Source organism: Emys orbicularis, chromosome 12 (genome assembly GCF_028017835.1).
Source record: "Emys orbicularis isolate rEmyOrb1 chromosome 12, rEmyOrb1.hap1, whole genome shotgun sequence".
NCBI lineage: Eukaryota > Metazoa > Chordata > Testudines > Emydidae > Emys > Emys orbicularis.
Window position 1 is genome coordinate 20695754 of NC_088694.1, and position 71306 is coordinate 20767059.

A 71306-nucleotide genomic window follows, 5' to 3' on the forward strand; every position below is an offset into this window, starting at 1 on the left:
AGTTATGACTAGGGCCCTACCAAATTCACGGTCCATTATGGTCAATTTCACGGTCATCGATTTTAAAACTCATAAATGTCATGATTTCAGATATTTAAATCTGAAATTTCACAGTGTTGTAACTGTAGGGGTCCTGACGCAAAAGGGGGTTGCAAGGTTGTTATAGGGGCATTGTATTGCCACCCTTACTTCTGCGCTGCTGGTGGTGGCGGCGCTGCTTTCCGAGCTGGGTGCCCACCTAGTAGCCACCACTCTCCAGCTACCCAGCTCGGAAAGCAGCACCGAAGTAAGGGTGGCAATACTGCGAACTCCCTACAATAACCGTGCGACCCTCCTTGCAACTCCCTTTTGGGTTGGGACCCCCACTTTGAGAAACATTGTTCTCCCCCGTGAAGTGTGTGTAGTATAAGTTAAAAGTACACAAAAGATCAGATTTCGCGGGGGAGACCAGCTTTCACGGTCCATGACGCATTTTTCACAGCCGTGAATTTGGGAGGGCCCTAGCTATGACACAGTGACAACCTTTTGGCCTCCTGAGAAAGGCAGGTTTCATTCCTTGTCAGGATATGCCTGTGGCTCCCTATTTGCCCTTTACTAATAAGCAGAAAAGAGAGGCACAGTGGGCACTGGAAAGATACCTTCAAAAAGAGCTGAGGTTAACTGAACTGAACTCAGGAGTGCGGGCTCCATGTTCCTGCTAACCAGGCTTGCAGCATAAAAATGCTTTCCTGCGACTGCTGCAAAAATCAAAAGGCATCCCAGAATCCTCAGTGCAATCTGTGATGCTTTCCTGGATATCCCCAGCCAAGCAAGTAGCATGGAGTATCTCGTGAGTGGGCTGAGAATTGCACAAGTGTTAGTTGAAGAGTACTGCTGTACATTCTGCCTTAGGAAAGGTGGGACCACTCTGCAGAAACCTGGGCGGAACTCAGGTTCCTTTTTTGCTCTGCCGGTCACCTCTAATAAGTGTGGTATTTACGCAGAGCTTTGGGGAAAATGAATCAGGGAATTTGAACTTTTGCCCTTCTACAAATCAGCCTCAATAGTACCAAACTGCTGCTGATTTTATGAACTCCACTGTCCCACTTCCATCCTTGCAAGAGTCAAGCACTAGTGGTAGATTTTAGAGGGAGGTTTCAAGTGGCCAGGCTTCTCCTATGTACGTGGCTGGCTTATGTGTTAGCCTGTAATGTAGTTAGTGTAAATGGACAACTGTGTATGTGGCTTCTGCTGTCTGGTACGCTTTCACTCCTCTCAACACTGCTGTCTCCCTGCCCTTGGATAGGATTTCAGAATGTAGAGCGTGGAGACAATAGTTTTGGCTTTCCTCTGCCCTCATTCTCCCTGTATTTGTGTAACACGCAAATCCCCTGCCTAGATTACAAAGAGATCAGGGAAGAAGCAAGCGCGTGAAACAAACAGTGAGATTAATTCCTTTAGGAGCCAACGTGTGTAATCCCCCAAGGCGCATCTGCCAGTCCGAGTGAGGTTTAGCCAAAGCTAGTCTGGCAGCTAGTGAGGAATTTCTGCTGGGATCTCTCTAGCTGGGGGGAGGGGAAGGCAGAGTGGGGTGACTGGCTGCAGCTCGCAGAAGGATGTTGTGTGCCTGATTTACACCCACCTACACTTCATACAGGGTTTCTTTCAACAGTATACCACCCCACTTGGTGATACATGAAACAGCCTCTCTTCTCCAAACTGCCCAGAATCCAGCAATTCCATATGCTGTCCTGCCAGCATAGCCATGGGTTCTGCCCCTCCCAAATCCAGCAGTCCTAAGGGAGACCTCCCCAGACCTCTCACTATCTCCCTTTACCTGGTAGGAGTTCCTTGCAGCAGAGGTAGGCAAATCCTCTGGGCTCCTGTGACTGGGGAACCAGTCCCCTTAGGAGATGGGCTGGATTGTGAGGCGAAGAACAGGTCTTTGATTCTTGATGTCGGTACATTTCCAGTGGGTGGGGTTGGAGCAGATCTCCCTGCCTGGGGGGTGGCAGAACAGGACTCCTCGCTCCCTATCAGTACCAGCCTCTGGGATGGGCGGGGGAAGGCGTCACACAGAATGGGAAGCAAAATAAACTGCTTGGTTCCTTTTCAGTGCAGCTGCAGCTTGGTTTAATTTCCTCTCCTCCTGGTCTGCTGCTGGAGTGGTGATTCTGGGATAGGTCACGCAGGTACCCTGGGGGCACTCCTGGGGGAATCCAAGAAGGGAAGACCCTTGGTCTAGCAGCCAGGCGCACCAAACAGAGGGCTGACACTTCCAAAGAGAAGAGGAGGCCTTAATGTTTTTGAGTGGATTGCAAAGTGGTCTTTTGTGGACTCCCCTTCCCCAACGGCACTAGTTCCTGCCCACCCTGCTCATGTCCCAGTGGACAGGGCTGGCCTAGGGATATTAGGTTTGGGATATATCCCAAGGCATCATCTCCCTACCCGACTCATTTTCCTTTAGAAATGTGAGAGTTGGAGAGAGGTTGTAGTAGCCGTGTTGGTCCTAGGATATTAGAAAGACAAGCTCTCTCACCAACAAGAGTTGGTCCAATAAAAGATATTCCCACACCCCCCTTGTTGCTCTAGAGTTGGAGCGAATCCATTCAGTTCCTGCCCGCCTCCAACTGCAACAGTGGAACTCAGGCAGCAGGCTCCATTCACACTTAGCAAGCAGGTCACCAGTTAGATTTTCAAGGCCCTTTGCAAGGGAAAGACGTAACAAAGAGCCCAGGTTCTCCTCCACCGGTGTCCCCTCCAGCGCCTCGGTGCCCAGGGAGTGTTGGAATAGCCGCTTGGTGAACAGCTTTGTGTCCGTTTGAGCAGAGAGAAATTTCTGCTATGGAAACATGCACAGACGGGCATCCCCGTAGCATGGCCACTGTCCTGAGCAGGGAGGGGAGGGGGGTTTACTGACGCAACCCCAGGAATTCTGGGGGAGCGTTTGTGGAGGTATCACTCTGAATTTCGGCCTACAGCTTTTGCCTCAATATTATGAGCAAGGCCCCTTTGCTCTTCCTCACCCTACAAGCATCACTAGCTGATACCTACTAGAGGTGAGAGGTAACTGGAAGTGATTTAGTACAAGTGGCAGCCATAGTTTGGTAATTTCCCCTGCTGCTGCTAGTGCCGGATCACGTCAGGCGCTGCAGTCAGAGTGGGGAGGAGGTTGCTGTGACAGCAACATTTACTTTTTCACATCGTGAGAAACGTCAGGATGACTCTGCTGCTGACCAAGCCTCCTGGCGCAAGGCAGCAGCGCAGCTCCTTCAGCAAACTAGGAGAGGCAGGTGATGGCTAATGAGGAACCTAGTTCTTCAGTGCAGATCTTGGCTCATAGAAGTGTGGTTACATCATCTCCTGTGGGACACTTATTAGGCTGAGTCTACACGTATGGTGGCAGGTAGAGGATATATATATGTGCCCCCCAGCATGGGATAAATAGTCGTGTAGAGGTGAGGCACTGCTTAGGTGAGTGAAGATGCTCCAGAACTTTGCGGTATATACCTTACGTGACTCTCTCCCCTGCCAAGTAGGGCCATGCATGGATACACTGCTATTTTTAGCAGTGTAGTGTCCCGCTGCCTGCCCTCCGCCAGGGCCTTTCCCTGCTACATGTAGCTGCATCCTGCAGCGAGCATGGATGCAGCCTGCTTTTCAGTGTGGTGTGTAGCTACGTGCACCCTACACACCACCAGTAGAGACAAGGCCTTATGAGCAGCTTCAAGCTCAAAAGGACATTATAGGCAGCACCCCTCTGGTAAGAAGAGCCATGCTTCATGATAAAATAGCACTTGATTGTTCATTTGCCCCATGAGGCTGGGACACTTCCTCATTCCCTAGAAACAGAGGAGAAACTCTCCATGCCCCCAGATTATTCTCTGCCCAGCTGCACTGCACTCTGCCTACTGTATCAGCCCACAGGCCAGATTCTCAGGAGAACCCAGCACTCCTCTGGACACCAAAACAGGTGGCCAACATTTCAGAGGAGCCCAGCACAGCAGGTGCTGAAGGCTCTTGAGGAATCTAGCCCCAGTTGAGGATGCTGTGAAGCACTTGCGCCGACTATCCAGTTCAGATTAAAAATCGGGGCTGTGTTGTTGTTTTTTAAATGGCACATGCAGAAGGCATAGGTTTAAAAAAACCAGCCTTCATCTTCCCTAGTGAAGTGAGCCTAAACACTAGTTTGTAGCCAGGGAGGTTGTGGAATCCCTCTCATTGGAGGCTTTTAAGTACACGTTGGACAAACCCATCAGGATGGGTCTAGGTTTACTTGGGCCTACCTCAGTGCAAGGAGCTGGACTAGATGGCCTCTCAAGCTCCCTACCAGCCCCACCTGTCTATGATTCCATAATGTAGTAAGCGGGCAAATGGAAATGGTTTGTGGTCACTTTGCCATCCCCTACCCAGGGGTGAATCAGTTACTTACCTCATGTAATTAACCAGTTGTTCATGTAGTGTTGGTGTTTGTTAGATCTTATACATATCTACGTTCTATAGCCGGCTATGGAGCAGGGAGTCTCATCTACACTTATGCCTAGATTTGCAGAAGTGCACAGCAGCAATAGAGACTCTGCCTCACCCTTGAGGCCCGTTAGAGCCGCTGAAGGCTGTTGAAAGCCTGACTCGTAGTGTGAGAGCAAGATTGGCTTCTGCCCTTGTGCAACAGCTCTGGTGGTGCTGGTTAACAGGCACAGTTAAAAGCTTCCAAAGCAAAATCCTATGACCACACCTAGTGAATTAGACAGCAAAAAAGCCTCCTATTTAACCGTCTAAATGTCTTAGCTTCTGCTGGGCTGGATATGTGCCCCACTTTCTCCCTGTAGTCATGCAGCCCCATGCATCACCATTCCAAGAGGGAAAACTGAAGCCAGAAATCCTCTTTAGCTTTTGAGTAGAAACAAACGTGCCAGTTAAGGAATCAGCCTGTATGTCAGAGGCTTACAGAAGACGGTCGCTGCTGAGAAATATTCCCTTTCATTTCATGAATTGCTTTAACAGGCAATATACTACAAAGCATTAAACATTTAAAAAGACAAGACTGTCTCACTTACCGAACATAACAGATCAGAGAAGCAGGAGACAGGCAGCCAATGCTTAGAAAATGCATATTAGCAAACATACAATTCCTCCATAGTTCACCACTGGGCCTTGTCATCAGTCTGCCCTTAAATGGACTTTTCCTACTGGTGTACTTGGTATCAACTGTCCAATCCGTTTGATGCCACTCAGTTCCCTTTTAATTACCCTAATTAAGCAGGCTTGCCACTTATCAGATTGTTGATCAAGTGGATTCTGCTGTCTAGATGATCACATGCCTTCCCGCTTACCCCCCCCCCCCCCCTAAGAACTAGAGCCTTTTTGCAATAAGGGTTGTGCCAGTTTCTACTTTTTGATTTATTTTCAAAAATCAAAGGCTCCTGGTGCATTTGTACTGACTTGGAGAGGACAGGCTGGCCACCCAGGGTAGAGCTGACCGTGCGGCTGCCAACCAGAAACCAACCTGCCTTCCTCAGAACACCATTTTAAAAAGATTACTATTTTTATGACTAAGCTGGTTTCTGATTACACTTTTTTCCCCAACCCAGAAATGAGCAACGGCTGGTCAGTAACAGGGGAATCTAAGAGTGGCTGGAACAGATTGAATGCTGGGCCATTGAGTACAGTACCCGCCCCAAAACCCATAGTACATTAGGCCAGGTGTGCAATGTGCATCAGAGGCAAAATGAGTCTGTGTGCCCCTTCTATTGGGGGGGGAGGGGAGTCTCAAAATTCTTACAAACCTGGGTCAGAATTAGTATCGCCATGTTATAACTGGTGATGCAGAGTCACGGGCTAAGTAACCTGCCCAGGGTCACAGAGTGAATTAGTGGCGGAGCCAGGTCTCCTACCGCCCAGTCCCCTGCGCTAATCATTGGAGTACCCGTCTCTTCACATGTATAGCTCCATGTGTTATTAGTGCTGATAAAATTAACTAGCCACTTTCTAACTCTGCCCCATTGGTTGACACAGATGCTCTCTGGTGCAGCAGCCCTGGAACAAACCCCGTGGTCTGAATGCAGCACTACATGTGTAGCGTCCTAGCACAGTCCTAGGGGCTTGACAGACAGGGGGTCAGTGAAGCACACACCTCCCTTTTTGTGTTGAAATGTTGGCCCTGGGTGGGGTGCGAGGCAGATGGGGTGTGAAGGGAGTGGGGCAGGGGTGTGTGGGGGAAGGGTGGGGGGAGAGGGCAGGGTTTCTGGGCAGTGGGAGATCCCTGTGATTGGAACTGGAGGCTCCCACAGCCTGGGTGAGCAGTCGAACCATAGGGGACAAAAGAGTGATTCACATTTAAGACAGAGCCCTGTTCAAACCCTTCCCCTCCCTGGGGGGATAAAACCAGGATATCCAACAGCCCAGCTGAGGCACCTAACCACTATGCTACACAGGGGTTCTCACACTCAAAACTTGCTTTGGCCCAATTAATAGTTAATTAAAGTGGAACAGCTTCAACAGGGCAGCTCCTTTGTGACATCTTTACACCTCAGCGGGTAGCTGGAGGCCTCAAACCACTGTCTCCAACAGCCCACGCACACAGTTAATTAAAGTAGACCAGCATCAACAGGGCAGACAGAAGGAAACCACTCTGCCCAGCCCTTCTCATCAGGTACAAGGAAGACTTGAACCAGGGTCACTAACAGCCCAGGGGAGGGTCCTAACCACTGGGTGACAGCAGGAGCGGCGCCAGGGTTTTTGCTGCCCTAGGCGGCAGCGCTCCTCCTCTGAGCATTCAGCAGCCGGGGTCCTTCCACTCCGCGTCTTCGGGGCACTTCGGCGGCAGGTCTCGGAGCGCGTGAAAGACCCGCCACCGAATTTCCGCCGAAGACCTGGAGCGGAAGGACCCCCCGCCGCCGAATTTCCACCCAGGGCGGCAAAATGCCACCCCCCCCCCCAAATCCTGCCACCCTAGGCGACCTCCTAGGGTCGCCTAGTGGAAGCGCCGGGCCTGGGTGACAGAGTGCTTCCTACATTTAAGTCTCACTTTGGCGAGTTAATTAAAGTGGAGCAGCTTCAACAGGAAAGCCTGAGGCAGCCCCCCCCTCTCGTCCCACCACACCTCAGAAAACCTCAAAGTCCAGCAGTCAGGGCAGTCCCGTGAGAGGTAAGAGAACACTGCTTAAAGCCCATCTCCACAAAGAACAGGAGGCTTGACCCAAATGCTCCCATAGGCTAGATGAGTACCCAAAACGCTGGCCTCTAGAGGGCTTCTTACACATTCTGGGGTCCAATTAATATGTAATTATTTATTAAAGTGAAACAGCTGCCATAAGCCATGAAGAACACCCCATATCAGCATACCCCTGCTGTCAGTGATTTGGGTACTCACATGAAAGTGTGCAGACCCCCTATTCACAGCCCTTCTCACCAAGCACAGGGGGAACTGAGCCAGGGTCCCCGCCCATCTCCCACCTCTAACCAAGGAGGAGGCAGGGCCTAGGCTGAAGGGAATGGCAGCTAGTGTCCGTGAACTACCCAGGGAGGAGAGGCTTATAAACAAGCAGACCCCAGTGCTAGCTGTTATTTCCGCTACAATCGTTGCATATTATATTTCCGTGAGCCACTAAAATGTTACAGTGGAAGCTTCCGGGAATCCCTGACTGCCTTTCCAGGGTGAGAATTTTGCTAGGGACAGAATCACAGTGCCTGGGGCCAGCAAGAATAACCCCACCAACTAAGTAAAAGAACCCCTCTCTGTCCCTATTCCCCCCCCCCCCCCCACCCGCAAGGAAGCCAGGGAGGCAGCCGGAGGCTTTAACCAGTCCCATAAATGCTGCTTCCTCTCTCAGCCGTCTCCCACATTGGGCTGAACAGAACCCTGCCCCTGAAACAACTAAAGAGAGGGCGAGCGCCCCGTGGCTGCTGGCGAGAGCAGCATGAGCCAGAGCCTTGACTGCATTATGGGTGCCACCGAGCAGCAGGGACGCCGCATAAGGAGAAAAGGGGAAGCCAGAATTCTTTGTACAAAAATGTGGTGGTTGCTTCACACAGTGCCTCAGCCCCGAGGTCTCTAGCTCAGGGGAGCGAAAGCTCTGCCACGTTTCCGGAAGAGGCCAGGCCTGCACTGGGGATTTCTTGACATCGTGGTGTGGCGATAAGATCCCAGCCCTTCCGCACTGTGGCCAAAGCAGGCTCAGTACAGCTAGCGGCTCTCATGAGGGGTACCCCAGTTTTAAGCAGCGGAGAACTGCACCAGTGCAAAGAGCAGCTTGGCCCCTTGGCACTAGGGCTTCACACTGGTGCAGTTGCAGTGATGGCTGTGACTGGAGCAGACCAGGCTCAGACTGGCACCCTGGGGAAGTGGGGATGAGCTACTGAGACATGGAGCCTTTTAAATTCAGCTCCATCTCATACCTGGGCAGTGGGCCGAGTCCAAAGCTGCATCGCAGTAAGCACCTTCCCCACTGGGAGGAGGGGCTGAGGCCTGGAGAGGCCACAGAGCCTGGACTTCCAGCTTAGCCCTAGAAGCTGCCCCTCCAGGTAGGCTGGTGGGCAGAGCGTGTGTCAGCTTGGGGTGCCACTGCCCAGGCGCCCCTCAGCTCTGTAGATGGGGCTCAGAAGCAGGTCCCCAGACTGCCACCCGGCTCCTCGCACTAGCCTGAAATTCACGTGGGGGAATCAAATCTCAAAACTGTTAAAGAAAAAGCAACAACTAACCAAACTGGCAGCCATTCAGTGAGTGCAGGGCTCCAAAAATGAAGGCAGGAGCCTGCAGCCGGCCCTAGCACAAGTGCGGGTAGCTCAGTGACTGCACATGCTGGTGTCCATAGCGCAGCTTAGGCTGCGTGCTGCAAACACAAAGTTGGAGCGGCAGGGAAGGGGGATCAGGGCGACGAGGCAGGATCTTGGTTTTATTCTCACAAAAAAGACTGCATTGACTGGAAGGCGCCTGCACGGTGCTAAGGAAATCAGAATGAAAGGCCCTGTTCTGGCATGGGGGTTGGTCCCGATCCCAGCCATCGGTGTAGATGTGTTTGATTTAATTACAATGCTACTGGACTGCCTCAACGCGTCAGTGGAGTTTCCCCGCCGGGTGGTTCTACTTCCCCTGCTAGATGTATTGGTGTGGCTGAGAAGGGATTGCAGAGCACAGTGCACCAGCTAAGCACCCAGCAGGCATCAGGAAAGGTCTGTACAAGTCCTCCCGTGGGAAACACGATCCTTGTCACAGAGTAAATCCAGAGGCAGCAGAGCTGGCCGGCTAAAGCATCACAGGGTGAACGGGAGGTAAAACGTTGTGCAAGCTGGTGTGAGTGAAACCTAAACAGTGAATCAACCTGGACTGCCCAGCGAGGCAAGACAATGGAGCCTGGTGGTGGGTAACACAAACATCTAATCTTAAAGGACACGAGGACAGAAGGGAAGTCCAGGCAGAAGGATGAGTAGGAGACACCTCCGGGAGCAACCCTCTCTGGGCTTGCTGCTTTCATTATCTTGTCAGAAGGTAATTGGATCCTAGGGTTTATTGTACAGTATCGTAGATTAGCTCACAGCCATCCTGCCCCAGGGTAATCTTGTTACAGGATTACACAGCCATGTGCGAGTCCCGCATCATGAGCACCATTGGCTGATGGATACACGAGGAGCGAGTCTAGAGGGGGGAAATGGCAGAGGGGAGCTTTCTCTGCCACATCTTGGCAGACCTGCAGTTTTCACAACAGTCTGATGCATCAGGAGCGTCCAGGGTCTCAGGCATAGAGCACGCTGCTGCCAATGGACTGCTCTGCCTTTTCTGCCCTGCACGGACCACGAGTCAGTCACGGCTTCCATGATTTTACGTGACCTCCGCAACTTCAGCTCCAGGTGGCCGGGCTTGGCCTGCTGTGATTTATTGTTTATTACCCGCATCCTGTCCCTGACTTCTACTAAAAATACCCCTCACAAAATCTTAGCCTTCGTGATGATCACTCCCTGGCCACCAGGGGGCAGTAGGGGAGCAAACAGGGAGCACGGTATCCATGACACCTTGGCCCATTACTATAAGGGGATTTTCACTACAAAGCAGAGCCCAGGACACGCCTTCCATCGTAGGTAGGGTTGCCAATTCTGGTTGGACATATTCCTGGAGGTTTCATCACATGACAATTTTTAAATTAAATATTAACCTTTAATTCCTGGACACTCCAGGCCAACCCTGGAGGGTTGGCAACCCTAAATTTGTAGGCCTTAGGTCACCCCTTCAGGTGCATGCAAGAGGCACAGGCACCAACCCTTTGCTACAGTACAAATCCAGGGGATGGCTCAGGGTATAAAGATCAGAGCTGAAATACCTAGAATCGCTAAAAATGTAAATGGCATCAGGACTCATCCAGCCTCTGCCTTCCCTGGCATGACTAAGTTGCACTGGGCTGATGAAGCAGTTGCATGGGGACCGTAAGGATCATCCAAACGGGGGTTAACTACAAGGTTCATATGTTCAGAGCAGCACCTGATCCCAACTGCTGCAAACAGATCAACTTTGCAGTTGACCCCTATTTCTAAAGTCTACCTCGGGAAAATTCACATGCAGCTGTGATCAGGCTAGTGTGAATCTTGTTATCTGGCAGGACAAACCCACGAGATGCATGAGTTAATGTAGCAAGATAAGTAGCACAGATCTGCTCCCAGCACAGCCTACACCTTGCGTACATTACTTTAACATACATGTGACTTGCTGTCTTCATTCAGCAGTCTTGTTGGGGTCCTACAGGGAGCAGCAGCTGGAGGTGAGCTGCAAACCAATCATGCCTTCACCTGCATTCTATTGTGACACAGCCAGCAGGATGGCCTGCACTCTCCCACTGAAGCAATAATGCAGATGGGAGGAGATGCTAGAATAAGCAGCAAGAGCCTCTGGCACGGAGCACATCAAGCATGTTGTGTTTATTTTAAAGGAAAACCAGCTCCATCCAAATGTGTCGGGGGAGGGAAGATTCCCCAATGAAGCTCCAGCTTCTTCCCAAAGCTTCAGTACACACCCATGTCCCATTACCAGCTGGGAGAGCTATAAATCAGTGAGGGATGTGATTAGCTGCAGGCTGTGCATCCAGGACGAAGCAGCTCCTAGTGTTAAGGCCCAGCTCCAACCTGCATTAATTAACATTTAGAGGACATAAAGAAACCAAATTTTGTAGGAGCAGCGCTAGTCAGCCCCTCTCCTTTTTCCTGTGGAGCAGCAAAAGGAATTGAGATTCAGTTTGCCGGTAGTTCCAGCTGCTTTGTACACAATAACCCAGCTCTGCCGCTAGTAGACTCCAGGGACTTCCCATTACCCTACCCAAGGAGCTTGTCTATTATATGATAGAGCAGAGTTTAATTTTTGCATGCCTTCTGGAAGCCCATTCCCAGCAGGGCAGAGGGATTCACTAAGGCTTTGCAGTCCTCGAGATGTTCATTGGCAAGGAAGGAGCTCTTGGCTCGCAGGCTGTGAGGGATTCAATACGGCTGAATGTCGCTGGCTGGAGACATGCTGTTGAGAAGGGCACCAGCTCGAGCTAATAGTCTGATGGGCCTTGGTAGTACAATGCCTGGTAGAACTCGCTGCCTTGATAACATTTGAAAATTTAAGCTGATGGATTGGGGAGGAAAAATGAGGTTACCTAAAGAGAGAGTTATCATGGCCAGAGGCCAGGTACTCAAGTAGCGTAAAGCATCCTAGCTCGGTGTCCCCGTCAGGCTTCCTTCTTTTGACCCTTTGACCACACTCCTGTCCCTGTTATTACATTAGTTGTCCCCCGTAATCATTTGGGTTTCAGGCCCTGTAGATCCTCCCCTTAGGCTGGGGGGGGATCCTTTAGCAGTGGGCAGGCTTATGCCCACCCACTTCCTGGACCCCAATATGTAAAGCATCCTAGCTCCACTGAAGTCAATAATAGGTATGCCAATGAGTGCTAGCTGAAGTCTGGCCCTAGCTCTGTAAGAGGTGCTCAGATATTACAGGTTGGAGCTCATGCTGGTTTCAGGACGTGCACTGGCACAGAAAGCGACACACTACTGCACACACAAGAAGCCGATCTTTTCATTCATACACACGATACAACAGTTTTTTGGTGAGGTCTGTGTGTTTAATCAGACAAACTGCAAAATATTTACACCAATATCAGAGTTTCAAAGAACCCCCGTCTCCCACTCCACAAATCTGGGGACTTTAGGTTTTTCCAAAAAGTTTTATTATTAAAAAAAAAAAAAAAAAAAAAAAAAAAGGAGGGAGGGGGGTGGACTAGATAGTTAGACACTCAAAGGGCAGTGGGGTGGGGAGCAGGGAAGAGAGACAGATCACCATGTTCTCTGCATAGTCCGCAGCTGGAGATTTTACAAAACACTTAACAAGTTACAATAGCAGAAGAATACCTTGTACGGTGTTATTTATTTCCCTGAATCAATGCCAAAGAGCATCAGACTCACTAGGTAAAGAGATTCTTCTTTAGTTTATTGGCTTAAAAAATAAAATTGGCAAAAACACAGTCTCTCCATCCTGCTGCCTGCAGGGTATTAGTCAGTTCCAATGCCAGCATCCAGCCCTAAGACATAACAGACCCTAGGTCCTCTCGTGTCCACACACAGGAGGGTCACCCTGCTCTACCACACTCTAGATCATTCACAATGGAGAGGGGTTTACTCTGAACCTGGGACAAAAAAGAATTCAAAGAATCCTGCTCTATTCTTCTTCAAAGCTTGCCAAAGACAGGGAACAAGAGCATCCCGTATTCACTTAAATTACTAATAGTCATTATTGCTACACCAGCTGTAGTAAAATCAGACAGAGCTGGAAACAATCCGTGTTTAAGTCATTCTATTCCCCCATCTTTCTTTGAAAAACGTACATATTAAAAAAAGAAAAAAAGTCTTTTCAGTATGTACATCTGCCGTTACCTCCTCCCCCCCAGCTCCCGACAGCCTGCTGTTCTTCAGCATATTCCAATTTTTGTTTCTGAAGCAACAATTTCTCCTTGGTGGTAGGTGTTTAAAGATATATTATATAAATTATACAAGCATCATTGGCACAATACACACTTAATGCCCCCCCCCCCACACACACACTTTCTCTGCATGTTAGAAACCTTACAAAAAAAGGGGGCGGGAATCTGATCTCGCTAGGAATTAGGATTTCTCCACAACTGCTCAACATATGCAAAAAGACACAGAACATGAAAAAGGGACCCAGAGTCCCTGCTCATGAATGCAGAAATCTAGACACAGCAACTTTTATGCTGTGCAGAGGGACCTTTTAGTTTAAGTCCAAAATTCATTTAAAAGAATACAGAAAATTAACATTCTAACCAAGAAAGGTAGGAACTTTTCTTGGAGATGAGTGGAAACTCAGCCTTTTCAAGAGAGAGAACGAACCAGTTTTAATAAATAAGAGTGAGATGCAGGGCTGGGTATGTGTTTTCATCAGTCCCATTTTCCCTGAGCTCCTGGGAGGAAGGGGGGGGGGGGGGAGAGAAACAAAACAAAACAAAACAAAAGCCTAAAAGGAAGATTCTCATTTGGGTCCCAGCATCTCTGGGAGAAAATGAACTACCCCTCCCACCATGTCCAGGTTTGGAAGAGAATGCCAGTGAAGCTAGATTTCTAGCCACATTTGAGGGGATAGGTTGGGAAGACACAATTACCTCATCCCTCTGCACCTGCTTCTCCCCTGCTGGACGGGGAGGGTTTTATTCTGAGAGGCCAAGGCTGGTGCCACGTCAGTTAATGGGAGTTGTGTCCTGGATTTCAGTGGGGCCTGTACTTGGCTGCAAGAGCTCAGGAGAAGGCGGCTTTAAAAAGAGTCTAGAAAGCCAGGATGGAGTCACACTCCACCTAATTTTCTGACCCTAATGATGTTTAATCACAAAGGCATATCAGCAATACAGACAAGATACGTGAGTTAAAGCTGACCTATAAACAGCAGCACTGTTAGAATATCTCCCAAGGTTGCTTGCATTGTACTATGACCAGGCCGGGGAAGAGGGGACTGAAGGACAGATCCCATTGAAACCAACTGGCGTTTTGGCACAGATGGCAGTGGAAGGAGGATTTAGCCCACATGCAGCCAGTCAGCTCCATGAATGCCCCTGGACACTTCTCTCACCCCACTAGCTCCACCTGGGGGATTCACCACAGCTGCCAAGACATTTCTGCAACTTGCAGTTGTGATACAAATGGGCCTGGCACATGGTGGAGGTTTGGCTCAATTGCCCTAAAGATGAGGATCGATCCCAACATGGAAAAAGCGTTAGGGCCATGAAGGAAGAAAATGTATGGAAAATACCAAAACCCACTTTGCTCCACAGGCTGGGGTGGTCAGGGACTGGGGGAAGCACATCAGAATCAATCACTTGAGTCCACTTTCAAGGTCATGCGTGGCTGCGCCTCATGCTTTTCTAGGGTTTTTTTATTTTTTAATCCCATGTGCTTCTGAGATTTCACTCACCCCAGCTGGCATTTCTCCAGGGGAAGGATTTGTGCCTGCCCAGCACTCCTTAACACTCCCCAGAAAAGAAGTTCTCCTCTGCATCAAGAACGGGCAGCTGAACCAGACCAAACCCAGCCTTGGGCAGAATGGATCATTTTGAACCTACAATTCTGGAGAACAGAGGGTCAGGAGTCACTCTCGGCCAGTGTGCCAAAGCACCCACAGGACAGATGCCACCTAAAGGAAGCAGTTAGGACAGCCCTTGTTTGGGACAGCTAAACTCTTTGAATAATGCATGGACTAAGTGGGCCACAGGTTGGGCTTGGAGCACAGTCCCTCAGTTGTCAAAGGGGTTCGGTCCGGGGGGATTATTGGCACACTGAAGAGCATCCAAAAACACAGACAAACACGAGCGAGTAATGACAATAACCAAAGCCTTGCGGGCAAATGGCAAAGAATTCCAGTTACGTCCAATTGCAGACACGAGCGTTACCTTCGAAAAAACACATGCAACTAATTCAACAGGGGGCTCTGGGTGAGCACCCAGGCGACTCGAGGGCTATGTACAAAACCAGGCTATTTTACAGCTCATTAGAAGTTCTCCCTTTTAAGAAGCCATTACTCCCACAGAAAGCTGCTGGGCTGCTCCAGTTGAACAGCGTAACTTTGCTAGAAAGAAGTGATTTAAATAGGGCTTCGGTGGCTGCTTGGGTTTTATAGTTTGTTTAAAGAATCATCCATCATGAGGTGGAGGCAGGAGCAAGATCGGTCATTGAAAACAGTCAAACTCAGAAGCATCTCCAGCCCCTGGATGTGACGTAGGAAAGGGCAGTCCTGCAGCCCCTTTCTACCTCCCCACCCCTCCGAGCACCCTCCCTTCTAGAGGCTAGCCAAGCAGATCTCAGTCCTGCTCCAAGGACAGGCCTACACCACATGGGGCTTTATGACTGGAACTCATTTAGAATGAAGAAATCCTTAAGGACTGAGCAGGTGGGACCTCGCCTGGCGCATCTGGAGATCTGGGCCGAAGACCAGCCAGCTGTCTTGGCCAAGGATAGGGCGGTGTCTTTTGTGTTCTCTCCTGTCTTTGGCACAGCACCTGCCCATTAATGACACTTTGCCCACATGGGCACCCTTTGCTATTCCGCCTCCCTGCCTCTCTCATTCTGACATTCCAAAGGGGGGAAAAGTGCTGCTGAGCAGCAAGGAGCCATTCTTCTGCAGCAAAAAGAAACGGGACTGCTGTTCCTTCGGCAGTGCTTAGGCCTCACCTCCAAAACGGGGGTGCGCGCTGCCAGCACACAACTGCATTAGGGCACCATCTTGATAGAGATGGAGCCCCATGGCATTCTGGAGTTAACGAGAGTTGGGGTTCCCTCCCTCCCCCACTGAAGAGAGTGGGCCTTTTGCTTAGCACTGTCACTGAAAGGCCAGGCTCACTCTCCATTTTAACACTCCCCGCTGCAGATCTCAGCACAGCATTCCTCCATTGTCCATTTGGACTGGTATCTGAGACACAGATCTTTCATTTGCAGAGTTGTCCTAGACTGCAATTAAATGACCTGGATCCAAGTGCTGGGCCAGCCCAGCTCTTACTGCCCTGCATACAATCCATCCAGCTGCCTGTTCTGCCTGGCAGCTAAGAGCAGATGGAGAGTTGTCTCTTGACCCGTGGCTACTGTCATCTCTCCTGCACCATGACTGACTTGGCTGTAGATGGCCTATTAGCTTCTCTATCAGGGTAAGGGGCACCAGAAAACCCCCCTTGACAGCAGCTTGAGCTAGAACTGGTGTCTGAATCTGCCTTCCACCAGATCTCTCCGCCTGAGGAAACAGCAGAAGAGAAGAGAAGATCAGCAGTGATCTGGCAAGAAGGGATTCCTTAGAGATTTTAATAACTATATACACACAGGGCAAAGCTTGCAAACTTAAGTCTGCTGTTTATTCACAAGCCTGATGAAAAATACAACCAGCCACTTGTGTGTCAACTGCTGTCAAGGTAGCCTCTGCCATGTGGCTGCATAAATACAAACATGGAAGCCACTCATGCATCATCAGAGAGAGCGTTAACTGGGAGCAACCAGCTGTTTGCTGAAGAAAGTACTTAGGATCCAATCCTATAGAGTGCTGAGCAACCTGAGCTCCCAAGGATTGCAGTGGGAAGTGAGGGCTCTTAGCACCTTACAGAATCAGGCCCTTCCTCCTCCCTTTCCCCACCAAGGCTTGGAACAGAGATTTTGCATGATTTCTGCATTCATGGGCCCGAGGCCAGTTTGCAGCAAGGGCACAACTAGGCCAGACACCAATACACAATGAGGCAAGGAGGTTGCTTCCCTACCTTACCACGCTGTACACAGGGCAGGTACAAAGATCCCACCAGGATTCCAAAAGATCTCAGCTCCAGCTGCTGAAGCACGGGGTTGAGTGGAAGCACTGCACTAGTGATCTTCCCCATGGGAGCCCTTTCCCAGACCCTCCCCTGCACCCAGGGAAAACAGCCATGGAAGCTGGGCTAAAGCAGCAGAATCCAGAGTTTTAACTTTTAGGCAGGGTCTGGAGTTTAGGTGATGCCCCCTGGTAGCTCAAGGCCAATTATGGAGTGAAGGTGGAGGGGAAGGCCCCTCTGCTCTCAGGCAGAATGGAGACTTCACCTCCACCCTGAATGCATCCATAAGTAGTTCTTGAAACCACACCCCCATGGAATGGGTAATGCACTCCCAGGAGTCTCCCGAACTCAGCAGCCTGTGGAGGATAAGACAATGGGGCATGGCCAGGGCCCCATTACCCTAGGTAAGCTAGCTCCACATCAGGTCTTGATTCAGACACAAAGAACCCTTTGCTGGGCAGAGGCTTTCCTGACTGTGGCAGAGCTGGAGTGAACACCAAAGTGTCCCAAGAATGACCACCCCTGCTTCTCTGGCACTAAAAGCCTTGGAGTAAACTAAGATGCATCTGAATGAGTGGAATGAGGAGAGGCAGGAGGGTCTGGCTGGGTGTTCTCCAGGTGAGCTGCTTAGGGTGCTGGCTGGAAGACCAGGGGTACTTCGTTGAAGAATACCCCTCAAAGCAATAGGGGGTTGGCAGCAGGGGTAGGAAAAAGGAGAGGTATCCTGCCCCATTGGCATTTGCCTTAGTGTGTCTCTAAGAAGTAGTCATCAAGATTACAAGGTTCCCTTCGCTGGGTCAGACGAGACTGGAAGACAGAAACCTGCAGCTCATGATCTAACATGGTTCCGATACAAGTCAGAAGTCACTGGCCCCATGAGCAGCAACAGTGAACACTAATGCAGCTGCACGTGCAACTCAGCCATGAAGTCCTTCTAGCTCTCCAGTAGAATCTCGCCTGGGGAGAAAAATCACCTCACGAGCCTCCAGGCACAGTCAGCATCCCTGATCCAAACTCACATGTGCCTGGGACCTGCAGCAAGGCAAGGGGGCTGGCGCTAGCGTCCCAATGCCACAGCCCTGTACACCAGCAGGATGGGGCTGTGGAGACCGAGTCATGTGAGCACTGAAATGTGAACGTCCTCTCTGGAAGAGTCTCTCAGTCTGAAACAACAAACATTCCTGTAGCGAACTGCAGCCAAGTTTGCTCTGGGAACAGGTGTAGGGAGCAGAGAGGTATGGGGGGAACCTTGTGCTGGTTTAAAAGAAAAGAGAGAGGCTGGAAGCTGCGTGATCGGAGATTGAAAGGTGTCGATCTGTAGCACTAGCATCCAGTCCCAGCAGAGCCAAGCGCTCCAGTGAGAGGTAGGCTGCAAGGAAGCCTAGGTCGTTGTTAGACAGAGGTTGTCTAATGCCTTTCATTGAACTTCAGAACTACTAGGAGGAAGACCCCTCCAGCTTCTGCACAGACCTTCCCTCCTGGGTTTCTTCTGGAAAGGCTCCTTCTCCAACCCCCAGTCACTGCACACAGCCAATTCCCTTCAGACTCATCTCCAGGTCAAATGGCCACACTTTGTTAAACACAGACCATAAATCAATAATTCGTGATCAGGAGAACCCAGCCCCCTCCACCTTGCGGGGCTAAAAAGCACCAGTCCCACCCTCTGGGAGAAGGGCTAGTCACCAGAACCAGACTCTGCAAGGAGTTCCTGAGATGCCGCGTGTCTTGTGACATGTGCATGGACACACCAGGAGGAGAGCAAGGTCTTTGGCACCAGGAGCCATCCCCACGTCTATAGGTTCTCGCCTGGCTGGTACTGGGGCTCTGTCGATGTGAAGTAGTCCTCTAAGAAAGCCTGAAGGTACTCGAAGGTGGGCCTTTCCTCTGGGTCCTTCCTCCAACACTGACACATCAGATCGTGCAGTGATTCGGGGCACTCTGGAGGACAGGGCATCCGGTAGCCACGTTCCACCTGGTCCAGCACCTCCCGGTTAACCATACCTGATAGCCAAGAGAGGGAATAGTGAGACATACCAGGGCTAGCTGACTTGACTAAGATCATGTAGCTAGTCTGTGGTAGAGCTAGGAACTGAACCTTGATATTCTGCTAGCTAGATCTTCTTCAGCCCTAAATACAGCCAGTCACTCACTCCAAGCATGAATGGGAGAAGAACTTGATCCAAGGCAGGAGGTCTGGGCCTTCACTCAAGGCTCAGAGAACATCTTTGTCCAAGTACAAGACCCCACTCAGGTCTTTCCCACCATGGGGAAGGCCTCATTATCCACTCCCATCCCTAAGCAGTGGCAGAAACACCACAGCAAGTTTCTCCATTGAGATGAGCCTAGGAGTCACTATGGCAACTTAGACAAAACACTTCTCCATAGATCAGCTGGGATCTGCCACAGCCTGAGCTGATATCAGAGCCTGCAATGGCCAGTGACTGCATAGGACCTCCTGGTGTCTAGTCGGTACCTATTCTTACCTGGGTATGGCACTCTGCCCTTCGTGGTCAGCTCAGTCAATAGGATTCCAAAGGACCAGACATCTGACTTGATCGTAAACCTGCCATACAAAGCAGCTTCCGGGGCTGTCCACTTAATGGGGAACTTGGCACCTAAGCAACAGAGATAGAAAATAAGATTCAGATGCAATCACCCTGTATGTCCACTAGAGGAGCCTACACATGGAGAACAGAGGGATAGTGACACCACAACGGGTGTCAGCTGAGAGCTACTCTAGGTGGGAGGTTTCACCAGCCGGACTTGCAGACCTCCGTGCAGAGGACTAGGCTACAGAACTAGCATTGGAGAAAAGTTATGCCTGCCCCCTCTGCAGTCCGTGGCACTAGTGACGGTGATTGCTTCCCCCTCAGCTCTTACAGGGACAGCAAGCACCTTATTAAGTTCTCATATCTAGGCGGGGACAGAGCCTGCATCAGGAGTAAGTCTGAAAAGCATAAGGTAGGGTCCCAAATCCCATCCCCTTCACTTTCCAATAGCACCAGCAGGGAAGGGTGAGTAGAAGCAGGTGAACGGGAGTTCAAGTGCTGGTTTAATGGAGCAGCAGGGTCACACCATACACATCTGAGCACAGGAGTGTGACTGCAGACTCCTGAGAAGTGCTGGATCAAGAGCCCTGCAGAGCCATGTCCCTCCACACCTGCAGTCTGTGCAGGCTCCCTCACTGGCTGGGGGCAAGGGATTACTTCAGCCTCCATGCCCTGTTTAAGTACTTGGCCCCTCTGCAGTGACCACCCGTGCCAGCGGGGCAGTCTATGCAGTGTGGGGGCCCGCCTGCAGGGAACCAGACAGACCCACAAAGAGCGGCTGGAAGGCAACAATTTTGAGTCATTCCTCAGCTGGTCTAGACTTGAACCTAGGAGCACATACCAATGGCTTGTGCCACCTTGCTCTCACCTGCCCTGCCCTGCTCCGCTTGGAAATGCTAAGCAGTTTGGGCCTCAGTCATTTCCATTTTCCACAGCTCCCTTTGACGCCCGCACGTAAAGGCTATGCGCCCCCTCCCACTCCCCATACCTTGCCTGGCCGTGTATTCATTGTCCTCAATCAGCCGGGCCAAGCCGAAGTCGGCTACCTTGCACACCAGGTTTTCCCCCACCAGGATGTTGGCAGCTCGGAGATCCCGATGGACGTAGTTCATCCTCTCCACGTATGCCATTCCAGATGCGATCTGTAGCCCACACACGGGACAGTGCGCAGAGAACGTTAGATGCTACAGGACACGCACTAGACCTCACAACTGTGCTCGTGTTAATGCAGAGCTGCCTGCAGCTGCGTTGTGGGCACGGTAAACGTAGCCGGCACTCCAGCAGCAACCTGGGAGGCTCTGCCGGAGGTGGAAGAGAGGTGGTAAAGTGGCAACCCAACATCAGCCCGGGGGCTGGGTCACGCTGAGCTGATAGGACTTGGAAGGGGCTCGCAGTTATTTTGCGATGCTTTGTCAGGCGAATGCAGGTTTGTGGCCATAAATAAGACACTGGAGCGGGGGGGAACGACGACGACAAAAGCCTGGCAGTGATGAGGGATTTTCTTCCCCGGGATACTACATGAAATACCACCCAGAGCCCCAGACTGGGGGCCTTTTCTATAGCAGCCAGGTCAGGGCAGTAAAACCTGATGGGACCAGTCCAGTGGCAGGAGCCAAGCTAGGGACGACAGCTGCTTTTTGTTCCCGTGTATGCGCCATAGAATCAGGGCTACAGATCTAGCACAGGATCCCTCACGGTTTTCCAGAGTACAGCTCTAAGTTTGTGACCCTCCAGAGCCCTATAAATCTGCTTAGGGCAGGCTGCTATTGACCTTTCACCGCGGAGGTGCCATACACCAGCAACTGCTGGCAAAGACCCAGAAGGCAGGCGAGCCAAAGTCTAGCACTTTCTGGCTCTGGCTGTGCCCCGACCATCCAGTTCCCAGGCCTCGCTTGAGAGAGCAATTGTGGCAGAGAAACAGAAAGGAGATAAGGGCATGTGGGACAGAGGCCGTCCCATTCTGAACAGATTCTTCCTCTCTTCCCTGCCCACCCCGCCCCCATGGGATTGCTGGCTTTGGTTACCCCCAAATTCAGAAGACAAGGACATCTGAGGCAGCGCCTCAAACTGTGGGGGACATTTCACTTTGGTGCTAGTAGATTCCTGTTGGCCTTGGATTGCACTCGTGAAGGCTGGCATGATGGTCTTGTCCTCTCTGGCAGCTGGACTCCCACACCCCACTCAGACCAGGCATGAGAAGGCCCGAAGTCCAAGGGCCACAGCGGCCAAGAAGATAAAAGGGAAATTCAAACTGCAGCTCTCCAGTCAGCCAGACCCACCTGAGCCGCCATGTCCACCAGCTGGGGCAGCCGCAGATACTTGCCCATCTCCCCCTTCAGGAAATCCAGTAAGCTCCCTAGGGTGGAAAGGCACAACCGTCAGCTACTGTTAGGAAGGAGTGGACACCAGACTCTCGGCCACTTGATGATCTTTGAGCAGAACAGCAAGGAGGTGTCCTCATGCAGCTGCCCTTGGAGTTAGTGGATGATGGGCTGGGGCTGGGGTGAGGAGTCTTGTGCTAAACCAATCTGCAGCCACCTGGGATTTCATTGCTGCACATTACAGCCACTTGGAACGCCATGGCAACAGTAGGGACAGAATCCAAATCCTCCTGCTCCAAAAAAAAAAAAAAAAAAAAACCCACAGGCCCCAGCCGGCTGAGCTGTTAGCAGGACAGGGCCTATGAAACATTGCACAGCTCCAGTTCCATCCAGTCGAGGGCAGCAGTGCATGCACCAGAGTGGGAGCATTGTAAGGCAGGATGTGGTTATTCCTCTCTTCACAACCTGTGCCCTCCCCCTCCCCAGTCAGCTCCCAAGCAGGCCGTCTCCTTACCCCTCTGCACTCTAGTGGCTCCCAGCTCCCTTAACTCTATCCTTTCTAGTAGGGAACACTGCACATTGCCACGGGCGGGTGCCGCCGGTAAATATCCAACACGCCTTCTATGGAGGAATGGGTAAGACTGCGCTCAGCTGGCTGGGTCATTTATAGGTCTCCACCTCCGCCCACTAGGACCCGGCTTTCCATGTATGGGAGCACTATGGAATCCGTTTTAGGAGAGAGATTCCTTCCAGCTCCCTCAGGTGGTTGCATCTCGCTGCTGCCGGTGGCCAGTGCAGCTTGCCCTACACGCTTCTCTCTGCTCACACAGGAGGTTCAGTTACAAATAGGAAGCAGTTCCTCAGTTATCAGAGCCTATGACCAGGGCCGGCTCCAGGGTTTTTGCCACCCCAAGCAGCAAAAAAAAGCCACGAGTGCGATCTGCGGCAATTCAGTGGCTGGTCCTTTGCTCCGAGAGGGAGTGAGGGACCCGCCGCCGAAGAGCCAGACGTGCCACCCCTCTCCGTTGGCCGCCCCAAGCACCTGCTTGCTGGGCTGGTGTCTGGAGCCAGCCCTGCCTATGACTGCCCCAGCCCCCCTGTCCAGCTGCCCCAGCCCTATCCCCTGGGTGCCAGGCACTCACCTTTGCTCATGTACTCTGTTACAATGTAAATGGGCTCCTCTGACACCACCGCATACAGCTGAACCAGCTTCTCGTGACGGAGTTTCTTCATCACCTGGGCCTCCTGCAGAAATGCCTCTGGAGACATGGTGCCGGGTTTCAGAGTCTTTATGGCCACCCGGGTGGTGCCATTCCAGGTCCCTGGAGCAGAAGCCAGAGCCAGTTTATGAAGCAGCCCCTGGAGGATTAGGCACTGCCTTTACAGGCGCTCACCTAGCACACCGCCTTCAGGGGCGCGGTGCCCAGCACCCAGTCACAGCCAGATTATGCCATGACACACTAGCAACAGGATGTGCAGGGATGATGCTGCACCAGGCGTGGAAGTCCTACAAGTGCATGAGCCTGACTAGCACAGGGAGAGCTGCAGATTTCACCGCATCCCACCCGACTTCTGACACATCAGCATTCCTTGGCCAGCACTCACTGCACTGGCCGCAATCCATGGCTCTCTGACGGTGCTAGAAATTATTCCCTCCCATCCCATTTATACGGCCTGTTTGATGGAAAGAGAGACGCTCCCTCAGAGCGCCCTAGGGGGGCACTTTCAGCACTGGGGAAGCTTCGCATCCCTCCAATGAGCACCCCTTCTCCCACCCAGGTGGGAGACATCAGCCAGGAAGGAGGGATTACTCAACTTGCTGCAAGGAATAACAAAGGCTGAAATTCCTATTCTCTCATCCAGCCCTCCTGTCAGAAATCCAGCTGGCTCATTAACAAGTCAAGAGGAGCAGACACTCCATGGCCCAGGCACCTGCTGCCGCCGCCGCCTTAGGCGTGTGTGTTTGGAGGAATCCTTACCCATCCACACTTCTCCAAAGCAGCCTTGCCCCAGTTTCACCTCCAGTCGCAGAGACTCCCTGGGGATTTCCCAAGCATCCTTAGCAAGTCCTTGCGTTTGGGGCTTGGCAGTTGGGCACACGTTCGTGAGACGGTGGCACAAGCCATCAGCATGTTCTGGCAAGGGGGAAGATAGACAGGCATGAAGGGGAGTTTAGATAGACGGCATCTTCACCGGAAGTCCTGCCAGCCTCCAAAGCGGCAGAGTCTGTTCTGATCATCCTCCCCTCCCTTCTTACTTAAAATCCCATTATTTGCCTCTTCCCCATTTTATTTCAGTGGGAAGGGTGCCTGGGACCCTTTTGCCTGGGGTGCTACATTCCATGTGGAAGACAACATCCCCCCTCCAGACTTCAAATGGAGCCTGCCATTCACTGCTTACCTGCTACGGCATTTAGGCCAGAGGTCTCTAGGGGGTCGTTCTCTGCATTGCAGAGGGGAGGGAGAAAACACAGTCTTCCTTCCTTGATAATTTCCCTCTTAACATCTAGTATTTGTCTCCCCTGCTGAGACATGACATCTCCTTAGGAGACAAGGGCTAGAGGGGAGGGATCCTCATGTTTACTCCCTCTATCTAAAATCACCAAGTCTCCTGGCATCCTGTATGTTTTCAGGGAAGTGGAAACAGATCTTTGGCTTCTCTTTTTGGTTGCTTGACCTGCCAAAATAAAGCTGTGGGCCAACCCCAGGCCTCCCATCCCTACCACAATGCAGCCCTGGGGCTTTCTATACTGGGGATTTTTTTATTGGCAAAGTTACCCATCATTGCCAACAATGGTGCAGCTGCGTCAGTGGTAGCTTGTAAGGAAGCACTAAGATAGAAGATGTCAGCAGCCCTGTCTAACAAAACCTGATCAGAGCAAGTCTAGAGTGACGCAGTGTTGAATACCAGAAGCTGCAGGAGCCTTGTCCACACAAGGGTCCCACCACTGCAGCCACTGAGGGAGCTGCTCCAACCTTCTCCCCACTCCCCATTGCGAAGAGAGAGACAGACACAGCCTCAATTCACACGTAAGACCTACATAGCCTGCCCCCCAACTACATCTCTGTGCCTCCGTACACCCTCCTCCGATGTCTCCATCTCCTTCTCCCACTTTCAATGCTGTGCTTTTACCAGGCTGTTCCCCAAGCCCTGTACACTCGCCGTAACCTCATCTGTCCAGCAGCCCCTTTCCCCTCCTTCAAACCCAACTCTTGGGGCAAGACACCCTCTCCTCTGTCATTACTAACCCTCAGGCCCTGCTTTTTCTGAGCGGCTGTCCCAGGCCTGACTACACTTTACTTTGCGTAGACTGTAAAGGAATGCAGGGCAGGGAATGGGTTCAGCTGCATTCAGTACAAATGTAGGGCGCTGATACTGGTCTCACGACACCTACTGGAGTAATACGCCACCAGCTGCTGCAGGTTGTTGAACTGTGTGCGGGAGGTGATGTAGAAGCCACCGCTGTCCAGCTTGCGGATCTTGTAGTGTTTTACGTTGAGCCCCTTGGCGTTGTCAAAGTCAGAGACCGAGAGGCAGTAGGCACCTGTGGGGAGAGAAGGTGCACCTCAGTCCTCCTGGTGACCTTGAGGGGACACTCCAAGAGCAGGGGGGAAATGACTGAGTAGGGTGCAATAGAAGCGCATGTCTTATTCCTCTGAGGTTTATAGGAAGGGAATAATATATGGAGATATACCTATCTCATAGAGCTGGAAGGGACCCCGAAAGGTCATTGAGTCCAGCCCCCTGCCTTCACTAGCAGGACCAAGTACTGATTTTTGCCCCAGATCCCTAAGTGGCCCCCTCAAGGATTGAACTCACAATGCTGGGTTTAGCAGGCCAATGCTCAAACCACTGCGCTATCCCTCCCCCTGAGGGATGGTGGGGTAGGGGCCTGGGCAGGGGCACGCATGCTCTTTAGAGACGTAACTCGGTTGACGTGTCATCCTAAGACTGGGACAAGTTGAACAGTCCTAAGGTAGCCAGTGTGACAGAGTAAGACGAGGGGAGAACCAATGCAAACAACTATTGGTTGTGACAGCTGCACATTGCTTTCTCCCTGGTACTGTACAGCCCCAGGGTTTGGGAATACACACAGCCTTGCTGACAGGATCGAGGCTTCCCAGCGGGTGGGACTGTGTCCATGGAAGAGATTCTGGACATGCCAGTGCAACAGGACAGCAACTTCACAGCAGGACCCGGGGGAGGGGGGGAGAGAAATCAAAGTATAGAGGCACCATTTCCTTTGAACAAAGGAGCAGGCAAGGCCAACTCCAGTTGTGGCCTCCAGCTATGTTTCCTCATGCAGTGAGGCTGTCAAGTGCCATAAGTTAACCAGTGTGGGGTCAAAAGAATACTTGGAGATGGCAGACCTCCACAGAACACCTAGCCGCTAAGGCAGTGATGCTGGTGATTCACTGCCCTGTCAGTGCCCCAGCATGGTGCTAGGACACACTGTGGGGCTTGTCAGAGATGTCATGTATGAAACATAAGACCTGGCATTATGCCATCCCAGGAGATCCAACGGCAGTATAAGATGGGGTCATTAACCCTCAGTGTCTTGGCCAAGTATCAATTCCAGGGTTTACGTTCCGCCTCCCTAAATCCCCCCCTGCGGTTTCTCCTGGATACTGTTCCCTCACTTCTTTCCTAAACTGCTGTGCAGTGCTGCTAGGTGTTCCCAGTTAGCACATTCCAGCCCAGAGGCAGCTGACAAAAATCACACATATCCATCACACCCACTCACACAGGTGTACCCCGACCACTTCTCTGGCCCATACAGCACAGAATCTTTGTTCCAATTTCACTGGATTGGCTTAACAAGGCATCGACAGGAGAGTGGAGGGGAAGAAACATGAAATGAATAGCACCAAGATGCAGAGTACACAAAAGGGCAGGCACAAAAACCAGCCACTTCCCTTTAAATGGGGACATGGCTCTTCAGTGGAACGTACAGGGAGATGGAGAATATTTTGGTGAGGTGTCTAGGATCAGCTGGCCCTGCTATCACCTCCCTGTGGGGAAGTGAGGGTAAGAGGACAAAGGTGCCTCCCTGTGTGATTCCCGGATGAGGTATGAATAGGAAGAGTCCCTGCTGGCTTACAGGAGCCAAGCCGGGAGAGGGGAAACAGCTGGCAAAAGGGAACGTGACCTCTGGAGCCTTGCTAGTGCTGGTTGGGTTGGCAACAGGGCAAGCAGCCATGTGAGGGGAGCGAAGATAAATGCACGACTGGGAAAGGCTCCAGATAACAACAAAAGCAACAAAGGAGGAATCTGCCTAGGCAGGAACCAGCTGAGTCCCAATCCCCAAAGAGGAGGAATAGTTGGATTGTGGGAGCTGGAAGGGTGGGGAGGAGAGCTCCAAGCCCCCCCTTTCTGAAAGGAAGTAAGAGTGTGTTGCGCTAGCATAGCGCCTCGGATGGGTCGTTGCTAGATACGAGTGACAGACCCCTCAGGCTAAAAATCATGTTTAAAGCCAATCTCAATTTTCTTCATCAGCTTCTCAAAGGAAGGGCCCAGGCTAATCCCCAGCACCCTCCAGCTTTGGAGGGCATTGGGATTCTGGAGCTCGGGGGGGCTCCAGCTCAGCTCCCAGCACTGCCATGTTTAGGCTGCCAGCTCGGCAGGGGACGGCTGGTGTTTTATTCATATAAACTGTTTTCACTGGAATAAAAAAAAAAAAAAGATCATGCTGATTCTAAGACTTAATGAAGTGTTTTCAGGAGCTCCCAGACCTCCATTTGGGGCCAAAATTTGACCAGTGTCCTGTTCGTTAACAGGAGCACCAACCCAAGTGTGCAAAAATAGTGAGTCAGCCCCCCCCAAAGCCATAACATTTTTAAAAATAAAAAGAACCAAAAAAGTCTATATGCCTCTGATTCTTGAACCTTTGTGGGGGCAGGTGGAGTGGATAGGGATCACATTTTCCAGCATTCCTCCGCAACCAGGAAGGGCTAATAAAACCACAAATGTTTCAAAAATCACATGACTCCAGGAGCTGGAACTTCATTGTGAGTCTTGCAGTATCTATTGGGGGGTGAGAACCAGCAAAGTCACGAGAGCTGGCAAACACTGAATCAAGCCTAAAAATACCCCTTGTGAAGTGCAACACCTTCTATGCAGATGGGGAAACACTGGCAGAGCAACAAAGCAATTTGTTCACAGTCTCACAGCGAGCCGTGGCCAAGTTAGGAAGAAAATCCATGTGCCCTGGCTCCCAGTCCCAAACATTATACCACGTAACCCCCTTAGGGTCTGTCTACACTGCAGCTGGGAGGTGTGATTCCCAGCACGAGTAGACTCCCACTAGCTCTGCTCGAGAAAGTGCATTAAAGAGAACAGCATGGACATCACTAGCTGCCCTAGTCCAAGCCTACCTGAGCCCCTGGGTCTGAGCTCAGGTGACTAGCCGGAGCCACCGCCAGTGTCGACACTGCTATTTTGAGTGCTCTCCCCTCATGCGGAGATAGCACGAGTCAGTCAACCCACACTAAGAACCACACTGTGCAGACCTACCTTCAAAGGGCCTTTTCCACCAAACACTTGGCACTGGACACGGGTGGAAGCAGCACATCGCCTCTACAGACATGTGTCTGATGAAGTGGGTATTCACCCATGAAAGCTTGTGCTCCAATACATCTGTTAGTCTTTAAGGTGCCACAGGACTCTTTGTTGCTTTTTACAGATCCAGACTAACACGGCTACCCCTCTGATACCTGATCGCTTTTATAGTTATCCAACTGCTCATTGGCAGTAGTACTGAGACAGAGGCATCCCCCAGAGGCCTCGAAGAGCAGATTAGCTTTTCTTCTCACAGGTGCCAACTCCAGCCCTGGAGCACCCACAGAAAAAAACAAGTGGGTGCTTAGCACCCACCAATCAGCTGTTTAGAGGCGTGCAGGAGGTGCAGGGGGGAGGAAGCGGAGCAGGGGCAGGAAGAGGTGGGGAAAGGGTGGGGCCTTGGGGAAAGGGGCAGGGCCTCAGGGCAGAGCAGGGGTGGAGTACCCACCCAGACAGAAGAAAGTCGGTGCCTGTGTTTCTTCTCACGCACTCCTACAAACAAGCCTATGAATTAAATCAAGCTATTGCTCCAATGGGCTGAGAAAGGAGAGTGTGCATGTGCTATTTCCATTTTTAAATGTTGGGGGGCAATGGGGGCTCCACCAGTACCCAGGATAGATGTGGGCACTCTAGGCAGGCAAGCAGGATCAATCCTGGTGAGGGAGTGGTTTGGACTCATTTCAGGGCAAAGAGGCCGCCACATACAAAAATAAAATTTGTAACTTGTATGACCTAGTGAGCTACTGGCAACCTGCTCAACAGACTTGTCCTGTTGTGGAGTGTCGAAAATCCGCCTCAGCACAAATCCAAACCAAGACAACTCTCAAGCAGTGAAATGTTCCAGGCTTCCTCTTTTTATTGGTTTAAATGGATTTTTTGCAGCAAAAGACAGACAGACAGACAGACACAGACAGACTCCCTAGAGCCCTGACCAAATCCTTATATGGGTGGTGACCCTCTGTTAACATAGGTTCACCCAGTCGTTGAAGTTAGTCTGAACTTCCCCTCCTGAACACGCTTTGCTGGAACTCGGGAGATGCAGAGCCGGGAACTGAGCTAACACAGACATCTCGTGTGACCTTGAGAAACTCCCTGGGCCTCAGTTTCTACTCTTCAAAATGGGGATAATCTCCCTTCTCTGTCTGATCTCCAAAGGCTAAGCTCTCGTGGGGAGGGACTGCCTTCCCATGTGTTTGTACAATGCCTGCCACAGAGCCCTGGACTTGGGCAAGATCTCTAGGCACTGCAAGCATGATGGCTGCGTAGCATTGCCACCTAACACCCAGAGATGAGTGCACAACAGAGGAGGGGGAGTGAGTCTGGCACACTTAGGTTGACTTGGGCTACGGCGCTAAGAAAAGCCATGGAAATGTTGCGGCTCTGACAGGAGATCGGGCTTTGAAGCCTAAGGATGGGGATGGGCTTCAGAGCCCAAGCTCCAGCCCACATCTACACAGTTAGTTTTAGTTCAGTAACCTGACCCCCACGAGCCCGAGTCTGACCCAGGCTCTGAGACTGTGTAGACTCACGCTAGCTCTCCTTGAGCTAGCTACAGTAGCACAGGCAGCGGTGAGCAGTGGCACGGGTTAGCTGCGAGGGGGACAAACCCGCTCCAGATCCCAGGGGTACATACTCAGGGCAGCTCGCCCATGCTGCCAGTCCCTGCTCCCCATGCTTCCACAGCTACACTACTATTTGTAGCACGCTAGCTCAACAAGAGCTAGGGCGAGCTGCCGACGCGAGCTGGGAATCTCGCGCCCAGCTCCAAGCACAGATGGAGCCTACGCCTGAAGCACATGGGAATCCATCTAGCGGGACGTTGCTACATAAGTTACTATATACCCCCGTTTATACCAGTCCTAAACTTCACCATCCCAGAACATCTCATGTCAGCATGCAGAGAGCTGTTTGGGGCCTTGGATTGCACGCTCCAACCCAGCTTGGAGACAGCACCAGAACTCACCCATGTCAGACACACAACATTCAGTTATATTAACTAAATACCCCACCCCCAAGTCTAAATCTCTGTACGACTCAGAGCAATTATGCTGCTTGCACTGAGCGCACCCAGGTCAGAGCAAGGCTGGTGAAATCTTAGCAAGCACAAGCACCCAGTGCGGATGTAATTCACAGCCAGGCTCTCTGCAGATGCAGAGGCTGCTGCTGCCCGGGTATAAGCTAGCCTGCTCCACCCCTCAGCCAGGTCCTCACACAGTCTTCATGAAGCAGCTCAAACCCAACAGCCCCTGGCACTACAGGAAGGAGGGAACTGCAGAGTTCTCCGTTGCCATTGGTTACCCAGCTATTCCCAGCTCAGTGACCCAGTTTTTGCACTGTTCTCCCGGAGGGTGGGGGTGGGGGGTGGAAAAGAGGCGAGCACAAGATCGGAGACTGTTTACACCAGACTTTTCAATCCCACCCAGCTCTCAGCCAATCGGCTGGAGAAAGAGAGTGGGGAACCGCCCATTGGAACAGGCTGGCTGAGTGGGGACAGATTAAAAGTGCAAGGGTTAAAAGCAAGAAGGTCACCGATTAAGGGTGAGTATTGGCCCTTGCTGCAGGACAAGGGTTCTGGGGGTACTGCAGACAGGCTGCCCCTATAAGCACAGGATAGGGAGCACTATAGGGGTTGTGTGCACAGAGAAGGGGGGCCTCTCAGCAATGCCAGCTAGCATCTCCGCATTCCATCTTTGTGAGAGGGAGAACAGAGCCTGGGGTAGGGTGACTAGATGTCCCGATTTTATAGGGACAGTCCCGATTTTTGGGTCTTTTTCTTATATTGGCTCCTAATACCCCCCCACTCCCTGTCCTGATTTTTCACACTTGCTGTCTGGTCACCCTAGCCCGGGGAGACACCTGGACCCAGCAGACTGGCCACCCACTGCATCGTGCCTCCAGATCCTGACAGAAGCACCATATAGGGATGGTTCTCCAAGACTTAACCACCCCATAGGCCTTCGCCATGGACCTAAGCGCCTGCCGGGGACTCAGTTACCTTTGGTGGTTTCACTCTCCCTGACCAGGAAGGTTCCTCGGGGGTTCTCAGAATTGAGCAGGAACCGCTCTGACTCCCGGCGAGTGATCTTGCCAAAATACCACCTGGAAGAGCAAGCAACAGATCAGCACAAGGAAAACCCCTTGGATTTAGACCCTCTTCATTACGGCTACCACATTTTAGAGAGGGATGCCCCAACATCCCCTCCCCCATAGCACCGATTGCTAGAACCAAGGGTTGCATTAACAGCCAGAGGCATTCGTCAGAGTTCTCAAATCCCAACGGCCAGGGGGCTAGGGATCTATTGGGAAAGATATAATTAGGTAAACAGCAAAAGCCTCTCCCCCCCCCAAAGCAATTCTGTGTCATACGCAGTCACTTGTCTTTTTTAATTAAAGTGTCCCCCAGGCATCCCAGCCCAGTGTTACTCCAAGAATTCTGCCCCTCGCAGATGTGGAGCAGAAAGTGGGTGTTATTTTCACAGCGTAGTGGAAGCTGCAGGAGCGCCTGCAGCAGTGTTCAGATGGGAGTCTGTGTGATTTGGGGTTAGCCCTGTCAAGCCTTCCAGCATGGTGCGTGCAACCTGTCAGGGTAGATTTACATTAAAATTAGTGGTGCAGCCAATTGCACATGCCTGGTTTGCACAGACCACTAGTGTGATTGCATACACAAATAGGGCCGCTGCAGGTGCAAGTGTGACTATTGGCATGCTGCCCCTAATTTGCATATGTAAATTAGTCAACATCTTGCCTATGCAATTAAATGCCTATTTGGTCTGGAAAAAAAAAAAAAAATCAGATCCTTTAGGGCCACATCTACTACACAGGCCACCCCTGGGCAGTTGCTCAAGACGGATTTCACTGTATATGGCACAAAAACATATCTAGTCTTAACATTTGGCTTTGAGCATGCCCGAGAAAAACAACAAAACATTTAACAGAGTGGCAAGCTCAGAAAGCCCACAAAAGCCTTTAGGAGGCTACAAAAAATGTCTGAAAAAAAATATACTTGGCAGGCTGTTTGCATTGTTCTTTTAAACCGTCTAAAAAGATTTCAATTACTCTTCAGCCTGGATGGAGTCTGAGGGTGCGACATAGTTACTGGGGATGTAGCCCGTTTGTCCTGTCGTGAGGGAGTGAGCCAGCCACCAGTCTCCTTCCCTGGAAGAGAAATAAAGAGAGACAGACATTCAAAAAGAGGAACTTCTCAAGCAGTGAAGTCATCCCCAAGCAGCTGGCAACCAAGAGTGGACTCCCTGGGCTGGAGGTATTGCAAACAGGCAACCCTGGCCCTTTCAGGGAGCTCACTGGAATCGGGGTTATTTCCAAGCTAGTTCTTCTGGACTGTTTTGCTTAGGTCACCGTTGGGTGCCCACAGCTTTACTGAACCAGGAGATGTTCAGAGACCCAAAGCTACAGTCAGATTGGACTGAAACCCGATTTAGAGTCAACAGGGCAAGGGAGAAGCTCTTGAAGGTTCAGGGCAAGTTAGTTCAGTTTGGGGTCTGGGTGCTGTGAGCCCTACTGTATGCCCACCTTCCCATGTTCCCTGCAGTCCTTACTAGGGTTGCCAAGCTTCCAGGATTGTCCTGGAGTCTCCAGGAATTAAAGATTAATCTTTAATTAAAGATTGTCGTGTGATGAAATCTCCAGGAATACGTCCAACCAAAACTGGCAACCCTACATTACAGATGAGCAGCGGAATTTGTTAGGCCACAGAAAGCATCACACTTTGCTCTCAATATTATTTTTTACCATCAACTACAACCGCTCCCCACGGCAGTCACTAGAAATTCACCTTGAAGTACCATCTCCAAAGGACCATTAGAACCGCTGGGGACAATAGCCAAGCTGGCAGGGGAACTAATAACGGAACTTTGCTCACAGAGGGCTGAGCCTGAGGTGCCGAGCACCTGCAATTCCCATCAACGCAGGGGGGATTTACCACTGACCATCATGACAGCCCATGGCACCAGCAAACCAAATGCTCTACGAAATACATTGGCAACAAGGGTCAAATTGCTCCGGTATCAGGGCACCCGACATTAACTCAGAAATGCCATTTGACCAGAGATTCCAGTGAGGATACCACGTTGGTCCCATAAGGCATGCGATGGCCACAGTCACTGTGCGATCACTCTCACATACACACAGCACAGGCGATAGCCTTTTAAATAAGGAAACTCCTTACTTAAAAAGGGCACATCAGATACCCATTGAAAATACCTTTGGAGCCATCTGAATTTGAACCAAGTCTGGCTGAAGTGTGACGCATTGGAAATCCCAGAGAGCAGAAAGAACAGGGAAGCAGAGAAGGAAAAGAAAAAGAAAAGAAAAGAAAAAAGCAAAATGACTGTGATAATTAAAAAAAGCGTGCTAGAAAAGACGGCCAAACAAAGGAGACTTGTTTGTTAAATGCAAATCACATAAAAGCAACAAGAAGGAAGAGAGGAAAAAAGGGGAGGGACAGAGCGTGAAAAATAAATGATTGAGGCATGAACGTCACTTAACGGGGCTTGATTGGCACTGCCATTTACTTTGGTGGCAAAACTCCTTTTGAATTCACTGGCGTCAGGTTTCATATAATCTCTCCCTATCACTGATCCTGTATGAGGAGCTTACGTGATTGGGCGAGGGGCTCTCCCAGCAGAAATGGATCCAGTCATATAGGTGCCGACTTTGTGGGTGCTCTGGGGCTGGAGAACCCACGGAAAAAAATAGCGGGTACTCAGCACCCACCAGCCACAGCTGTTTGGTGCAAGATTGACAGCTTGGGGAAGGGTGAAGAACAGCAAGCCGGGGCCTGGGGGGCGGGAAAAGGCAGAGTGAGGGCAGGGGTGGAGCCTCATGGGAGGGGCCAGAGCACCCCTGGGGAAAGTAAAAGTCGGTGCCTATGGAGCCATGCTTCAGTACTGGGCTGCATGGGGAGCTCAGAGCTACTGCTGTGTTATCCCAGGAGTCACTTGAAGAAGCTGTCTAGGAGCTCAGTTATTCATGTGGTCGCGCACAAGTTGCTGGCTGCAGCCCTGGTGAGATGTGGTCCATAAGCTTTATGTGAAGCAAGCAAGAGGCACACAGCAGTGGCTCCTGCTCCATGCGGTGCGTGCTCCTCTCTCTCTCTCTCTAAATGACTAACCCTGAAAGCACTCCCTGAATGCCAAGGTGGTTTGGAATGTCTTTATCTTGCAGAATTTCACAAGTGAGGCCTCGGCTGCTGGGTAGACAAACTCTCCGTGTGGATTTGAGAACACGTTTCCTCAGAACAGAGGTGTCTCAGACTCCACCAAGCTGTTTCATAGACTACGATGACAGCACAAACTCCCCAAAAAGACCACCTCCCTGCACTTTGAAAGGAACGAGTGTATGTACCCCTAACACAGCACATACACTGATCAGATGGCACGGCAGCCTGGGGAAATGGGCAGGAAAATTTTCCAATCCAGACACAAAGCTCAAATATTCCTAACTGCATGGGCAAAAGTGCATCGTTTGCCCATGGGATTATGCATAGCCATTTACACATACAATTACTGCTACTGTGCACACATGCTTAGTGACTAGATGTACAAGTTGTTAAAATCTATTTTAACAAGTCTACTTGCTCACCTACACCAGGAGGATGGAGCCAATGTATATGCCCACAAAAGCGTAAAATTGTACTTGGGGCAAGTAACAAGGCTGGAATTTGAGATGAGCCAATCTAGATTATGCTGATTCATCACTGTAGTGTCTAAACACATCTAGGGCTATGAGATGGATAACGGGATAGTCAAGCCCACCATCTTGTCACAATAAAGTACGGCCGTCATTTCTATTAGCAGCGATCTGTGATGAGCAGACTGGTGAAGTGAGAAAACAAATCCAGGGCAACGACTTCGTCGCACCAGTTCCCAGATTTTCACTGGGGTGTCTCGGGGGATTCTTGTAAGTGGGTCACAAGCAGAAAGGAATGCCAGAAGACTGGGGAAGTTTTGTTCTATGGGAGATGGCAGTCACATATTACGGAGACTGTTCTATCGGAGTCAGATGGGAGGGAGGAAGGACGAGCATGTGTCTAATTTACTGTGACTGCAGGATAAACAAATCTACAAGAGCTCTGCAGATTCCTGATAAGGATCTTGAGAGACTTTACCAGAGGATTCATATTTTCAGAACAATGTTTCAAATGAATGGATAACTTGAGTTTTTTTTGAAGGCATATTTTAAGAGATGGTCTGAGCTAACAAAAGAAACCCAGCCACACATCTTCCAGATCTGAACTCTCCGCCGTAAGCCCTGGGGAAATTCAGATCCACTGCTAGTCCCTCCCTGCACAATGGGCTAACCCAAAACCTGGATCCAGATGGCTCAGGCCATCTCATGACCCATTTTGCAGATGTTTTCACTCTGTATAATGGTGAAATATGGTGCATCTGCAGGTGCACCAATACTGCCCCATTAGCAAGCACATCTATTTACAAGGCCAGTGCAGTGGTGTTTAACATGTTTGTGACAGTCACTTGACCCAGTGAAACTGTGAACACAGCAGCTTTTTCTAATAATATGACCATGTTTGCATCTACCATGTTGCCCAATAAGATCTTGGAGCACTGAGAGAAAGTGACTTGCCCACCTGCAAAATAGCACTGCCCTGTCCCTCAGAGGTGTGACATACACATACATTGAAGGTTGTGAGGTGCTTAGATAACACAGGAATGGGGCCAAATAAGTAGCTAAGATAGCTAGCAACAGTGCATTCTGGGAAACTCATGTCAACTATGCCATCCTGCCTCAGCAGAGGCTACAGTGCCAGAGGAGATGCATGTAGAGCAATCCAGGGGGCAATGCACTCTGGGAGCTCTTACTAAGAGGGAGGGATAGCTCAGTGGTTTGAGCATTGGCCTGCTAAACCCAGGGTTGTGAGTTCAATCCTTGAGGGGGCCACTTAAGGATCTGGGGCAAAATCAGTACTTGGTCCTGCTAGTGAAGGCAGGGGGCTGGACTCGATGACCTTTCAAGGTCCCTTCCAGTTCTAGGAGATAGGATATCTCCATTAATTTAATTTAAAAAGAGAGCTGGGAGGCCTGGCCAAACTGCTTACACACCCATGATCGGGATCCGGTCTGCACTGCAACACCCAGGACGTTGGCAGATGCTGGCATCCTACCAAACTGTTCCCTAAGTAGGTAGGTATGCTGCCAGTGGGCCACTCTGAAGAGAGATCCCTCTCCATGGAAAGGCGTGGGGAATAGCTCAAGGGATTCCACACTCCCCCCATGCTAAGCTGATGTGCCAGCCACGGGTCTGTGCTGTACTGAATCCATTACAGGGGGGACAGAGACTGGGCAACGAGGATGAACAAGAGCTGGCTGAAAAGTGAAACTGATGGGAAATTCTGAGATTTCAAAATTTGGTTTCAGCCCACATCGGGACCAAAAACAAACAAACCCACCCCCACATCTGATTTTTTCCTCCCCATGAAACAAAAATATCCCCAAATGTTTCATTTTGATAAAGGTTGAAACATTGTTTTTATTGTTTCAGCGATATGACAGTTTGAGTAAAAATGATTAAGTCTAAATAAAATATTTAGATAATATTTTTTGACAGGGAAACTAACAAAAACCAACACATTTCGGAAGAGCGATTCGATTTCATCGACTCAGCATTTTCCAATGGAGAACTGTTCCATCAGAGAAATTTTTGACCAGCTCTACCGAATGAGCAGGGTAAACCTCAAGCTTTCCAGCCTGGCCAATGTGACAGGAAAGTCCAGCTTTGCTGAACGTGTTGGGGGCGACCCATCCTGGGACAAAGGGGGAAGGCAGGCATGGAGACAATGATTTCAAGTGATTCTAGCTGTATCAAGTCCTTAACCGGGCCCCTGTCCCAGGTTACGCCTTGGTTATGCTGCAGCCAAGATTCCCAGAAGTGACTTCTCCTCATGAAGGCCTCAATGTCTGAGGCACATCAGAGGGGTGACTTTTCAGAAAGTGCTGAGCTCCCACCCTCTGAAACCTTAACAAATGTCTTCCCCAAAACGGAGGCAGCCAAACGCCCGAGCCACTTTTGGAAATCTTGGCCTGCTAATTTAAGCTGCATTGTAACCAGGTCGGGGATGACCGGGCCATCAGTTATAGCTGTAGTACAGAATGGGAACTGGGTCTCAGAGTCCTGCAGCTGAACTGTGAGGTGCTGGCGATCCTGATCGGTGGGTTTGGTTCAGCTCACTGTTCGATTGGAAGCTCCTTGGGGCAGGATCTCTGTTTGTTCTGTGTTTGTACAGCACCTAGCACAACAGGTCCATGGACGGGGCTCCTAGGTGCTACGAGAACATAAATTATTCTGGCAGTTCGGAAGCAGGGGCGGATTTCTAACCACATCAAGTTTGGGCGATCCAATTATTCATATTGGGGGGCATGATTTGGGGGCCATCTCTACAGTGCATATCATGAGCATTTAAAATGGTCCAGTCAGCCCTGACATTAGCCTCTCATTAAGGGGTGGTAAATGGAGCGGGGCAGCTCTCGTTGCAAACTTGCTGTTCTATTCCACAGTGAATTTGGCAGGCCCAAACACCTTTTATACGAGCTATGGCTATAGGCTACCAAAGCTCAGGGGCAGAGGAAAGGCCTTGCCACTTACTACCTTCCCAGCTTTGCAAAGGTGTAGTCCCCTCCTGGCTAGGCACCTGAGTCTCTCCTCTTTAACCCAAGGATGGGAGACACTTGGCTGTTTCATTCCACAGGGGTCCACGCAATAGTCCTCTCTCACTCCAAGCATATGGATCGTTCTCAAGTTTAACTGAGTCGAAACAAGGTCAGCGACTCCAGAAGAAAACTGCTGAAGACACCGAGCTCTGTGTGGTTTCGGAGCAAACCCATAAACCAACCCAGATTGACTCAAAACCAGGCGTGGGTGGGAGTTTGTAACCCACGCAACCAGACACATTTCACGAGAGGTTACATGACTCTAGTTCCAATACCAAAGGGCCTGGATGTATCGCCAGGCAGGATTTTCCATCTGCCACATATTTTTCTAATGATACTTTGCAAAAGGAAAACAAAATGACTAGGTTTCGGGCTAACTGCATTCAGAACATGTGGCTAGAATACCAGCTCTACTGCTAGGTCAGCGAGAATGCTTGACAAGATGGGTGGTTATCCCAGGAATGTCTGCACATCTCAGTGTGTTAGGCAGAAGATTACGTTTTTTTCAATCATTCAACATGTATAGGTTAGTCACTCCCCTAACAGCACTGCGTGAAGCTGCTTTCTAAAGATGTTTTTTAACTCTGATAAAGTGAAGGTCACAGCAATGCGGTTACACTGGATACTGTGGGGTATGTAGTTTGAAACGGACGTCTTTTCTCCTGCGCACTGCACCTTAAAAGTTCCAAGAACTTTACCCACCCTGCAGAGATAGCCATTTTGTTCTCAGAGTTCCTGCAGCATGTACAAAGGAGACACACATACTTTGGGATAGTGAGCAAATGTCATTCAGATGGAAAGCAGAGGTGCCTTTTGTGCATGGGAGCGGGGGGAACCTCCCCCAGACATTTGCACAATCCAGAATCCCCAATAGGCAGATTCCTCCTTTTAGGAGTACTCCTTAGAAACCAAAGCTAGTGTTAGTACAAAATTAAGATTCCAAAAGTCAAACGTTCAAAAAGGGGTCAGGACACTCCCAAAGTTAAGGTTTCTTCTGCAACATTGAACTCAGCCACTTCGCACATTAGAGAGATTTTATGGCTTGAGTTAATAACCAAATACACATAGGAGTTGGGAACTGAAAAATTCCATTTGGGTAACACTATACAAGTAACATAGCAGGAGAAACCTCACAGTCAGGGAGTTATCGGACCTGCCAGTGCTCGATGTTGCAATCTTTAAGTGTTCCCTTCACATTTTAAGTTTCCTTAGTTTTAAGAAAGTGGCACGGGAAAGTGTAAGAACCCAGACTGATGCGTCTCCCACAGCACAGCCTTTGCCAGCAGAGAATGCACATTCCTTGAAGCATGGTTATTCGGCCAGTGCACTTTAAGAGCTCTGAAATGTACCTATTGATAGGCTTGTCTGTGCATGCACACTTATTAAAAAGCACACACTTGGTTCCAACGAAGAACAAATTCAACACCTCTCCTACAGCAGCCCTTTGCACCATCCTACTTCCAACTGCATGCAACGAGCTGGCAAGAATGCCACCAGGGCAGCTGAAGTGATCAAGGGGTGCAGCGCCAGGAATTTCAGAGAGGCGGGGTGAAAGCAGTCCCCACTCGGTCCTGCCTGCATCTCCCATTGCCATTGGAAAGCAGGGTGCACTGGTGGCTTGGATGAATGGGAGAAACAAAAAAGGGGGAGAGAAAACAAACAGGTAAGAAGTGCTTTGTTGGGAAGGGATGAGGGAAGAAGGTGCCAGACCTGGATGAGAGGAGGGGACTGAATTCACACCACCGCAGTATGGGCACATGGATCTAGGCAGGGCTATTTAGTAGTTAGAAAATGAACCTATAAAAGCTCCACTGGGGGGAAAAACAAAACAAAGGGGCCCAAATGCAAACTGTGACCGGGGACCATAAATGGACCACGAAACAACCCCCTCCCCAGCTGCCCTTTAGCTCACCCGGGAAGGAAGTTGGCTTTAAACAAAAAAGTAAAAACAGATACACACCTGACATCCACTTTTCTCCTAAATGAAAGCATGTTGTGCAGGAGAGAAAGAGACAGGGCTTAGATTAGAGGTACCGCACAGGCGCTGGCATGGCTGGACAGTGACTGGGAAAAGTGTGCGTGGAGAGATCTCACAAGGCAATCAAAAGGGATTTGAGATCCTGTCGCCTCGAGTGAGGCTGTCAGCAACAGAGGCAGGAAAGCATAATAAACCCCCTGAGAGGTGTGATTTATTTAAAGACTGGGGAAGTTGATGCCACTAGGCAGAGGAGAGATTTGGCAGCCAAGGGGCACCATGAGTAACAGGACAATACCTCCCAATGGTAGTTTGTTTTGGCGAGTGGTGGTGGTAGGGCAGGGAGGGTGGAAGCCAGTTCTGGCTCACCCTAGGAGGCCTGTTAGGAAGAGGCCTGGACCCAACACTAGGGCAAACTAAAGCTGATCCGGACAATGCAACTTCCAATAAGAGCCTCTAGGTCTAGCTCACCCCAGAAAGCACCTGCCACAGACACCTCAGATGCTTCGAGCAGCCAGAGAAACAACCAACAATCCCTCTCCACAGCGTCAGCAGCAGAGGGCTGTTTCACAGCTTATGGAGGGGAACTGTGAAGTGGTCAGAGCACAGAACTGGGAGCCAGGGACTCCCGAGTCAGACGCCAGCTCTCTCTGTGGCCCTGGGCACGTCACTTAACCTCTGTGCATCTCGCTTCGAGGGGACTGTGGTGACTTTAGTGATTGTTCTAAGGGAAGACGCCACTTGCATTCTATCAGTGGGCCCTGTGCATGCTCGCTGCTCACCTCCCTTTGCTGTTTCCCTCCGGGACCTTCCCAGAGCACAGACTGCCTCTAGCTCCATACCACCAACCCCGCCCGAGCAGTGGGGAGAGCAGGCCAGATGCAGGACCCAACTCTAGGAAGAGAGCGGGACTAACTCAGTAACCCCCAGGATTTCCCAAATGCCTCATTCTGCTGCCCAACTCCTGCAGCGCAGGCTGCCTGGGTTAATGCAGTTCCCTTGGCACCTAAACCCCCCACCCTGCAGTGCGTCACATCAAGACACAGAGGGCTTCACAATCTTCCCAGTGGATCCTCTTGCAGGGCTAGCAGGTGTTTGTTACCCACTTCCATGGGAGTGTAGGATGCCTGTCAAACCATCTGAGGTGCATTCACTGGCTCTGCCCCTAGATACACATCACATCCAGTGCTCAAGGGGTGGGCAGGACGCTGGGGACTGAGACCTGGGGGCACCATTATTTCACAAAGTAGAGGAGAAACACCACATGACTCCAGTCACAGGTATGCTCCTTAGAGCAGGTCAGTTTCCTTTCACTGCCTCCTTGAAGGTTGGGACTAGAGCCTCTCTAGCAAGACACCTTTGGCCAGCACTCTGGGCAGCGCTGCAGGGAACCATACCCAGTCCTGGGGCAGAGGGCTAGGGAGGTAAGAAGGGAGGCTGCTTGAATGGGGCAAGTTGGAGGATCTCACTAGCTGCCCATCACCACCTAGTGCTGCACGGGCTGCTACATGGCCCCCAAGCTCCCTGGCTGGCAGCAGCCCCAGGAGGCAGGGACGGCACCTTGTGGTGCTCTTGATAAATCCCCTGGGTCTAGCTCAGGGGCTCTTTGCTAGCACAGGAGGCACAGCCCAGCCCTCCTCAGGCAGACAGCCGCACCACCGGGCTTTGGGAAGGATCCCAGAGGAACCACGTGCAAACACCAGGCAACAGACGTGACCAGCCAGGGGTTAAACATGGAAGAAAGAGGAGAAGCAAGAGGGAGAAGAGCAGTTTTGAGGCAAGAACGTTACCAGCGGGGCTCCCCTGAGCAGCAAGGGTCGAAACCCCTCCAAGGGAGACGCCAGCCCACGCAGCAGAGGTGTCCCCAGCCCAGCGAGCAGGCAGACACACTTACGTGTTGTTGACAATTTGGAGGCGCTCCCCTTTCTTGAAGGAAAGGTCTGTTTCCGTCCGTGACTCATAGTCGTAGAGGGCCACAAAGGTGGTGACTCCACCTGAAACAGACCCAAACTCATCCTGTTAGCCACCCTCCTGCTCCAGGAAGCATTTGCCCCTCCATGGCAATTAGCCATGAGCCGGGCTCGGCACAGCCTCTGCTTTCCTCATGGCATTTGCGAGTCTGGATTCTCCACTGCAGCCTTCCTCACATCTGGCAAAAATGGCACCCACCTGCCATACGGCCCCCCCCAGCCTAAGGCTCACGGTTCTTCCTCATCGAGCACTTGGCTCCCTTCTAACACCCTCCCTCCTCCAGAACCTCCAGACGCCCCTCCCCCTCAGGCAGGTCAGAGCTGACGTCATACTGACCAGCTAAAGCCCCCGAGCGCTGCGGGGACATGACTGTGTCGGACGTATTGAAGCCTCCGAAGAGCTTCGGCTCAGCTGCCATGCTCCCAAAGGAGCGGTTGGGGGTCCGATGGGCGTCGGGGACAGGCGTCTTGCTGGGCGTTTGAGAGGAAGGGTAGCCACCATGGTGGGCGTTCTCAGCACATTCCAGGCTGCGTCTCCTCTGGCTGGGGTCTTTGGGTTTGCTCTTGCTGCTCCCCATGGTCCAAAACTGGAGGAGAAGACAGTGGGGTTAAGCTGATCCCTGTGGTCTGGGTGACACGAACGTCTGCCCATTAGGGTCTGGACTGAAGCCCCCAGACCCCTTGTGTGCTGGCCAACCAACCACTGCTCAGCTGGCAAACCTCGCATCACTACCGCCCGGGGATGGGCTCTACTTCATTATATTCAGGCAGAGTCTCCCACTTCCCTGTATTAGCTAGTGAAACAGGCCCAATGCACTTGGTAAGCGATAGTCCAAGTACCAAAGAGAGGCAAACTCAACAGCATTACAGTAGAATGAATAATGCAGAGCATGCGCCTTTCACGAGTAACCAATTAGACAGAGACTAGCTACAAAGATCTGGTCCAGAGTCCAGGAGTGTTCAGATCCCTCTGTAGTACATGGGGATCATTCTCCACCCAAAACTGCCAAGCAGCCATCTCTAGGTGGGATGATGCATCAGCAAACACAGAAGAATGCTATAGAAGTTCTAATTTCACACTGCAGCAGGCACTTCAACTATGCTGAACGTACTTACCAGAGTTCAAATTTGGCCCGGGCAATAATAGGACTAGGCACTCCAGGAACTCTATGGGAAATTTAAGGCCTACAAGCAATCAGGACTTCAGGTAGAGGATCCGAAGACCATCTGCCCTCGCTCAGCTAAGGGAAAAAACAAGTCCTAGGCTCCAACATTAGACAGCTCTGAACTCTGCTGCTCCCCTCGGACCACCCCCACTCAATAGGTGAAGTGTTCAGACACCAACTCCCTTGTGGACCCACTTTCCCTAGCACATCTCCTCATACCCACACCCTGCAGCGGGCCTGCGGGTCCCAGCATGTTTGTGCATTACTCTGTGGGAAAACTGGACAGCGGGAGCAGCTTCAGAATGGTCAGCTGATGGCCAGAGGTTCACCATTTCCTTTGGGGGCAGGTACGATAGCCAGCACCCATTGCTCATAGGGCATCAGACAGGCACTGGTCTGCAGATCATGCCAAGGCTGAGGAGGTGGGTCTCTAAAATCCTAGAGCCATTCGAGATGTGCTACCACCATTGGCTTCCAAAATAAGCCTTTTCCATAATCCTCCTTTGACTTTCCGCTCCCCAAAGCTCGCCTGAACAGCAGCGAAGGGTCCTGCCTGTCCCATAGCTTGCAGAATTATCCCAGTTTCAGAGAGGCATTCTGAAAGCAGGGCTCACAAGACCACAGAGGCATCACTAGCACTTCATATGACGACAGTCATCCCACATCGCAAAGCAGCATTGTGTCCGACAAGAACGTTACATGGGACACAGCAGAAGGTGATACAGTAATCGCATCCAGCAGGAGACTGTTACGTACAAACGCTCCATTCTATGTCCCTATTAGGGGACAGGCAGGAGCAGGGGAGCTGGAACAATTTGTATAGTAGGGGTGCTGAGAGCCATTGAACCAAACTGTAAACCCTGCACATGATGGAAACCACTTTAAGCCAGGGGGTGTGGCAGCACCCTCAGCGCTTTTCGTTCCAGCACCTATGGACAGGAGGAGAGGAGTCTGATCAACTTACACAAGTAATAACTGCATCAGAAGTTCAGACACAACTGCTGGATCATCACTGGAAAGATGGGATTTTAAAAATTCCTAAAGATTGTGGGAGAGACCCTACTACCCATAAGTAGCCCATAGGACGCAACACTTGAGCATTAACACACATACTGCGTGCAGATGTGGTCACCCCATCTCAAAAAAAAGATATATTGGAATTGGACAAGGTTCAGAAAAGGGCCACAAAAATGATTAGGGGTATGGAACGGCTGCCATATGGGGGGAGAATAAGAAGACGGACTTTTCAGCTTGGAAAAGAGACAACTAAGGGGGGATATGATTGAAGTCTATAAAATCATGACTGGTGTGGAGAAAGTAAATAAGGAAGTGTTATTTACTCCTTCTCATACCACAATAACTAGGGGCCACCAAATGAAATTTATAGGCAGCAGGTTTAAAACAAACAAAAGGGAGTATTTTTTCACACAACACACAGTCAACCTGTGGAACTCCTTGCCAGAGAATGTTCTGAAGGCCAAGACTATAACACAGTTCAAAAAAGAAGATAAATTCATGAAGGATAGGTCCATCAATGGCTATTAGCCAGGATGGGCAGGGATGGTGTCCCAACCTGTTTGCCAGAAGCTGGGAATGGGCGACAGGGGATGGATCACTTGATGATTACCTGTTCTGTTCATTCCCTCTAAGGCACCTGGTATTGGCCACTGTTGGAAGACAGGATACTGGGCTAGATGGACCTTTGGTCTGACCCAGTATGGTCGTTCTTATAGTGTTATGTAACACACACAGAGTTCTGATTCTGAGCATTTTAGGCAGTTAGTGGCTGAGCTCCTTGTATATATAAAAACCCTCTTTCAACTCAAGATCACAGTCTATAAATACCTTCTAAATAGCTATATAAATGAAGGATGGGAATTATTTGTGGTCTCCGCAGATGGCAGGATACATAGCAATGTCCTGAAGCTACAGAAGGAAGTATTTACGCTAGATCATTTGGGGGAGGGGGCGGTTCTTAATAAGCTGAGCAGTTGAGCAAGGGCCAGAGAAGATGGCAGAGATACGTGTGGTGCAGAAATCTGAGAGCAGGTTAGATGAAGCAGTGTAGGAGGAAGTAGCAAGGGATCCTGCAAAATGCATGGGGCCAGGTTGGAAGCCCAGAATGATCTTTTCTGAGCAAACTTCTCTCTGACAGAAGCTTAAAAGAAGGGTGTGAGCCAACAAGTTCAAGTCTAGATTGTTATGGTCTTGTCAGACAGAGAAATTCGATAAAAACAAAATACTCTGGCTGGAAGGTTGCAATGTAACACTACTTTATGTCTTAGAATTCAGAAATAACGCACAAGAACTCAAACAGAGAAGACGGGCTGCTCCCTCAAGGTAGCGATGCACAACTCAGTGCCCCTTGCTTTAAAATAGACTGACGCCAAACAACTGCACCTTTGCAGTCACATGCTTTGCTACAGAGCTCCCTAGCCTGCAAGCAGGATCAGGAACCCTGTCCATCTCCCTTCTTAAAGTGACAGCTTGCAATTCCAGCACTGTCTTCAATACACAACACACCTATACAGAGCCAAGGAGGTTCTGAGCCAGTGTTCCAGTTGAGGAACCTCATCTCCACTTATGATTTCTGCAAAGTGGGATTAGATAGGCGTGGGTGTATGGGTCTTTGCTTTAGGGAGCTACCTGTATCTTAAATGGAAAATCCTTCCTTCTAATGGAATGAGTTCTGCTTCTGGTCTTTATTATTAGATCCTGTCTTCAAAATAAACTCCTTTGTTTCTGAAAAAGCTGAGGTTGTCTGCTCACTTCCAACCTCTAGATCGAGGGAGCATTTTTGTTTTTCTACAAAAACAAAACAAAAAACAAAAACAAATAAACAAATAAAAAAAACCACACACACTTACACATTATTAACCTTTACTATCATGAATAACTCCACTGATTTCAATGGAGCTACTGATGGTAGTAAAGTGGAGCATACATGTAAACATTTGCAGGATCAGGACCCTCATCAATAGCTAAAGAACTAGGTGTCAGGAGACGAGAGTTTTCTTTCCGACTCAGACACTGGGAGACCGTGGGCAAAGTCACTTCCCCTCAGTTTTTCCTCCCCATCTGGGAAGTGATGATAGTATTTCTTTACTTCAAACATTAAGCTGCGCAAAGTGCTTGGAGACCCTCAGGCTGAAGGCACAACAGGAACACAGAGTCCTTGGGCGGGCCAAGAGATTTCTGTGGCAATGGCATCTCACAAGGGAGGCATGGTCATGGCAAGGTCACAGCTTGCCTGTGCGTGGAGGGAAAACAGGAGACACACCAAGGGAATAAGGGTCTTTTAAAAATAAATAAATCATGCAGAAGAGCGATACAGAAAATATGATCTAGGACAGTGGTTCTCAAAGCTGGTCCATCGCTTGTTCAGGGAAAGCCCCTGGTGGGCCGGGCCAGTTTGTTTACCTGCCGTGTCCGCAGGTTCGGCCAATCGCAGCTCCCACTGGCCGTGGTTCGCCGCTCCAGGCCAATGGGGGCTGCGGGAAGGGCGGCCAGCACATCCCTCGGCCTGCACCGCTTCCCGCAGCCCCCATTGGCCTGGAGCGGCGAACCACGGCCAGTGGGAGCCGCGATCGGCCGAACCTGCGGACGCGGCAGGTAAACAAACCGGCCCGACCCGCCAGGGACTTTCCCTGAACAAGCGGCGGACTGGCTTTGAGAATCACTGATCTAGGAGACTGCTGTTCCTCATGCTCTGGAATACTTGACATGAGGAACAGCAGTCTCCTAGATCAGTGATCAGACAGGGAAAGACAGAAACATTCCCTCCTCTTGCCCCCAGTTCAGCCTTTTGTTTTTTCCTACCTCTGTCTCAGGTGATTCAGGTCTCCCGCCATTTGTTCCCATTACTGGATTCTGCCCTGCTAAATTCCATCTATGGGCGAAGGGAGGAGGAGACACGCACAATGCAGGCAGGGCCTAACCGCACTGCTTGTTTTCCACCATTACCTAGGCAGTCACAAGTACCCAAGTCGGCTCAGAATTTCCCCTGGAAACAACACTTCCCCAAACGGAAAAAGGCTAAGTCTCGTAATATGGTCTGTGTGTAAGCGCAGGGATTTTTCCTAATCATTCTGAGTCACTTTCTTTTAGCCTGGTGAGCGAGTCTCTGAAAGACAGACATAATGGGCCTAACTTAACCGCGCTGTAATGCATTGCAGTGTCCCTTTTCGGAGTCCCGCAAGAGCCTAGTGTCAGAGTATTCACTGGGACTTCCCCAGATCAGTGTGTAGTGGTAGGAGAAGATAGAAAGACAATGGGCCAAATTCTTCCTCGGCTGAAATCACTTACACTAGCAGTGAACTTGGCCCAGACAGAATGACTCCTGGGGAAGACAATGGGCAAAGGGAGTAGGAGGTGGGACTGACACTTTACCGCTCACACAGCAGTTGGGTCCCACAGGAGCTCGTGTGTACATCACCACCACAACTCATTGAAATAGGCTTCAGAAAAGGACCAGGCCTTTTACATGAGTAAGACCCGCCCCTGCAGTTGCACTAGCTGGAATACAATTGAACAGGACCAATCATCCTCTTGCTTCAGGAGCCAACCCCCCACCTTTTATCAGAGAACTGGTGTACTGGGGGCAGGAAATGGAGGCCTTCATCTAAAGCACCCAGAAATGGCCACTCATGGCTAGACCCATGGTTACTTGTCACCTCTGGAGATACTTTCTGATCTGCTTAGGCCCCCACAGGCAGCACAAGTTTTGATGCCCTTGTTTCAGACTCCTGGGGATGTTTCTTTCCCCCGCCCCGCGTCCATTCACAAGTGGGACACGCTACGGCAACCCTACTCTCAAGAGAGTCCTTGTCCATCTGCAGGGACTTCTTTGGGAGAGAGGAGTCCTGAACTTTCCCTTCCCCCACCCACTTCGAACCACTGCCCCATGTCATGAGTCCTGCTGGTAGGCTCCAGCTGAGAGCGCTGCCATGCCAGGCTGGCATACCTTGCAGCATCCGTCGGGAAGTCGCCTATGAGAGCAAGAAGCTAGTGGCAGCACACTACCTACTGTGGAAGTGTATCAGGCGTCTCCAAGTCAGGGACTATCCAAGTAGCCTCAAGACTAGAGGGAGGGCTCCACCCCCAGTACCTTTCACAAGTGCACGGTTTGTGCGTTGGCTTAGAATCCCGAGTGCTGGAAACCCCCACCCCTCCACGGGTTTACCCTTTTGAAAAAGGGATCCTTCAGACTCCTGCTGAATCACAGCGTGCACTGCTTTGAGGAGGCCTAATTTGGCCTCTCGCTCACACAAGCTTCTAGGGCTTTGGCTGCAGAGCTAGAACGCACAGACCAAAAAGGAAGTGCTGTAGGGCACTGCCCTTCGTTATACTGCTCCACTGGAGAGAGGGAAACAACGGCACATACAGAGCCACTGGCCAGGAGACACAGAAGAAAGGTAAGTCAGACACCAGGCTCAGAGTGGGACAGAATTCAGGGGTGTGGAGGCAGAGAGGTGAGCAGCTCAGACCTATCCTGGGGCAGTCCTTCTTCCTTTACTTATGCTACATACTTCCCAAGCTCTCCTCTGCCCTGTGTTCTAGCCTATCCCCTACTCCACCAGCTCAGCACCGCTTACACTGGCTACCCCTACTAATCCAACGGCAGGTCCTCTCTTGGAGCCCAGCCTTCACTGGCAACCCAAACTAAGAGGAGGGGCGACAGAGAGGAGGATTGAATGGCAAGTTCACTCAGGTCAGGTGTGCTTTTTATAATGCCCGATTTGTAAGTCCTATACGAGGGGCAGGCAGCTAGCCCACCCTCCCATCCCCCACTCCCCTCCTCCCAGGAAACCTCCACCTGTTACACTCTGTAGGATCACAGCATAGATAGGGAAGGGCCATCGGCATAGATAGGGAAGAGCCTCAACGTTCCTCATATACCCACTGGCTTCTTAGCAGGCCCAATGCCCACTCCAAGGAAGTGCCCCAACATCACTCTTCCCCCCTGGAGATGCTGCCAAAAACATTTATCTTCCTCCCCTCCCTGTGCAAAACAGAAGTCCTAGAATATCAGGGTTGGAAGGGACCTCAGGAGATCATCTAGTCCAACCCCCTGCATAAAGCAGGGCCAATTGCCAATTAAATCAGCCAACAGATTTTTGCCCCATATCCCTAAATGGCCCCCTCAAGGATTGAACTCACAACTATGGGTTTAGCAGGCCAGTGCTCAAACCACTGAGCTATCCCCCCATGTTGAGTCATCTAATCAACCTTCGGGGAAAGAGCTGTGCCTCTGAAAGAGTGAGAGGCAATGCCAACCCTCCAGCTAACAGTGGCCCATCAAGAACTGGTAGTGGGCAATAAGTTGCCACATTGGCAGAAACCTGACTGCCAACAGCTGGCGGCAGCCACGCTTCCACTCTCAGGCAAGGACAGGGTTAAAATTCCAACCTCTGCCTGCAATCCAGGAGGATTCAGCAGCAGCACCAGCAGTGTTGTGAAAGCAGCTGTACAAGGAGATCTCCAGCCACCCCCTCCTGATAAAACCAGGAGGGTCAATGCCTATTCACTAGTCTAGCAAAGGAATTTGTATTGCTAAAGAGTGGCACAGGGCAGGCCTGGGGGAAAGGAGTTATTAATGACCTGTCCGGGAATGTGCTGTGTACAAAGGTCTCGGGGGTGACTGTGAGAGATCAGACACACTCTGCCAGGAGGGGGAGAGAAAGAATAAGCCACGAAAGAAAAGGGAGGAAAAAGACAGGCTGCGGGGAGGAAGGAGAGAATACAGCTAGTTGAATCTACTGCCCAGTTAGCCTAGAGCCTCCAGGAGGCTGGCTCCTCCGCTCCCTCACACAGCTAGTTCCATCTCTTCTAGCCTTGTTAAATGAGTTACTGGGCTTAAAGGAAGCTACCAAGCTGAGAAGCTTGTAGTATCAGCCCCAGCAGGAAACAGATATTGGACGCTTCCCTGGGGAGCCTTTAGTCCTAGCCACAACAAGATCAGAACTGTGCCAACTTCAGTGTGGTTGCAGCTGAACATGGCTGCTTTCACCTCATGAGAGAGGCCTTTTGCCTTGTGAGCACGGCACGTTACAGGCAGAGCTTGGGAGACAAACGTCTGCACAGCACCACGCTCTCTGCACTGGTTTCTAGTACAGTTTTCCAGGCTCCCACTACACTACCAAGGAGACCTGCTTGGATAACTGGAAGCTGCAAAAATGGGTCCAAGCTTCGGGTGCAAGAAGGAAGCTGCCTAAATCATCATCCCCAAAGCCGTTCCTACATCCTGCCTGTATTGCGGTAGCACCTTGGAGCCCCAATCCTGGAGCAGCAGCCCATTGCACTCGGCACCGTACCACACACAGAACAAAAAGATGGTCCCTGCCCCAGAGACTTTACAGCCTGAGCCATCCGGGTTCCAAACCACGTGCAGAGCCATACAATAAGGAAACAGAAAAGCAGATTGTGGGGTGGGAGAGGGAACAAAGTGCTGTCACTTTTCGGGAGAGGGACCAGAATCTGTTGACTTGTACATTTCCTGCCTCCCACGCCCATCCTCCCCCCAAACAAAAACCCTATTGTTTTTCACATCATTTCCCCCAGTTTAAAAGTAAAAACAAACAAACAACGGCAGCACTAGATTGTCACAGGGAAAAACATATTTGTGGTTCCAGTTCACATCTGGTTTGTCAGCGATTAGGATCTCACAGAATCTTTAATTTGAAAGCTCCCATCCCCTCTCCACACCAAGGTGAAGTGCAAAAGCGGCCAGCATTCCCAAACGCTTGCTCCTGGCTGATTAGACCTGGTATAAGGCAGCAGGCTTTTCCGCAGCTGGATTAGCACAGAAGGCAAGTTCAGGCATGCAGGAGCTCTCTGATGGTTTCAGCTCAAGGGAAGAAATCACAATGGATGAGTTTGAGGCCATTGGTGGGATGAGTTTAAGGCTTCAGCTGTGTGTCCAACAGGCCAGTTAGAACTAAAAGCATCATGCCCAGTTTAGCACAGCCAGTGGGGTCTGCTCTGGAAGCACCAGCTGATATGGAGACAAACGAAACCAATAGCTGTACTTTTCTCCACAAAGCTTCCACACCTGGCAGGACCGGGTAATGTGCGTCATTCCCATGCACTGGGACTAAGTCCACCCAGCGAAAGGTGCCTATTGCTTAGGGATCTAAGTGCCTCAAAGCAGAAGATTTCAGTTTCACTTTGTGACCTGTTGAATAGTCACTGGCAGAACTCTCAGACCCTCTTCTCCCCTCTGCCCAAAAAGGAAAAGGTCTTACCTCGATGTGTCCAGCTACAGCCTTTCTACAGGGGCAGTGTGGCCGTGTGTGAAGTCACCTCAGCTCTTCAGGAATCTGAGACACAAATGAAGTGAAAGGTTACCACAGAGTTCTCAACATGCTGCTCACTGCATGCCCCATAGGCAGTGCTGCTGCCTGGGCACCTTTCCAGCACAGATAGCCCCATGCTTGCAGCTTTCAGTACTCCAGCTTGAAATCCGTTTCACACCTCCTCCCTCTACTCCAGCCCTCCCAGGAAGGGGGGCTTCCCATCAGCCTCCCCATCGGGGCAAGAACTGCTCATGGGAAGAGCTAATTAAACCCAGTGAGGCTGTGATCTCCACCCTCCTCACCTTCCCCAAGAACTTTCTAGCTTGGTGGATCTCTGAAGTCCACAACAGCCAGCCAACATCTGCTTCTCTGATCGGTCATGTGTAAAGAGGGGACGATTCTCTGCTCCACTTAATCAAATCAACAGGGTAAGGAAGGGGAGGTTGTCAGTGGGCAGCCCAGGGCTATCCAACCGAGCTTGCGCCTGAATGGGTATCTGAGTCATCACCAGTGTGAGAAATTGCTCCCTGCGTGAGCTAGGTGGACCAGCGCAGTACCCAGAGCTGCTGTGTCTCTTCTGAGGAATTGTGGGTTTCATCTCAGAGGGTTTAGACACAGATCCAACCCCACCCCCCAACTAGCCTGCACAGATCAGCCTGAGCAGCCCTGTGCACGGATGTAGGTTTCCTACTGGGCTGGCTGGGCGAGGACATCATAGTGCTTGTGAGAGATGCCGCAAGTCCGGCCCCCAGAGAGAGCACAGGGACAGCACAGGTAGCGGCAGAGCAGATAGGCCCAATATGCCATCCAAAACATCCCCAAATCCCCGGGTGAACTGGAGGCTCAGGTTTTAACTGGTTTCTACCACCTAGGTTCCATTTCTTGAGCATGCTCAGGCTCTTGGACCCCTTTCAGCTGAATTTCTTCTAGTCTGAAAGCAAATCCTTTCAGAAGTGTCACCGGTACTCTCACTGACATGATGTGGGTCCCATCACATCATTGCCACACAGGTCACTCCTTGGAGTAGTTATTAGTTGGAGTTCCACCTTCAGAGAGTTATTCCTCTAACCCTCACCCCCAACAGGGGCACAAGGAGTTAAAAAAAAAAAAAAAAGCCACTAAGTCACTCATTTTGTACTTCTATAGCAGGTTTCAGAGGCTCCCAAAGCACCACACACACACACACACACACACACACACACCCCTTCAATCCACGGGCGGGGGGGGGGGGAATATACCGAGAACATATATGCTACCCTGAAATGCAGCCACTTCTGGGATGAACGCCGCAGCTATAACAATGCTCAACAATTTAAAGGCTTAGTGGAGGTACAACACCACTACCTATTTGAAAATTCAGGGGAAACTCAGACTAGAATTACTGAATTTGGGGTTTAACTAGGGCATCTCGAGCACATCCTTACTCTTAAACTGCTGTGGGATCATTGATCACGAGAAATGGCCAGGCCCATGATTTCACATTTCATCCAAATGACAAAACCTGTATCAAAAAAAAATCTAGTGTAGACAAAGCCACAAAGTGCCATTGATGTTAGGAATGGTGGGTGAACTAGAATAGATCAGTCACTGGTGTATTTACCACAGTATCATCTAACTTGGCTCAGAGCTGGGCTCAATACCAGTGGCTGCCTGTACCTTTTACCTGAGAACTCCCACCAGCAGAGCTGCACAGGTCAAAGGTTTTAGAAAGAATCAGTGTAGACAGGGACCAAATGAGAGCACACACTGCTTCTGAGCATCTAAGATTGCCTTTGAGATCTTCCATCAAAGACCTGACCCAGCCCCTGCTTATCTTGAGAATTAACAGGATCCCAAGACAAGGGGGTATGGCAAAGGCTAAAGTTGTGGTGGGAGGGGAGGGTGTTTTTTTTTTTTTTTTTTAATATTCTGTTGCACTGGGGTGGATATGAACAATGGATTTTATTGCCAGGAGCTATGCAGACCCAGCCAACCAAAACATCTCCTCTCAGTCCCACTGGGGTATTTTGGCTGGCAGTTTCTGAGTACATTGCTTAACATGCAGCAGATGCGCTACAGTGCAGTTTGATATCCCTCCCTTCTCCCTGCTAATAAGTTTTGCCACTATTTTTAGTGAGGTTGATTAGAAGAACAAGCAGCATTTGACTGACAGCTCTCTAAGACAGAACAGTTTGTAATTCGTACTTGACTAATATTTGCTAAATGTAATTGCACAGCGGGATGCATGGATTTCAAGTTACAGTCTCAACTCAGGATTGCAGTACATACAAATAAGATTCCCTTCCCACACCCATACTCCACTGCATTTGACAGGTCTACGGAGGCTGCATCCCTTGGCTCTGTCTGATTCTGTTAGAGCCACAGTGAAGTTCTGGAAAGGGAATCTTCCTAGTTGCATTTTTTTTGGCTGATGCTCAGTATTTGAATTTCACTGTATTTAGCAAGATGGGTGACTAGTCTGAATCACATTTAAAAAAAAAAAAACCCTCATGGCTTGAGCTGATCAGCATGTCTGATCAGATGAGATGCTACCAGTGAATGAGGGGATATTAAGAAAATTCCACCAAGACACAGAAGAAAAAGCATCCATGGGAAAAGAGATGGATTACAGGTCTGGTCGGGAAGATAGGCAAGGTAGTAACAATTCAGGCACTGGACTACGACTGTAAAGATTTGGAGTGAAGTCCTAGCCCCACTGAAGTCAGTTGGGCCAGGATGTCATCCTGGGTTCTATTCCAATCTCTGCCACCGACCTGCTGTGTGACCTCTGGCAAGTTACTTCCCCCTCAGTTTCATATCCACCTACCCTATGTCTCTTGGCTGGATTGTTAGCTCTTTGGGGCAGGGGCTGCCCCTCACCAAGTCCATACAGTGCCTCTAGGTGCTCTTGTGGTACACAATATTACTAAGGGTGGGAGGATGGCAAAGGAAGGAAAGAAGTTACAGGAGGTAATATTGAAAACCCTAGACAAGCTGTACAACACCTCCTGCCCCCAGCACTGCTGAAGCCTCTATATGAGCACGTAAGCATTGCCTACCCTAGCTTTCCGGGGTCTCTCTCTGTTTGGCATCAGCCACAGTGGGAAGTGTTTGGGAAGTTTGTCTAGCATAGACCAGGCTAATCATGTTCTGGAAGCGGACACCCTTAGGGCTCTAACTCCTGGGTTAGGTGGGCTCACCCCAGGGCAGACGGTAACACCTTTTCAGAATTTCCCTCTTGCTAACATTGCACTGTCCACTCTTTACAGGTCAGGTTGGAGGTGTAGAAACAATTTTTGCACCATCCTGTCTGGGGATTTCGAGACATTATGGACTCTTCTTTAAGCTCAGCAGAAGCCAGTGTACAGAATATTGCTGCCTGCATCTATGGTGCCAAGTGACAAAAGACCATCTCAAGATCTCAAAGCACTGGAAAGCCCTCCCCACTCGCTTTAAAAAAAATAAAAAATAAAAAAAAACAGAAGGGGACACAGAGGCAGTGAAATGACTTGCCCAAGGTCACACACTACATCAGTGGCAGAGTTGGGTTCAGATCAGCACTCAAGGACCTTGAATTCCAGCCCAGCACCTCTCTACCAGACCATGCCACAGATGCAAGTTGGTCTATGCTGAACTTGAAAGACCTCCATTCTAATTAGGGATGGTTGATAAGCAGAGCAGTACAGGTCTGTCGCATCTTACGCTGGGGTTACGTTCCGCAGTCAGCGCGTAAAGCGAAAATCGCGTATAGTCAAAATTACATTGAGTGTAATGGTGGGGGAAATCGCCCGCACTACAGGTACAGTATTAAAATAGTTATTTTTCTCTTTTTTTTGTTTTTGCCGACCGCGTAAAGCTGAAATCGTGCATGTTAAATGCGCATAAGATGCGACAGACATTTTAATACTGTACCTGTAGTGCAGGCGATTTCGCCCGCCATTACACTCAATGTAATTTTGACTATACGCGATTTTCACTTTACGCGCTGACCGCGGAACGTAACCCCAGCGTAAGATGCAACGGACCTGTACTAACAAGTAACGCATGCACGTCCCTAGCACCTTCCACCCAAGGATCTTAAGCACTTCAAACTAACGGATTAGTCACCACCACCAGGTTTAAGCACGATCCCCATTTCGCTCAGAAATCTACTGAGGCACAGACGGGTTAAGAGACTTGCCCAAGATCGCAGTGATGGGGCCAGGATTAGAACAGGCAGTTGCCCAACTCGAGTCTTGTGCTCTAACCAGACAGACAACCATGCTGCCACCCTGCTTGGCATTAAGTCATCAGAGCCTGCTCTGCCCATCTTTACTCTGCCAAATAGTTGCAGCTTGCAATCCCCTCTTCAAGAGGCTTAAAACGGCCAGCTCCCATAGACACTGTTGGAGGGGCAGGAGGGAAGCGAGATACCAAATAGCAAAGGCGTTTGTGATCCATGAGATCTGCCCTTTCCTTGGAGCTTTGTAGCATTTTCCAGCAGCCAAGAGGAACGTTTCCCAAATATCCAGTTCCAGGTTTTCACCACAGCTCTTCCCTCCATCCACTACCCTCCGCCCACCCCAAGCTGTGGCACTGATTAAGACCAAACAGAGGGGAGGGAGCTGGAGGGGGAAGCGATGGATAAGCTGAGACATGCAATTCCTGCCCTCAGGAGACAGAACAAGACAGATCTTAGCAAATGGCCTCCACCCCCCCAAAAAGCAATTAAAAACAAGGCACTCAGCTGCATAGTTCAGCTTGGTTCAGATCATGGTGCTTAGACAGCATTTCCTCCCGCCCGCCCCCCGGCTTCATCCACGGCAAATCTGGAAAGCTGTGGGGTTGTTAATTGAATGAGCCACAGGGTGTGAAAAGAAAGCGTTGGCATATGGAGAGTAAAAATTAACTGTAGGGGAATGCCTCCAGACCTGGCCAGCGCTGCTTCCACTCCTTTGGATCGGCCAGCCCCCGGAGGCCCCGGAGCGGGCGGCATTTCGGTTTGTGCTCTGCATCCCATCTGCAAGCCCATCACCGCATTTGTTCTAGAGAGATTCCGTACACGTGGCACGGAGCCTCCCGCCAAGGAGAAGGGCGCACCGAGCTAGCGCCTGTATCGTGCGCTCCCCTCCGACAGAGTCAGGACAGGCCCGGGAAGGGGAAATGGTGGAGAGGGCGAGAAAAAGAGCCCTTTGAAGTAAAGGCATCACTATCAAATCCATGGCCATTAGCTAGGTGTGTTGTGGTAGCACCTAGGAGTCTCAATCATGGTCCAGGACCTGCACGAACATGGACAAGGCAGTCTCCGCCCCAGAGAGCTTGCAATCCACTGCTAAGACAAGAGACCCCAGGCAGATGCAGACACAGGGGAACCTAGAAGTTCTGGTGTGCAGCATGCTGACAATGGTCACCGGTGGGGTCAGAGCCTCCTGCTCCAAAGCAGAGCCCCTGCCACCTGAACCTAGGGGAATCTCCACTAGCTGGTAACAGAATGGGGCCTATGGCACAGTCCAGAGGGCAGCAGTCTGCACTCACACACTACAGCATGTATTCATCACAGGGGCGAGAGGCTGGCTAGGTGCCTACGGGTCTCATCTGGTGCCTCCTACAGGACCCACGGGGAAGAGAGAATTTCCCTCACAAGTTGAGAGCCACCCCACGGTGGGGCAACGAAAGGGAGAGTCTCCCAGCAGTTCATACCGAGCCAGGATCTCCTGCCCCGAATTCCCCCTGGAGCTGCTACCCCGGGAGTTGAAAAGGGGCAAGAGAATGACCCCGGTGACTTACGTCTCCCTTGGCAGAGCAACACTTCGCCAGCTGCAGCCCGAGGAAATCCAGCTGCATTGAAGCCAGTCTGTCTCCTTGAGAAAGACTCGCCCGCCCACCGCTCCCGAGTAGAGAGGCTCCTTGTACCCAAATATCTCAAGGCCAGAGTGCTATCAGTGTGGCTTTTACAGCTTTCCAGACTGGTGGAGGAGGGGAAGCGGTCTCCTTTCCAGAAGGGCTAAGGAGAGAGACACCCACACACCATGTTACCAGACCAAGATCTGGAGATACCACATTCTTGTTTCTGTTACAGGAAAGCAGAGGCCTTGGCAAATAGTGTCATCTACAAAGCAAAAGTCCCAAAGCCCTAGGAATGGTGGGGCTCACGCCCCATAAAGGATGAGATCATGCTCCTCCCCTTGGAGTATTGTACTTAGAGCAGCGCGCTAGGCTGGAGGTGTGAATCCTAGCACTAGTACGTGGATCCTATGCAGAGTATGAAAATCCCCTCTCCTCTCCTCATTACTGGCAAGTGCAACCCGTGCCTTCAGCCTGTGCAGAACTGAAGCTTTCTGCTAACCAAAAGTCCAAGTTTCTAGCCCCTCTGGGTGGCAGGGACACTTTATATATGGGAGCCAAGTGTGAACGGATGCAGTGTTGCCTTCCTGAGTCAGCAGATAAGCAGCTCTAGTGCCTCTGCTGCAGCCTGGGAAAGCTCTGAGCAGCAGCAGCAGAATGAAACCGTACCAATGTCTTGCTGTTTTCATGGCTGCTGTTCAGAAGAACCCTGTAGTAGGCAAAGGGTCAGTTCCACTTGGAAATAAACACCCAGCAGTAGCTGAAGCAGGCACTGGAGAGGACCTCTAAAATGCCACTGCATTAGCAAAGACACTGTCTATTACAGCAGCCAGGAGGCAGGGGAGGTGGGGGGAAATAGAGATGGGGAAACCCTCTGCCCTCCCCAGTGCCGAGGAGATCAGGGAATGAGACGACCCTCAACCTTTCCAGTTGTTGGGAGACAGCTGGGAGGGGAGGAAGCTTTTGAGTCAGCACACATCTGCTAGCCCCAAAGAGGATGGAGGCCCCAGTCAGGTCCAGGACCAGCACCCTGGTAAGAACCACAGCATCTCCCTCTTTTCAGTAGTTTTTTTGTGAGGAGATGGAGAGAAAAAGGGAGACTTCTCACAAGGGCAGTGATTGCCCCTGGATAGAGCTGGTTGGGAATTTGACAAACCCCTCTTCACTGAAGAGCGTCACACTGAAACTGACCGTGTTTCACAAACAAATAATCAGGTGACGTGGAAAAACCTTTTGGAAAGAGCTTCAAGGTTGGAAAACATCAGAATGGGAGACTTTGACAAACAGCTTGGTTTTCGATGAGTTTTTGTTTTGAAACTTCAGTAAATTAGACGAAAAAAATCAAAACTGAGATGTTTTTATTGATCCAAATTAAAAGCTTATTTTTGGATTTTCAGTGCGAGGTTGAGTTTTTGTCCCAAATTTGTATGGTCTCAGATATCTCAAGATGTTCACAGGATGGGAAAATAGTTTCCAGCCCAGCTCTACCCCAGTACAGTAGGCTCTGGCTAATAGGGGCTAATTTGGTTAGCTGATGTCTGGGAAGTTTTGAGCACTGATCAGATGGCTGTAATACTAAAGTCACATACTGTAATACTAAAATTAGAACAGTTGCATCCTCCTATTTCCCCATCCCTGGGATGGGAGGTGGGGAAAGAACAGGGTACATGGCTCCTAGCTAGGCCCTGTTCAGAGCCTAATTCTGAAGGCAAATACAGTCAGTCAAACTGAGACAGGCTTTCCCCTTTAATGGTTTGCAAGACCAGAGGTTAATAAATTCACCTGCTTCATGCCAGACTAAGAAGTGGATCTTTTAGGCTGGCAAGAGGGACAGAAGAGACTATGGCTATGTCACACTACAAGCGCTATGTAGACATTTCCTACATCGCAGAAGGGGGTTTTACTGTCACTGTAAGTAATCCATCTCCCTCAGTGGCGGTGGCTAGATGAATGGAAGAATTCTTCCATTGATCTAGCCACATCTATGCTGGGGTCCAGGGCAGCATAGCTCTGGCTCTCCGGGGTGTGAATGTTCCCCCCTCCCCCTCCCCCTCCCCCTGGAACGACATAGCTAGGTTGATCTAAATTTTAAGTGTAGTCCAGGTCTCCATGCAAGAGCGAGTGAAAGTACAAGTCTTACACATCAGAGAGTCTGAGGCAATAGAGATTGGGGGGGGGGGGGGCGCAGGAGAAGGGAGAAGAGAGAAAGTATTTCTCACCCACACTCTCAGAGTGCTTGAACTATACAAGAGAGAGTTCCAAATGTTGCATGGCTGATCTCGTCTATTCCATCTCTAAATCTTGAACTTTTGCCTGTTTGGGTCTCAGTCCTCACAGAAGAGGCCAGAAGAGAGAATAGCACGGAGCAACTCTAGCCTGTCAAAGTGGAACGGGTGTAATTAAAGGGCAGGATTTCCGATTACAGGTGGGCATGGTGCCAATCTCCCCAGTGCAACTCTTGCAACATCCAAGGCAGTAGCTCCAAGGGAACAGACATTTTTATGTCTTCTGGTCTTGCAGGCCATTTGTTAGGGGGAAGTGCTGCAACTGGAAACTTGCTATCCTGTTTCAGGATGCTGTTGGGATTAACAGATTTCAGGGTCAGTCCCTAACATTTCAGGGTCTCTCACCTGCCACATGAAGACATCAGAGTGCTTGCAGTCAAAGACGCTGGATGGTTCTCAACCAAATGCTCGGATCTAAGCTGCTGCCAAGACCTTTGGGCAAGTTTAGATCCATACTTTGCAACCCATAACCAGGGGAAGGGCTACACTGGCCCCATCACAGTAAGAGACAAGACAGCATGTTAGGTCAAAGGGTTCTCATGCCAGAGTCATCTGTAGAGTGGGTTGTTCCCAACCTCTCTCGCATCATCATGATGGCTAGCTCAGTCCAACAGGAAGGACGGGCCAGTAGTTAATTTGCTGCCTGGGTCTTGGGAGACCTGGTTCAATTACCTGCTCCACCACAGACTTCCTATGTGGCCTTGGACAAGTCATTTAGTCTTGGCGCCTCAGTTTCCCAACATGGGGGGGGACTAGCACTGCCCTGCCTCCCAGGGGTATTGTGGGGATAACTACATTACAGATTGCGAGGCGCTCGAGTACTATGGTGATAGAAGATCACATTGCCTTACAGGCCTGATGAGATTCCACTCTGACCTCGTGAGCTGATTGGCAGGGATGCAAATCTGTGCCAAGAAACATTACAAACCAGGCCATGACGGTTCACAGCATGGCCAACCCCAGGCATTCAAAAAAATTCATGAGTCAGGCCCCAAAATACCACAAGGTGTTTAGAGAGGAAAAATTGCTTCTTTCTCTTGGCACATTACAGGCTCAGACCTGAAGGCACTCAGGGCACATACCAGCTTTTCTCCACAACCATAACGGGCTAGAAACTTTATTTTTCAAATGCAAAGTGATTCGGGGAGACTCTGCTGACTCCAGGAGCTAGGGTTTTAAGAACACACCAAACATCACAAAGCCGCAAGGGTGGGCAACCGTGAGTTTAAACAGCCAGTTTCCTTATGAAGCCCACCGTTCCCTGTGCTGCTGCCTGGAATGCGAGCTCAGCTTTCAGTAATGTTCAGCAGTTACCCAGCGAAGATGCTAGTGAAGGAACCCCATTCATTACTCATTCATGGCAATGTAGCTTTCCTCCCCCATCCCCCTTAATCCAGCTAAAATTTCTCCAAGATAAAACAAATAGACGGGATGGGGGAATATGGTAAATTACGAACTGTCTCACCTCTCACAAGACCCAAACTAGTGTATTAAAGAGCCAGCCCCACCCACCAATCCTGTCAGCTCCTGTTAAATTTAAAACCATCTTAATTAAAGCTACATAGCCAAACCTAGCAGGGGCCAATGGGTCACGGAAAGGAAAGGGATAATTAAATTAACAAGCAAATTCACTCCATCCCCTCCCCCATGGAGGGAAAAAGAGGGGCATTCAGAAATGGGAAGGAATTAAATGCCTTAAAAAAAATAAACCTGAAGATTGAATCAAGAGTTTTGGACGCTTTATCTGACTAAGCAAACCGTGAACACAAACACACACAAATCTGCATATTCAGGCAACAACAGATTGGAATCTTCCTCTAATGCATGAGCATGTGTCGTCTTTGTAGGTTCTGGGCCAATCCTGGCAATTATTTTGGCTTGTCGAGTAAGTTATGAAACTACTTGCCTAGGCGGGCAGGGTTCCATGGAAGTTATCTGTAAACACCCAGCACTGACTGCAATTGGCAGAGGCCCAAGTGAAAACAAGAGGCAGGGAAACATGCACTATCCTCCTCTGGAGGAGGGCTCCTTTCCCAGCAGGAATTTGTGGAATGAGAGTCCCAAAGCATGGGCCAGGTGCGTAAGACTGAGAGGGAGAGGAAAGGGTTTTGAGTGGCTCATAGGAGTTTTATTGTACACAATATTGCCAAGCCCATACAAGCAAAGATTATTAGCTCAGACCCTAAAGATCATGACATTTAAAAAACCTGGGGGGTGCTTTCTGAGCCCTTAGGGGTTAGAATCCAAGTAGGGATTGCAAGGGGCATCTAGTTTAACCCCCTGCCAAGTTGCAGGATTTATTGTGTCTAAACCATTCAAAACAGATGGCTATCCAGCTTCCTTTTGAAAACCTCCAATGAAGGCGCTTCCATGACTTCCCTAGGCAGTTTGTTCCAGGGTTATATTTTGAGCTTTACTCCACAACCATGCAGGCTAGACTTTTTAGGGATTTGGGGGGCGGGGGTGGGGGGGTGGGGAAGAGGCAGGAATACGAGATTCTCATATCCCATGACTCCAGGAGCTGGGTGTTGTGTTTTTTTTTTTTTTTTTTTAAAGAGCTCTGAGTGGCTGGGGCTTGTACAAAAGGGCTGTGCACACCTGGGAAGCAAGGATAAAGGGGACAGCCGGAGCCCCGCCATCCCATTCCCTCACCCCCCCCCCCCCCAAAAAAAACCCCAAACAAACAAACAAAAAAACACCACTGTCGGGGGAGAGGGGAAGAAATATCTTCAGCCTCTCTCTCGAGATAGGGGGCAGTGTCACTCCCTGTCACAGTGGCAGGGCAGCTGACACAGGCCCGGGATACAGCGACAGCCGTCTGTCAGTGCCTCTGTCTCTCTCCCCCCTTCCCAGGGCTGGGAGCTAGGGATCTGGCAGCTGTTGATGCAGGGGAGGGACCAATCGGGTCTCTTTCTGAGCCACAACGTCTGCTTGCAAAAATCCCAGACGTTGCTCTTATTTGAAAAATCCACCCGGCCAGAGGATCAAAAAAGAGGCAATGTCCAGGAAAACTCGTATGTCCGGTAACCCCACCCGAGCCCTTTGCCTCTGAAAAAAATCAAGCCCCTTTAAAAGGAACCTGAAGTTGGGCCCCCAAAGTCATTTTTGAAAATTTAGGACAGGGTTTATAAACCCCACAAGTGCCAAGGAGTGTCACCTAACCAGGGAAGCTGCTGTATTGTGCACAGCTGTTTGGAGAGATGCTGTGGGAGAGCTCACAACTACTACACTCGGAGCAGAACGCTAGGTGAGAGAACTTGTCAGGATCGGAGAACACCGAGCACGCACCCTGCATTGCCAGTGCCATTCCCCTATGTTAAACACAGCGATACGTGCCATCTTGATGTTTGTGATAATCTTGAGTGACATGTAGCTGATTCCCACCTCAGACACCTGACTCCCCAGCTTTTTAAACAGGCCTTGCCCAGACTTGCTGATTCTTCTTTGTACTTGATGCTGCAATCAGCAACGGGGGGGGGGCGGGGGGAAATATAGGGTTTTTTTTAAATGGGTAAATACAACTGACCCCAAAACTCTGTGGCAGCGGGGAACCAGCCCCTACCACCAGATTATTCCCCGTAGGGGAGAAAGCCAGACAGACAGTAATGCTACCTCAGCTCTGTCAATACACCTGCAACGGGCCCATCCCTGGGCCGAGCTAGCCAGTCTCGCTACACTGGAGATCCAGTTACATTAGGAAAATTATGTGCTGCTGCTGACAATGGTTGTCAGCCACAGACACCCTGCCTACCCATCTCCTCAGGCGGGTGCTGAAAGCAGCCTCTAAATTGCTATTGTAGACATAACTAATCCATTCTCAGAGAGCATTAACCACCACAACACAAAGTCCATTAAAAAGAGTACACAAAGATCCAGCCCATCCATGCTAGCCCCCGAACCATTTCCTACCTTATTTGAGGGGGGAGACCACAAGGAGAGCCTTTGCTAATGAACAGTCAACACCAGACTACTTTTCTAGCACAGACAGGGCATGAAGCCACTGGGGTTGGCTTGTGGCAGATAACCACTTTGCACTATGGAAGCCTTCCATTTCATGTTGGTCTTACTCTGGGATATGAATTCAGATCTGTAGATGCAGGAGGCTAGTGTATTAGCCTTGTTTATCCTGTCCCACCCAAGGAGAGACACCGATATTCTGCAGTCTTGTATAGTCACCACACAGACCACGGTTCTTCCCTCCTTAGTCAGTTGCCACCCACACCCTTTAGAAGCAGTCCTTTTGCCACTGTGAAGTGCATACAGGCAGATTAGAGACCACAGGAGATTCCATGACAGGTAGAAAACAAGCCTTACTGGAATTGCTTATAACATATGCAAGTACATCCAACCCTCACCTAGAGCAGCCACTGAGTCTCTCCCCCTCCTCGTAAGAGCCACCATGCTGGTCAGACCAATGGTCCTTCTAGCTCAGTATCCTGCCTTCTGACAGAGGCTGGTGCCAGATGTTTCAGAGGGAATGAACAGAAGAGGGCAGTTGAGTGATCCATCCCATCATCCAGTTCCAGTTTTGGTGGTCAAAGGCTAGGGACGCTCAGATCATGGGGTTGCATCCCTGAGCATCTTGGCTAATAGCCATTGATTGACCTATCCTCTGTGAACTTATCTAATTCTCTTTTGAACCCTTTGGCCTTCATAACACCCCATGTCAATGAGTTCCACAGGTTGACTGTGTGTTGCACAGAGAAGTACTTCCTTATGTTTGTTTTAAACCTGCTGCCTATTAATTTCATCAGGTGACCCCTGGTTCTTGTGTTATGTGAAGGGGTAAATAACACTTCCCTATTCATGAATGGTGCAGAGAAATGGTTTTATAGACCTTTATCATATTCCCCCCCCTCCCCTTAGTCATCACTTTTCCAAGCTGAACAGTCTCAGTCTTTTTAATCTCCTCTTAGGGAAGCTGTTCCATACCACTAAGTCATTTGTTGCCTTTCTCTGTACCTTTAGTAATTCCAATATATCTTTCTGAGATGGGGCAACCAGAAACGCATGCAGTATTCATGATATGGGTGTACCATGGATTTACACAGTGGCATTATGATATTTTCTGTCTTATTAGCCATCCCTTTCCCCAGGATTCCTAACCTCGTTAGCTTGTTTGACTGTCACTGCACACTGAGTGGCTATTTTCAGAGAACTATCCACAATGACTCCAAGATCTCTTTATTGAGCAGTAACAGTTAAATTAGACGCCATCCATTTGTATGTATATTTGGAATTATGTTTTCTCAATGTGCATTACTTTGCACTTATCAACATTGAATTTCATCTGCCATTTTTTTGCCCAGTCTCCCAGTTTACTGAGATCCCTTTGTAACTTTTTACAATCAGCTTTGGATTTGGCTATCTTGAATAACTTTGCCACCTTACTGTTCATATATGATCTGGAAAAGGGGGTGAATATGGTGAACAGTACTGGTCCCAATACAGATCCTTTGGGACTCTGCTATTTACCTCTCTCCACTGTGAAAACTGACCATTTATTCCTGCCCTTTGTTTCCGGTCTGTAACTGCATAGTGATCTGAGAGAGGACCTCCCCTCTTATCCCATGACTGCTTAGTTTGCTTAAGAGCCTTTGGTGAGGGACCTTGTAAAAAGGCTTTCTAAAAGTTCAAGTATGCTATATCCACTGGATCACCCTTGTCCACATGCTTGATGATTCCCTCAGAGAATTCTAATAGATTGGTGAGGCGTGATTTCCCTTTACAAAACCCATGGTGACTCATCCAACACATCATGTTCATCTGTGTCTCTGACTGAAACTACAGTGAAAAACAGATTTATCAGTTTGCCTAGTACTGAAGTTAGGCTTATCAGCTTGTAACTGGCAGGATCACCTCTGGAGCCTTTTTAAAAACAAAAAAACAAACCCCCACAGTATTACATAGGTATCATCTGGTACAGAGTCTGATTTAAGTGATCGGTTACAGTAGTTTTGCAATTTCTATGTGAGTTCCTTCAGAACCCTTGGGTGAATCCCATCTGGTCCTGGTGACTTATTACTGTTGAATTTCTCTCCTTTCAACAGAGTTCAGAGAGACCGATGGATGGAACGCTGGAGCTAAATAGCAATGAAACAGTGGAAGCTAGGCCCTTGTGCCACTCAATGGCCCTTTGTGCACTTAACAAGGGGCTTGAAGATGGAAGGTTTGATGGAATGGTTTTTGAAGGGGGAAGAGAGGCCCCTGGGGTCTCTATGAGCCAAGGTGCGGAGACTGAGCCCCTCATACTCTGTAGAGGATTGAGTCAGTGATCACTAAAGGGAATCCAAGCAGCTGGCTGCTGCCGGGTTTACAGGAAAACAAGCCATAAACTCTGCCCGCTTTCAGTTGTACCAGGTCAGGGCGGCAACACTAACACATTTTCACAGCAAACAGCCAAGCTCCACTGAAATGGCCCCCTGGGTGCGAATGTAGAGACTGCGTTTCCCCTCCAGGGGGCTGTGTGCTGGCAAAGCAGTCTATGTGTAACACCAACAGACCCTGGTCATCGGCAGGCGGGATCGAACCTGGGACCTCTGAAGCTATATGCATGAGCCTCTACTGCATGAGCTAAAAGCCATATGACCTTTAGCTAAGGCTCTAGAGCAGACTCATTAATCTCGCTCTCTAAGTGGGCTCATGGGACAGAACACCACACCCAGCAGGTGTGTGGGTTATATATGCAAAGTGCATACAGCCATGCAAGCTCTTTGCAGACACCAGCTAATCTAATCCACACAACACCCACACGTGTGAGCCAAACACAACTGGATGCCACATAGGCGGGGAAGATTAAGAGTAGGTGACGAGGTCTGCAATAGGGAGGGAGAAGAAAGAGGCTTTGCAGGGTGAGATAGTTACTAGGCACGGATTTGTGGGGGTAGGGAAGGTGGGGAGTGGAGATTTCCCCATCACCAAGCCAAGCAGTCTTTGGGCTTGAACCAGGAAGGCTGTACAGCCACAAGCTTTGCTTGGAGTTCCAGGTTTGGCCACACGACTGAACAATTTCAACACAAAGCCAGGTGAAACTCGGCTGGCCACTTTGGCCAAGCCAGGAGTTATTTCAGGGTTCTGAAGTGAAACCTGCCAGCCAGCCCAGTGATCCACAAGGATCTGAGTTTCACCTGCCTTGCGACATTCTGAAGCAGTCCCAGTTTCCTGCAATTCACTATGAAAACAGTTTGCAGGGTTCTGCAAAGCCCAGCTGCCTGGGAACAGCTGACGGGCCAGCAAAGCTATCTTTAAAGAGCATCATCTCAGGAGACAGGCTTTAGCAGCCAGGAATGGGAAGCTATAAACCTGTCTAAGAGCAGCTCTGGAATGCCAGGAACAGAAGCGGCCCATTCAGACCACCAGAGAGCACAGGCGCCAGATGAAAAGCAGTGGGTCCTGCACTCAGGATCCTGTAGAATGTAGCTATATTTAGAAAAACCTCCATTTTGTTCTTGTTTCTCTTCTAGCCATTTCCTTTCCCCAGTTTTTGCCTTCCTAATAATAAGCTCCTATTCCCCATGTCTTCACTCCTTCAAGGGCCTGCCCAGCTCCTGTCACACCTCAAGCAGATGGTGCAAGCCAGTAATGCCAAGGATACCACAAGCTTTCCAGGAAGAACAAGCGTGTGACTGGAAAACACACAAACCCAGAGGAAAAGCAGGAAATGTGACCTGGGACCTTTAGCCCCAATGACATGTTGGTTACTGCAGCGTCATTAGTCCAGTGCCAGAGGGGAGGGTTGAGGGTAGATGGCTTTAGAGCCTCCGTTACTGAGCTTTTCCTACCCAGTTGGTGTGGATTTTGGAGTGAGGAGGCGTCTCACCTCTGCTTCAAGTTCCAACCCCTTCACACTAGGTGAAAGGGCTAGAGAAGCATCAAGGGGCTCAAAACAGTCTCCGAGCTGGCTAGGCAAGGATTCTCCCAGGGAGGAGCTGCAGCGGTCAGCCTTCCAAGGATATCCTTGCAAGCCCTGGCCTAGGGAAATGCAGCACTGTTGAGATTCTGAGCAGCTGAATTCTTAGGGCAGTCCAGGAGTAGTCCACACTGCACACAAGACACCCCTCTGTCTCAGATACCAATGGGCACTCTTGTTGGCAGGGTTAGAGGCTACAGGTAGGCTGGGTCCTGGAGATGGGGCTTTCCTCTCCCAGAAGCAGTCCTTATAGGGCAGGGCTAAGGCGCACAGATGGGTTGTGTCTGGGGAGGGAGCCCCTCCCAGCACCTGTTCTAAGAGAAAACCACAGATCTCAGGACTCAGATTTTGGCACTCTGTTCCCTTTAGAAAAGTGGTTCTCAAGCTTATTTGATCAGGCTCCCCCCTTCTTTGTGTGTCTGCAGTCAGTCATTCAGCCCCTCCCCCCCACCTCAGAGTACATAGACCACCACCCAGCACTGAAGGCAGTGCCATGCCAGCAGCAGCACAGAAGTAAGAGTGGCAATGTGAAAAGTGCTATTTGTCAATATAACTTTTCACAGCTGACTTAGCGCCCCATTGCCACCTTTACTTCTGCGCTGCTGCTGCCACCCCAGGGCAGATACCCAAAGCCCCTCCACCTCCCGGTGAAGGAATGGGATGGTGGGGCTCTAGCTGTCCCCTTTATCCTTGTCCCCCACGTGTGCAAAGCCCTTCTGTACAAGCCCCAGACACCCAAAGCTTAAAAAAAAAAAAAAGCAGCGCGCACACCTTATGCCTCCCTTGACACATTCCGGTGCCTCCCTTGAGATGCCCACCCCATAGTTTGAGAACCGCTGTTTTAGAAGAAATCTCTTGGTCACCATTCACACCAGAGAGAGCACACTTCCCTGGCAAGGCGTCCCATCCCCCTCTCCCAAGAGCGGACAAGTGGCACAGATAGCAGACCCATGTTTTGGCACTTTCTACCAGTGGGCCCATCAGTTTTCCCAGCCCTCCTGTAAACATGCCCATCAGCAGGCTCCAGAACCAAGCCCAGAAAGACTGTCAACTCAAGGTCGAGAGAGGAAATAAGAACATCAGTGGAAGCTTTGAGTTTAATACCGGTCCTTGTGGCACATGGGGAAACTGCTTAAGCTCCAGTGAGCTGTATTTTACATGCTTGAGTGAGGTAACAGACGTTCACTTGGAAGTGGGGAGAGGGCTGGGGAGCAAATCCAGATGGAGGTTCCAAGCAAAGCGAGTTCAGTCATCCCAGCCCAGCCCACAGCAGAGACATCCCCTGCCCCCCAAACTTCACCAGCCAAAATAGGGCCAGGCAAGATCCAGGGACCTTTCCTTCCTGCCACTTCCCTTGTCCTTCAGGCCAGGGTGCGCCTGCAAGCAAGACAGCACAGGGAAGTGTGCACTGCAGCTGGGTCAGCTGCACCACCAGGCCTGGGGATTTCAAAATAAAACAGAAGCACTTTCAGTTTCTGGCCATGGAAGTCCCTTTGCTGCCAGCGGCACTAGTTCGCTAAGCAAGAATCTCACACGTGTGTGAAAAGCCAAGAGAAGTAACTCCATTCAATGCAACCCACATCATTTTAGCTGGTGTCCACCGATTATGATTAGCATAACAAATCATCTCACTGTACTCTAGTGCTCCCCCTTCCCCTGGCTGTCCGTATCCACCTGCTGTCTTGTTTAGACACAGACTGTCAGCTCTTTGGGGGCAGAAACGGTCTTTTCGTTCTGTGTTTGTACAGCACCTAGCACAAGGGGGTTCCGATCCCCAGTTAGTGCCTCTTGGTGGTACTGTAACAATATTCCCTTCCTAGGGAGGGTGTTCAATTGCAGAGACCTCTTCTGCCCCCTTGCTCCTCCCAGGGAGTTGTGTGAACAGCGAAGCCCATGGAATGAGAGCTTGTAGCAGCCAGCTACACACTGAAATCAAACCCTGAATCACCTTGATCTGACACACGAGTTTAACTCTCTGGCGCTGGTAAAAAGTGACCTCATTTACTCCGTGCAGGCAGACCAGCTTCTCTCTAATTCACCAGTTCAAGCCTTCTTATCCCTCCCCTTTCATTTTAATGAAGCTTTTGTTGAGTGGAATGCATTCAGAGGGCAGGAAAGAGCTCCTTGAAGGCTGCACTTGATATTTTGAGGCCCTCATAGACGAGCTCTGTGGAGGAATCCTGCTGTGAGCAATCTGGAGCATCTCCTCTTGCTGAAGGGCCAGACAATAGGGCTTTCTTTCCCCTTGTTTACTGCAGAAGATTAAAAGAAAAAAAGAAAAAGGAGGGGGGGGACTCACTCTGTCCTTCCCCTCCTCCCAGCATGCAGGCTTTGATCTCTGAGCTGGAATACAGAATTGAAAGGCAGGCCATAACGCTACTAATGTGCACAGCTCAGCTAAGCCCAGATTTCACTCATGCCACCTTAGAGATTCCACTCCCCCTCATGAATGGTACCCATCATTGCTGCTTTCTTGGCAAGGGTTCCCATCACCCCTCCTCCACCCCCCCAAGAGAACCCCCTCTTTTCCAGCAGGCTTGGCACAGCCTCACTTACACTCACTCTCAGGAAGGGAGAGAGACTAGAGCACAAGCACGGCAAGCCAACCAAACGCAACATGGCTTTTGCATGCAGACAAAGTCAGCTGCAAGAGGGGACAGTTTGTTGTGCCACTGGCTCACCCCATGCAGTTTCACCCCAGGAAAATTCTGACCAGCTCACTTCCAGCGACAGTCAGAGTCGTTGAGATGGAAGAGCCCTATTGGAGCAAGCTAGCCCCTTCCTAGAAGAGGGCATCTCCACTAGCAAGATGATGCTATGTTTGATCTTAGCCAGCTGAAATAAGTCCCATGTACTTCTACCACGCGGCATGTTTAAAGCCCTTTGCAAACAAACTGTTTTCGCAAACCACCCCACCCCCACCCCTGTGAGGCAGGTGAATATGGCATCCTCCTCCTTTCATAGATGGGGGAAGTGAGGAAGAGGTTTATGGCCTGGTTTAGGACAGGGCTGAGCTCCTGCAGAGACTCACCATGGCCCATACCGAGCCAGCAGCAGCATCGGAACAAGAAGCCCGACTCCCCACTTCCAGGCCTGTGCTCCGAACACTGGACTACGCTCCCTCACAGAACGCCACCTCGAAGCTCCAACCATCCCGGAACCTGGGCTCTTTCGAGGTTCAGTCCATTCTTTCCATTAGGTTTTTATGCCACACCCTTTGCTATGGCACCCGATTCCCTTCGGCCTCCACGCGTTTCCATGGGGATCCCACTGGGTGACCAAGGCCCTAGTTAAACTAACAATATTCCCCCTCCCCCAAAGCCCATGGCATCTACAGTGAGGATCCAAGGGGCCTGTGCTCTTTGGTGCACTCGCTCCTTGTGCATTTCGTGGTTCTCTTTGCTAGAGCCCTGTGCACGTATTCATCTCTCCCTTTGCTTCGGCCTCAGAGGAGTCCAATGCTTGATTCCCCTCCCCCCAAGCCGCTTTCTCTCTTCCCCTCTCAGGAGTCAGTGTCAGAAAGGCTGGAGGGGCGTGTGAGGTGCTGCTGAGAGCTGGGTCAGGAATGGATCCACCCTTGGAGCTCACCTTGACCTGCTCTTGCCTCTCCCCACTTCCCCCCGGGTTTGCATAGGCAAATGCAGCTCGACTGTCAGTGGTAAATTAAAGCTTTCAATGCACAAAGGGACACTTTGCGGACTAGTCCTGCCTGGCAGCCGGCACCTTCTGTTTCACTTCTGTTTTGACTTGCATCTGAAGAAGTGAGGTTCTTACCCACGAAAGCTTATGCTCCCAATACTTCTGCTAGTCTTAAAGGTGCCACAGGACCCTCTGTTGCTTTTTACAGATTCAGACTAACACGGCTACCCCTCTGATGTTTCACTTCTGTTTGCTGTGCTGAGCAGCTGTGGTGCTGCACCCATTCCTGCTCCTCTAGGAGTGTTCTCTTGCCCTTCTGGGTAAAGGGTGTTGTGTTGTATTTCCGCTGGTGACTCGTCCTTCCTCAC

General features: G+C 50.3%; 1 protein-coding gene across 3 annotated transcripts; it reads right to left on the reverse strand.

Annotated features, from left to right (window-relative positions):
* Positions 1–18579: 18579 nt before the first annotated feature.
* On the reverse strand, positions 18580–42421 carry SRC (SRC proto-oncogene, non-receptor tyrosine kinase). Of its 3 annotated transcripts, none has more exons than XM_065414849.1 (12): positions 42181–42421; positions 41768–41867; positions 39859–39873; positions 32272–32370; positions 31211–31314; positions 25052–25201; positions 23637–23792; positions 22800–22979; positions 21616–21692; positions 20325–20478; positions 19271–19402; positions 18580–18788 (listed from the first exon to the last, which is right to left on the reverse strand). In XM_065414849.1, exons 1-12 carry the CDS (start codon positions 42419–42421, stop codon positions 18580–18582), a joined length of 1617 nt encoding a protein of 538 aa, XP_065270921.1. The 3 variants fall into 3 exon arrangements, with proteins under 3 accessions (XP_065270921.1, XP_065270920.1, XP_065270922.1); XM_065414848.1 differs by having other exon boundaries at positions 39859–39876; XM_065414850.1 differs by lacking the exon at positions 39859–39873.
* Positions 42422–71306: the final 28885 nt, after the last annotated feature.

Coding starts and splice junctions, on each gene's coding strand:
- SRC (XM_065414848.1), bottom strand. CDS start 42,421: ATGGGGAGCAGCAAGAGCAAACCCAAAGACCCCAGCCAGAGGAGACGC. Junction 19,403..20,324: donor TGAATACACGGCCAGGCAAG/GTATGGGGAGTG, acceptor TCTGTTGCTTAG/GTGCCAAGTTCCCCATTAAG. Junction 18,789..19,270: donor GGGCAGAGTGCCATACCCAG/GTAAGAATAGGT, acceptor CTTGGCTATCAG/GTATGGTTAACCGGGAGGTG.